Raw genomic sequence first — 72,089 nt, 5'->3', positions numbered from 1 at the left:
GCACGGACGCAAACCACTCAAAGATGAGCCTTGAGATAGTACCGCCCCTACACCAACCTCAGACGCATCGACTTCCACAACAAAGGGTTTTGATTAGTGTTGAGCGATACCGTCCGATACTTGAAAGTATCGGTATCGGAAAGTATCGGCCGATACCGGCAAAGTATCGGATCTAATCTGATACCGATACCCGATACCAATACAAGTCAATGGGACTCAAGTATCGGACGGTATCCCTGATGGTTCCCAGGGTCTGAAGAAGAGGAAACTCTCCTTCAGGCCCTGGGATCCATATCAATGTGTAAAATAAAGAATTAAAATAAAAAATATTGCTTTACTCACCTCTCCGACGCAGCCTGGACCTCACCGAGGGAACCGGCAGCGTTCTTTGCTTAAAATGCGCGCGTTTACTTCCATCCGTGACGTCACGGCTTCTGATTGGTCGCGTGCCGCCCATGTGGCCGCGACGCGACCAATCACAGCAAGCCGTGACGTAATTTTCAGGTCCTGAATGCAGAATTAGGCATTCAGGACCTGAAATTACGTCACGGCTTGCTGTGATTGGTCGCGTCGCGGTCACATGGGCGGCACGCAACCAATCACAAGCCGTGACGTAATTTTAAAATGCGCGCGTTTCCTGCCTCCCATGATGTCACGGCTTGTGATTGGTCGCGTCGCCCATGTGACCGCGGCGCGACCAATCACAAGCCGGAACGTAATTTTAAAATCATCAATGCCTAGAATTAGGCATTGAGGACCTGAAAATTACGTCACGGCTTGCTGTGATTGGTCGCGTCGCGGCCACATGGGCGGCACGCGACCAATCAGAAGCCGTGACGTCACGGAAGGAAGTAAACGCGCGCATTTTAAGCAAAGAACGCTGTCGGTTCCCTCGGTGAGGTCCAGGCTGCGTCGGAGAGGTGAGTATAGCAATATTTTTTATTTTAATTCTTTATTTTACACATTAATGTTGTTTCGATACCGATACCCGATACCACAAAAGTATCGGATCTCGGTATCGGAATTCCGATACCCGCAAGTATCGGCCGATACCCGATACTTGCGGTATCGGAATGCTCAACACTAGTTTTGATACGTCTGGCTGCACAAGAATGGGGGCTGAAACAAAACTGTTCTTAAGAAACTCAAATGCGTGCACAGCAGCCTCAGGCCAAACGGAGAAATTGGTACCCTTTTTAGTCATGTCAGTTAGCGGTTTAGCAATGATGGAAAAATCCTTGATAAATTTCCTATAGTAGTTAGAAAACCCAAGGAACCGCTGAAGTGCTTTCAGGTTATCAGGACGTTCCCAATGCAGCACCGGTTGCACCTTAACGGCGTCCATTTTAAAACCAGACACAATATAACCCAAGAACGGCAACTCTTGCACAAAAAATACACATTTCTCAAGTTTAGCATACAGCTTATTCTCTCTGAGAAGCTGTAACACCTGCCTGACATGATCTAAATGAGCATCACGGTCGCAAGAATATATGAGAATGTCATCTAGGTACACGATAACGAATTTCCCGAAAACATGCGATAACACATCATTGATGAAATGTTGGAACACTGCAGGTGCGTTAGTCAACCCAAATGGCATCACCAAATTTTCAAAATGACCCTCAGGGGTATTAAAAGCCGTCTTCCACTCATCACCATGATGGACTCTTATGAGGTTGTACGCCCCCCTGAGGTCAAGCTTGGTAAACCACTTAGCACCTGCCACCTGGTTGAACAAATCTGGTATTAGTGGCATAGGGTATGGATCATGAACCGTAATCTGGTTCAATTCCCTGAAATCCAAACACGGGCGTAATCCACCATCTTTCTTCTTCACGAAGAAGAACCCTGCTGCCACCGGCGAGGATGACGGCCTGATGTGCCCTTTGCTCAAGCTTTCAGCAATATAATCTTTTAACGCTTGTCTCTCCGGACTGGAGATGTTAAACATCCTTGCTTTAGGCAATTTGGCCCCTGGTTTAAACCTGATAGAACAGTCATAGGGACGATGTGGCGGCAACTCTGAACAACCCTTCTCAGAGAACACATCCACAAAATCCAGAAGTGACTCCGGAACGCTTGAAGTCACCGCAGCCACGCATGTGGCCAGGCAATTCTCCTGGCAGAACTCGCTCCACTGAATTATGTCCTGAGTTTTCCAGTCAATTACCGGGTTGTGCATAGACAACCAAGGAAAACCCAAAACCACCTGAGCAGGAAGATTCCTGAGCACCTTACTTGTAACCCGCTCGGAATGTAGAACCCCAATGTGGAGTTTCACCTCAGCCACAAATTCAGTAATCTCCCCCTGAGAGAGAGGACCTGCATTGATGGTGACCACGCGGATAGGATGAGGCAGTTTTTCAATCCTAAAACCTGCTGTGCGCACAAACTCCTCATCAATGAGATTTGTGGCTGAACCACTATCCACAAAAACAGTAATTGGCAGCTCACTGCCAGCGATAAAAACCTTAGCAGGGAGCATGCATTGAGAAACCACCATGGAGGATATACATAAGCTCAGATTGGTCTCCTCCACACCCTCTGAGCTTAGAAGTTTTCCGCCATTGCGTTTTTCTTAGTCAGCAGAGGACAGATGTTAATAAAATGACCAATTTTACCACAGTAAAAACAGGCTCCCTGCTTCCTGAGCTCAGGGGCTCGACGCTTTACATGTGACACCCCTGCGATTTGCATAGGCTACGTGGGCTCCCCTGCAGCAACCTCACGTGAACCTAAACCTTCTCCCATAGGCGGTGTCTCATGCTCCCCCTGACGCAAACGGCAATCAAAGCGGACAACCAGACTCATAGCGGAATCTAGAGAAGCAGGAGTCTCGTACATCAGAAGGGCTTTTTTAACCCTTCCAGAAACCCCATAAATAAACTGACTCCGCAATGCTGGATCATTCCATTGTGTATCGATCGCCCAGCGGCGAAATTCAGAACAGTAATCCTCTGCAACTTGCTCCCCCTGGCGAATAGAGCGTATCTTAGATTCTGCCAGAGCCATTCTGTCAGGTTCATCGTAGATTTTCCCAAGAGAAGAAAAAAAACTCTCCACAGAGTCAAATGCAGCAGAATCAGATGGCAAAGAAAACGCCCATGCTTGGGGATCCCCGCTTAACAATGACAACACCAGGCCCACACGCTGAGCCTCATTACCCGAGGAGATCGGGCACATACGGAAATATAGTTTGCAAGCTTCACGAAAAGAAACAAATTTACTGCGTTCCCCAGCAAATTTTTCAGGCAAAGGAAATTTAGGCTCAGCAACTCTTCCTGTCGCTCCAGCTTGCACATTAGATAGTGCTAGTCCCTGTTGCTGTACTGCCCCCCTCAACTCAGTGACCTGTAGGGACAGCGCTTCCAACTGGCGGGTTATGGAAGTCATGGGATCCATGACAAAACACACAAAAAAAGAAACCCCCTTTTTTTTGTGTTGTTGGGCCGATTATAATGTAACGGGGAGGCTAGGTGGGTGAGAGCTAATAACCCGGGCCCCTGCAATTTCCCTCAGACTAGGGAAATACTGACTGACCCTCTACCTGAAGTTTACACTGATGGTGTGCATGTCCAGGCCTCGAACCTCACCCTGCCTCCTGTTTCAACCCTAAGCTGAAAACCTCCGACCTCCACCCAGTGAATGCAATACACCAATACCCACAGTTAGCACAGACAAGGATAAAGGAAAATGTACACCACGCCGCAGTCACTCAGGAATTCACTATAAATGTGCAGGGCAAAATAAATACAAATATAGGAAGGAGTAAATAAGACAAAGGAAAATACACCACCAGCAACGATTCTCGAACAACCAGCTCTCCACCCCAGACCGAGATAACAACGCACAAGACAGAAGCTATAATCGGCGATGCCCAATGATCAGGAGAACTACAGTATTTAAAGGCAATGGGCATGGCCCAGCTTCCAATCCGAGGATCAGGTAAATTAACCCCGGAACAGCTAGACAAAATAGCCGACGCCAATGAGCAAATAGTGGTCAAAAGCGGAACTACCGCTGTCTGTCGGACGACCTGGTCTGAACAGAGTCCGACATGACAGCTGTGCAATATACTACGTGGCTCTGTGCTGTATACTACGTCACTGGGCAATATACTCCGTGGCTGGGCAATATACTACGTCACTGGGCAATATACTACGTCACTGGGAAATATACAACGTAACTGGGCAATATACTACGTTGCTGGGCAATATACTACGTGGCTGGGCAATATACTACGTGGCTGGGCAATATACTACGTAACTGGGCAATATACTACGTGGACATACATATTCTAGAATACCCGATGCGTTGGGCAATATACTACGTGGGCTGTGTAATATACTATGTAGCTGTGTAATATACTGCATGGCCTGTGCTATGTACTGAGTGGGCTGTGTTATATACTGTGTCGGCTCTGCAATGTACTGCGTTGGCTGTGCAATATACTACGTGGCTGTGCTATATACTACGTGGGCTGTGCTATATACTGCGTGGACTGTGCAGTATACTACGTGGCTGTGCAATATACTACATAGCTATGCAATATACGACATGGCTGTGCAATATACTTCATGGTTGTGCAATATACTACTTGGCTCTGCTATATACTAAGTGGGACTACGTGGGCTGTGTTATATACTCCATGGGCTGTTTTATATAGTACGTCGCTGTGCTATATACTACATCAGCTGTGCAATATACTATGTGGGCTGTGTAATATATTACTTGGCTGTAATATACTGCGTGGGCTGTGTTATATACTGCGTGGGCTGTGTTATATACTGTGTCGGCTGTGCAATATACGATGTGGCTGTGCTATATACTACGTGGGCTGTGTAATATACTACGTGGCTGTGTTATATACTACGTGGGCTGTGCTTTATACTACATGGACTGTGCAATATACTACGTGGCTGGGCAATATACTACGTGGCTGTGCTACATACTACGTGGCTGTGCAATATACTACATGGGCTGTGCTATATACTACATGGCTGTGTTATACACTACGTGGGCTGTGCTATACTCTTCGTGGGCTGTGTTATATACTGCATGGGCTGTTATATACTACGTGAGCTGTGTTATATACTACGTGGCTGTGTTATATGCTATGTGGGCTGCTATATACTACATGGCTGTGCTATATACTACGTGGCTGTGCTATATACTATGTGGCTGTGCTATATACTACGTGGCCGGCCACGAACAATCAGCGACAGGCACACTCGGGCCGCGAATTGGCGCGGGATGTGAACCACGCTTCGCTAATTGGTCACGCCCGGCCAGCCGAATTCTGTGTATTCATTGTATTATTCTAAAATCTTCATGAATAAATTACATACATATTCTAGAATACCCGATGCGTTAGAATCGGACCACCATCTAGTATATATATATATATATATATTTAAATTTCATACAGAGCTACATAGCAGAAAATCTGATAATTCAATTGCCGGCTTTTGCTATCTCCTTATCAAACCCGATAGAATATGAGACATGGTTTACATACAGTAAACTATTTCATATCCCTTATTTTTTTACATATTCCTCACTACTAATGTTAGATGTGTCTGTGTACAAAATTTGGGAGCTCTAGGTGTTAAAATAAAGGGTTAAATCATGGAAAAAACTGGCGTGTGCTCCCGCGCAATTCTCTCCGCCAGAGTGGGAAAGCCAGTGACTGAGGGCAGATATTAATAGCCTATAGAGGGACCATGGTTATTGGCCCCCCTGGCTAAAAACATCTGCCCCCAGCCACCCCAGAAAAGTCACATCTGTAAGATGCGCCTATTCTGGCACTTAGCCTCTCTCTTCCCACTCCCCTGTAGCGGTGGGATATGGGGTAATAAGAGGTTAATGTCACCTTGCTAATGTAAGGTGACATTAAGCCTGGTTAATAATGGAGAGATGTCAATAAGACACCTATCCATTATTAATCCAATAGTTATAAAAGTTTAAATAAACACACACACATTATGAATAAAGTATTTTAATAAATTAAATACACATGGGGTTTTACTATCTTTATTGTACACTCAATCCAACTGACGACCCTTGTCATCTGAAAAAAAGGGAAAATAAAAAAGCAACAGTATCCCATACCTGTCCGCCGTACAGTCATGTCCCATGATGTAAATCCATCTGAATGGGTTAAATAATTTTACAACCAGGAGCCTTTGCTGCCCCTGTAAAAACTGGGGAATTAATGGAATGCAGGGGAAAGTAGCTTCCTAGACCTTCAGTGATGCGCCCCCTGGTGGCATAAACTCATATGAACTCTAGCATGGGAATTTTTCTGAGTATTTTCCCACGCTAGAGTTCATATGAATTACCGGCTTTTCTATAGAACACCGATGCGTATTTCTCGCAATTCACACGCATGGTCCACGTGTAATCCGTATTTTTCTCGCCCCCATAGACTTTCATTGGTGGATTTTTTGCGCAATACGCAGCATGCTGCGATTTTCTCAGCCCGTAAAATATGGCCGAGAAATATACGGCTGATGAGAGCTGCCCCATAGAGAAACATTGTTCCCTGTGCAATGCGTTGTTTTTGCGCCTCTCCCTCGTCCGTATTTCTCTCTAGTGTGTCCCCGGCCTTACTCTGTATCTAATGTAGTATTAAACATACACATATAATATATTCCTTTTACCCCTGATGAAGCCACTGGAGATTGCGAGGCTTTGAGGGGTTTCCCTTCTTGTTGTTCCCACTGTACCTGGTCCAGATTATGTGCACATAATTTTATCTAACTATACTTCCTCATTGGTTCTCTTGTGGGATTTCTTTATTTGCATGAAATGTTTTTCTTGTTCTTATGTGGTATTGCTAAAATTCTATATTTATTAAAGAAACTTCACCATTTTGTACGCATCTGTTTTTCCTTTGTTGAATTGCCAGTATAGGTCAATGTTTCATAAGCCAAGTATTATCTAGTCAGATAAATTTCAACCTACCCTCAAGGCTGTGATTGTTCCACTGTCATTACATTACCTTTCACTGCTTCTATTATTTACTTGCGTTGTGGCCTAAGTTTATGCTTAATGTGCCCCTCATAACAGAGTAGACATAAAACAGTTCCCCATAATCAATGCTTCCTCAAACCAAACTTTACAGTGGACGCAATGCAGTCAGGCAGGTAACGTTCTCCTGTCATTCATTAGACCCAGACTCCTCCATCAGACTGCCAGTTAGAGAAGTGGAATTCACCACAAAACACGTTTCCACTCCTCTAAAGTCTGGTGACATCCTGCTTTACACCAATCCATTTTAGGCTTGGAATTCTACTTGCATGAAGCTGCTCAGCCATGGAAACACATGTCATGGAGCTCCCAGTGCACAGATATTGTGCTTGTATTTGTAGGGATATGCTCTGTCTTACTCCGTTTCTGCCCCTGAAAATAACAATCGCGCTATGTGTATAGTTTCGGGCGGTTTTACATGTAATGTGAATATTGATGTGCGTCTTATGTGATGTGTTATGGTAATGTACAGCATGTTAGTAATGTAAAGTTTTAATGCATAATGTGAGTAGTATATGGAACGCCCGCCAGGTACTCAGTACCGGGTGCAGTACTTAAAGGGAATCTGTCACCCCCAAAATCGACGGTGACCTAAGCCCACCGGCATCAAGGGCTTATCTACAGCATTCTGTAATGCTGTAGGTAAGCCCCCGATGTATCCTGAAAGATGAGAAAAAGAGGTTATATTATACTCACCTGGGCGGGCGGTCCGATCCGATGGGCGTAGCGGTCCGGTCCGGGGCCTCCCATCTTCATAGGATGACCTCCTCTTCTGGTCTTCATGCTGCCGCTTCGGTGCAGGTGTATTTTGTCTGCCCTGTTGAGGGCAGAGCAAAGTACTGCAGTGCACAGGTGCCGGGAAAGGTCAGAGAAGCCCGGCTCCAGCACACTGCAGTACTTTGCTCTGCCCTCAACAGGGCAAAGTACGCCTGCGCCGGAGACGCAGCGTACATACCAGAAGAGGAAGTCATCTGATGAAGATAGGAGGCGCCGGACCGGACCGCGACACCCATTGGACCGGACCGGGACCGCCCCTGGATGAGTATAATATAACCTCTTTTTCTCATCTTTTAGGATACATCGGGGGCTTATCTACAGCATTCCAGAATGCTGTAGATAAGCCCCTGATACTGGTTGGCTTACATCACTCTTAATTTTGGGGGCGACAGGTTCCCTTTAAGGGGACGAGTCACGGCGGTGACCCAGTCTGTGGCCCTGGGTGCCCATGTAAAAGGGATATTGATTAAAGTTCGTGTTTGTCACGCCACCTGTGGTATTCAATCAGTAGAGATCGACGCTGCTTAAAGGTGTCCTCTGGGGTGATGGTATGGCAGCTAGATGGTATAACTTCCCACAGGTGAAGTATGTCCCCAGGGCTCCCGGTGTGTAGATAGAAGATGGTGAATGGTGCAGTAAGGAACGAGGACATAGGTTTGCAGTCTCTTTACCTTGTTTACTGAAGGCTTCAGGCAACCGCAGTCCAGGGCACCACATCACAGGACAGGCAGGGTCCGGCCAGCTTGGAAGCAAATCCAGAGTCTCCTTCACCAGATGGAGATAAAAGCCTTCCTCAAAGCACGGTGGTTTTGTAGTCCCTTACTACCTATGGCTTCTGATAAGGTCTTCACAGTTCTTCTCTGTCCCCCATAAAGGTTAGGACACAACCCGTATGACAGTTGAAGCAGGCCTTTTTATAGGGTCTCTATCACAACCCGGGCCCTATGTGTCACTGTGCCTCCCGAGTGTAAGGCGGACAGGTAACTTGGAGTTCGGCTGTCCTGCCGGTTTCTGCTGTGCCTCTTAGAGTCTGACACGGCCTCGGTTTTCCGGCTACCGGAATCTACGCTAGCCAGGGAGGTAGCTAATTCACTGCTCTGCTCCGCTGGTATCACTCTCCTGTGCCTTTTCTCTCCTGCACACTTTCCACAAGTTGTTCTTTCCTTCTGTTCTCTCTCTCCAGGGGCTGTAGTACCTCAGACTACAGGGCCCCTTCAGACCTTCTGACACTCTATGTGTGTCTGCTCTCCTCTCTGTCTGTCCCAGACTGCTGTCTGGCACTAATTGAACTGAGCCGAGCTCCTTCCCTTCAGACCAGAATGTATTTATAGGGGAGTTCACCCTAAACCAGGTTTAGAGCTACCCCTTCTGGCCTGGAGTATGAACATGTTGTGTGTATGTAGTTACCTGGTGAAAGATATCCTTCATCGCTTCCAAACGTGACATCACTCTCCCCGTGAGGAAAGCAATGCCACTGTAACGACCAGGACCCTGGTGCTTGAAAAAACAGCTGCACTCAAGATATGAATTTTCGAATACATAACATAGGTGAAATTTATTGAAAGCACCACTGTGATAATAAAGTGTTGAGGTAACGTTTCGACCCCGTGATGGGTCTTTATCAAAGCTCACTTAAAGGAAGAGAGAAACAAGAGGAGGAGAAGATGCCGCACCGTAGATAATTAAAGAGGTTCCTGGAAAGAACTAATAGTGTAGAATTCAGGGGTCCGGTAATGCACAGAAGGGGAACACGATCCCAAAGGCGGCTGCGGGTCCGGAGCGTGGAGCTGACTGCGGATACTTGCACAGGCAGGAAAGTGATGCTCTGCAGATATACACACACGTAGGGAAGTGATGCTCTGCAGATATACACACACGTAGGGAAGTGATGCTCTGCAGATGCACGCACAGGAAGGGAAATTATGCTCTGCAGATGCACGCACAGGAAGGAAAGTGATGCTCTGCAGATACATGCACCATAGCTCCCATCCGTCCCTCATACTGCGGGACTGTTTCCGATTTTGAGGCTGTGCACCACAGTCCCGCATGGGACTCTACTTCTCCCGCACAGCCAGCAGGACAAGAAGCCAACATGCCCCCCTTGTATTAGGCCACGCCCCTCCGTATCTTCTTCCTGTGCAGTTGTTCAGAGAGGGAGAGAGGACATTCTGAGGTACATGTGTGTGTGGTGTGTGTGTACATGTGTGTGTACTGCACACATACATGCAGCTGGCCTTGCTGTGCTTAAAGTGCAAGGCATTATAAACAGGAGTAGTGGCAGCAGTTAGAGCAATCCAGTGCAGCCTGTTAGTCATGGGCACAGTATAAGATTCTAACGCATCGGGTATTCTAGAATGTGTATGTATAGTATATTGCACAGCCCACGCAAAATATTGCACAGCCACGCAGTACATTGCACAGCCACGCAGTACATTGCGCAGCTCACGCAGTACATTGCGCAGCCACGCAGTACATTGCGCAGCCCACGCAGTACATTGCGCAACCCACGCAGTACATTGCATGTCCACGTAGTATATTGCCCAGTCACGTAGTATTTTGCCCAGTCACGTAGTATTTTGCCCAGTCATGTAGAATAATGCTTCATGCAGATATGGTCCCATAGATGGCCCATATAATGCTCCATGCAGTAATGGCCCCATAGATGCCCCATGTAATGCTCCATGCAGTTCTTTATGGCCCCATAGACGCTCCATACAGCATTGTGCCACATGTAATGCTGCTGCTGAGGCAATAAAAACAAAATATCACATACTCACCTCTCGTCGCTGCTCCTCAGCGTCCCGTCTCTCCGCACTGACTGTCCAGGCAGAGGGCGACTCAGTTATATACTGCGTGGGCTGTGCTATATACTATGTGCCATGTGTTATATACTGCGTGGCCTGTGTTATATACTGCGTGGCTGCTATATACTGTGTGGGCTGTGTTATATAGTAAGTGGGCTGTGATATATATAGTGCGTGGCCTGTATTAACGCATCTGGTATTCTAGAATATGTATGTATGTATGTATATAGCAGCCACATAGTATATAGCACAGGCCACGTACTGTTTGTCTGCTATATACTACATGCCTCCTATATACTAAGTATATAACACTGCCCATGTAGTATATAGCACAGCCCCCGCAGTATATCATACAGCACATGTAGTATATAACACTGCCCATGTAGTATATAGCACAGCCCTGCAGTATATCACACACCTCACATAGTATATAACACTGCCCATGTAGTATAGCACAGCCCCTGCAGTATATCACACAGCCCACGTAGTATATAACACTGCCCATGTAGTATATAGCACAGCCCCCGCAGTATGTCACATAGCCCACGCAGTATATAACACTGGCCACGTAGTATATAGCAGCCCCTGCAGTATATCACACAGCCCACGCAGTATTTAGCAGTGTGGGCACCATATCCTGTCGCTGATTGTTCGCGGCCGGCCACGTAGTATAAAGCGTAGTATTCTAGAATATGTATGTAGTTTATTTATGAAGATTGAAGAATAATGCAATAATGGGTAAAATATATTTATTATCATTAAATTTTATTAGTCATAGAACTTAATACAATTGAATGAAATTATGAAACAGATCATCAAAATATATAAACCACATTACATGAACTGTAACTTTATTTAAATAAATCATCAGCCAAAAGAAGGACATTGACACTATGATATATTTATGGGTTCCTGGGAGAGATCCATTTTTGGCAACGGGGGCCCGCCGGCCGCCTCCCATGTGCTGTGCTGGCATCGTTATATCGATGATGTTTTTTTCTTGTGGGACGGGACGGTGCGACAGCTCAAGGACTTTATGGGAGTGCTGAATCAGAATTCTCTGAATATTCATCTCACCTATACATCTGACCCCAAAAGGATTTCTTTTTTGGATATTAATTTTGAGGTGGATTGCACTGGTCGTATTCATACCGATATATATCGGAAATCAACTTCGGTGAATTCTTTGATTCATGCATCTTCCTCACACAATCCTTCTACAATTAGGGCTGTCCTGGTCGGACAGTTTCTCCGGGTGAGGCGGATCTGCTCGTCCGATGACAGGTTCAAGGCACAGGCCTCGGACTTAGAGACAAGATTCAGTGCACGTGGTTATTCTAACAGTTGCATAAAGAATGGCCAGAAGAGCCAGGGCTACCCCACGTGCCGATCTTTTGAAACCATCTAGAGCTCGAGTAACAAAAAAAAGTCCGGGGCCTATCAGATTTATCTCCACATACAACCATAATTGGGAGGACATGAGGCAGATCCTTCGGAGGCATTGGTCGGTTTTGGGCACGGAGCCGTCCCTGGGAGCAATTTTGGGCGATCGTCTAGCTATGACAGCCAGGAGGTCTAAAAATCTCAAAGACCTCCTGGTTAATAGTCACTATGTTCCTCCCTTAGCTAATCCATTTGGCTCTAGGGGTCCCACTTTAGGCTCCATTCCGTGCGGTCGCTGTCTTGCCTGCGCAAATGTCCTGCGCTGCACCACATTCTCTTCCTCCGATGGTAAAAGAACTTTTGATATTAGACATCGTATCTCATGTAGTAGCTCAAATGTCATTTATTACGCAACATGTGGTTGCTCAAAGATTTATATAGGGCTCACATCGAGGGAATTGAGAATAAGGGTTCTGGAGCATGTGCGGGACATTTGCGCGGCCAGGACAGTGACCGACCCCTCTCTTCTCAAAACAATCCCATGCCACTTTTGGCAACATCATGGGTGTGAACCATCTACATTCATGGTAGGAGGGATCGATGCTATCCATCTAGGGATTAGAGGTGGTAATTACAAGAAAATGTTAGCACAAACGGAAGCAAAGTGGATCGTGATGTTGGACACTATGACCCCTAAGGGGTTGAACGAATCACTATCATTTGCATCCTTCCTTTGAGTTTGCTTCTGGACGGTTGCACTCTGTGTGTTTTTCTTTGCAATACTTATCGTCTTCCTGATATGCCTATTTGTACATATATATACGCATGTATGATGCCTGTAATCTCTATGTATCCCTGTTTGTCGGTGCAGGGGGGGGGGGCTTAATATAAATCTTTTTTTTTTTTTTCTCTGTTTTTATTTTGGTTGTCATTTGTTTTTATCTATATATTGGTTTTCCAGCAGGTCTCTTTGGCCTCTTTTATACATGCAACATGATGGACGGCTGCAACACTGAAATTGATTATGGACATCTCTTTGCATCAACGTTGACCTTCTGCCATACATACACAGATGTGCAATGTGACTGTTAAAAATATTGATACAAGTGTATTATGCTGAGATGTTTTTTAAAAAAATGATATAGATTTAATATATGATTTATGTGCACTGTGTATGAGAGCGCTGGCTCTGCGGTCTATAGCTAATGGTAGATGTTCCTTCAGTGTTTGAGTACATTTTGGCAGACCTTTTCATTATGTGCATGGATTTGCCTTTATCTGTGCCCAAGTGAGAGTGCGCATGCGCCCGGACACTCTGTGCTGCCGATATGCACCGGCGCGTCTTGTGCCTCCCTCTGTTGTGAATTTGGTTTCTGGGCTCCCCCGGTGGTCACTGGTGGTACTGAACTTGTGTGCTTCATCTTCTCTGTTCACCTGTTTCCATCAGGATGTGGGAGTTTTCTATTTAGCCTTGCTTCTCAGTCATTTCTATGCCGGCCAACAATGTAACCAGAAGCCTTTCTGTTGCTACCGAGCGAACTAATCAGACCTTGGAGACTTATTTGAGGTGTTTTGTGTCTGCGGATCAGGATGATTGGGTTGCCTTTTTGCCCTTGGCGGAGTTTGCCCTCAATAATCGGGCTAGTTCTGCCACCTTGGTTTCTCCTTTCTTCTGTAATTCGGGGTTTCATCCTCGTTTCTCTTCCGGTCAGGTGGAGTCTTCGGATTGTCCTGGAGTGGATGCTGTGGTGGAGAGGTTGCATCAGATTTGGGGGCATGTGGTGGACAATTTGAAGTTGTCCCAGGAGAAGACTCAGCATTTTGCCAACCGCCGTCGTCGTGTTGGTCCTCGTCTTTGTGTTGGGGACTTGGTGTGGTTGTCTTCTCGTTTTGTCCCTATGAAGGTTTCTTCTCCTAAGTTTAAGCCTCGGTTCATCGGCCCGTACAAGATATTGGAGATTCTTAACCCTGTGTCCTTTCGTTTGGACCTCCCTGCATCTTTTTCTATTCATAATGTCTTCCATCGGTCATTGTTGCGCAGGTATGAGGTACCGGTTGTGCCTTCCGTTGAGCCTCCTGCTCCGGTGTTGGTTGAGGGTGAGTTGGAGTACGTTGTCGAGAAGATCTTGGACTCCCGTGTTTCCAGACGGAGACTTCAGTATCTGGTCAAGTGGAAGGGCTACGGTCAGGAGGATAATTCTTGGGTGACAGCCTCTGATGTTCATGCCTCCGATTTGGTCCGTGCCTTTCATAGGGCTCATCCTGATCGCCCTGGTGGTTCTGGTGAGGGTTCGGTGCCCCCTCCTTGAGGGGGGGGTACTGTTGTGAATTTGGTTTCTGGGCTCCCCCGGTGGTCACTGGTGGTACTGAACTTGTGTGCTTCATCTTCTCTGTTCACCTGTTTCCATCAGGATGTGGGAGTTTTCTATTTAGCCTTGCTTCTCAGTCATTTCTATGCCGGCCAACAATGTAACCAGAAGCCTTTCTGTTGCTTGTTCCTGCTCCTAGACTACTATCAGCTAAGTTGGACTTTTAGTCCTAAGTTTGTTTTGCATTTTTGTTCCAGTTCTCTGTGTTTGATTATTTCTGAGGCTGGAAGCTCTTGTGAGCTGAAATTGCCACTCTGGTGTCATGAGTTGATATTAGAGTCTTAAAGTAATTTCAGGATGGTATTTTGAAAGGGTTTTCAGCTGACCGTGAAGTTCCCTTTTCTGTCTTCCTGCTATCTAGTAAGCGGACCTCAATTTGCTAAACCTATCTTCATACTTCGTATGTCAATTTCCTCTGAAATCACCGACAATATATGTGGGGGCTACTGTCTGCCTTTGGGGGAAAATTTCTCTAGAGGTAAGCCAGGTCTGTATTTTCCTCTGCTAGGGTCAGTCAGTCCTCCGGCTGGCGCTGGGCGTCTAGGGATAAAAACGTAGGCACGCTACCCGGCCACTGTTAGTTGTGCGGTAGGTTTAGCTCACGGTCAGCTCGAGTTCCCATCTTCCAAGAGCTAGTCCTTTTGTATGCTCTACTACGTTCTCTTGCCATTGAGAACCATGACACCCTCGCACGTATGGGGTTAAAAACCTTTTTTCCCCCTGCTTGCGTAGGGATGTGTGACGCTCTGGTGGATAGTACGGGGCCTGAGTTGGGCGGGGCGCATGCGCCGCAATACCACTCTCATTGGCCACCCGGACATCACATGTCCGGTCACATGGCCATTTAAGGTCCTGTTCTTCTGCTAACTTCCTCTTGACAAAGCGGTGCTTTTGCACGTGAAACGCGCGTCGAGGGTCTACTGCATTTTCACCCTGGGTCCCCCAGTTCTGCCCCCGGTAAGCTCTGCCCTTCTGGCGATGTTTTGTCCAGCGGTATTATTGATTTCCACATGACTACTGATGGCAATCTTACCATAGTACCTTATGCACTGTCACTTTACTCAAATGATTGATATATTTACTTATATGGGCATGTGCAATGGTGGACTCTTTTGGGCATATCTGTGTCTATCCTGGTTTTTCTTCTATTGTGGTGTTATGATTTTTGTACTCATTTGAGATTATTGTTAATAAAGTATATATATATATATTTTTTACCTAGTTGCTCCAGCTTTTCTCCTTCTTTGCATGATTCTGGGAGCGGGTATTCTATCGCTGCTGTGTATGGGGAGGTGGTTCTCACCCCCTTTTTTATGACATCTAGAATGTCACCGAGGTTCTGTTTTGCAATATATTTATTAACAATATCAAGCCAAAATATTTTTGTACACCACATTTCTTGTGAATACCTTTTGACTACCTATAAGCAACTTTCCTTGTAAAGGGGTAGGAAAAACTTGCACCTTGACGTTGGATCTCATTTTAACTCTTGAAAATGCAACATAGAGTTGTCCATGACCAAAAACGGGCTGCGGTAGATATATGCCAACACGGTGTAGAGTTTGACCTTGTGACTTGTTTATTGTCATGTTTATTGTCATGGCAAAAGCTGGTTTTATTGGAAACTGTCGACGCCGAAGCCTAAATGGAAGACCCGTGTCTGAAGGACATAAATTAATGCGTGGAATGAACACTTCATCTCCTTTTGCTGATCCAGTGATCACTCTTGCTTGAATGACGTGAGAATGGAGTCCAGTAACAATAAGGCGACTTCCATTACATAGACCATTTTTCAGTTGAAGTCTGTGGGATGGCATTCCTGATGGCGTAAGACTATTTAAAAAATCAACTGGATAATGCTCTCGTTCAACTTCATTGTCTACATCCACTGAATCATCACTTTTATACAACTTATACTCACCAGGCATTCTATCCATCACCTGGGAATTTAGTAGAGCCACATTATCATTCTTGGGACAGAGAATTGCATGAGAAGAGGCCCTCTCAACACTGCTTTGGTCGTTCACATCAATTTCAATGCATTGTCCAAAAACATCAGTTACGATGCAGTCAGTGCACAACATGTCTTCTGGTATATCAATAATATCTTCTCCAAGGTTGTATTCGTTGCTAAGTTCACTGTTGCCAAGTTTAAGAAGCCAGTTGCTGTACTCTGGGTCCGAAGATCGCATATTGTTAATTAGTTGGAGTTTATTGAACTGTTTCCAAAGGTCAGCCATTTTTAAGCTGGACTTGATAACATCTGTTCTTGTTCCATTTGGTATGACTAGAAGGCATTGCCTAAAATCTCCGCCAATGACAAAAACTTTACCTCCAAACGGAATTTTATTTTTTTCAGCAACATTTGTAGTCATTACTTCACGCAGAAGTCTGTCAATTAAGCTCAAAGCATATTTGGGTGCCATGGTGCACTCGTCAAGTATGAAAACATGTGCATTTTTTAACAGTCTTCCTGCAAATGTGTCTTGTTTTATTCTGGAAATAGAGATTTCATTGACTGGAACTGGTATCCCAAAGAGTGAATAGATAGTCCGACCTCCTCGTAAAAGGTTTGCTGCAATCCCTGTTGTAGCCGACGGCAATACGACTTTTCCCAACCCTCTAACGTGATGCATTATAACTTAGAGGTATGTTTTACCACTCCCTCCTGGACCATCAATAAAGAAACATTTTGGCCTTGCATCTGCTTGGTTTTCTATAGCGCTCGCAATCCGTTGTTGTTCATTTAAGGAGTTTGTCTTCTCTGTTGCCAACAATAATTCGTAAGCTTCGTCATACTCTGGAACTTGTGGAACTTGAATGGCAGGCTGGGGCAAATTAAAGTCTGAAAACGTTTTTCCATGTAGTAGTAAGATATTTTGGACATCTTGCTTGGCATAAGATTCGCAATTTTGACAACTTCCACTTCTGTTGTGAAGACGTAAGCAGTTGTCCTCGATTAGATGTTCTTTAAAATTTGTCCAAAGTTGAGCTGGATTTGTAGGCGGTCCAAATACACAGATGTAGGCAAACAATTCACAAAGTTACTTAGGCATATGTAGGGTAACTGCGTCTTCTAAAGTATATAGTTTCCACACAGTATCATCCAATAGAAGTCCTAAAGCCAAAGCTGCAGCTTTAAATGTATCGTGCAATACTCCGCTAACTGTTTTCAAATCGTCATAAGTTTTAGCTCCTTTGATATGTAGTAGTAACAGCCGAAGGCAATATCTTTCTTGATCCTTGACACTAACAGTATACATGCGTCCAATTATTCTGCTAACTCCTCGTTGTCTTGGATTCCAAGTTTTATTCCAAATGTAATACTCTGGAATCTCTCGGTACAAATATTGCCTTGCGTTTTCGACACGTTGGTTCAGCAAAAACCATACCATTAATGTTGATGTCGTGCTTAAAGTCTTTGAGACATCTTTGACTTCAGCATCTTCAAAGAAATAAAGCTGCTGTTGACTTGGTAAATGAATAGCTAAACGTATAATGGCATGGGATTGTGAATGCATTCGAAACGCAAATATCCTCCAAGCAGCTTCTGGAGCACTGACATATCTTGAGTCAACAAAAGTTGATGATTCATCGTGATTGACTGTTTTCTGTTGTATTTCGATGTTGGCTTTGTCATGCCCCTTGTAGATGTACTTGAAGAGATATTTTACACTTTTTATTGAAGCACAGATTTCTACGTTGATGTGACAGTTGTAGCATTTTGATAAGTACGGGTTGTATGGGACTATCCATGAGTTATTTATAATTTTTTTGTTGCAAGCAATGTTATCAATGTGTTGTCGCCGGTAGGATGGGTAGCCATCCAAGTGTTTAACAGTGTGCTGTTTCAACTCCTTTGGAAACCCTTTTGTACACTTTCCGTTTTCCATGCATGGACTTTTTGGATTTGCTACACCGCATGGGCCATGAACCATATGAGAGACTACAATATTATACAGTTCAGGATACTGCCGCCCATACAGGGAGACGCAGGCACACACCCTACACAATGGCGGCACTTGACAGCAGTGGAGGGCAATGATGATTCCAGAATTCGCGGCAGACTATACAGGATATAGAGGGAGATACTATGTATTATATACAGGATATAGAGGGAGTTACTATCTATATATATAATTGTCTAAGGGTTTAATTGTCTGTTTGTCCTGGAAATCCCGCGTCTCTGATTGGTCGAGGCCGCCGGGCCTCGACCAATCAGCGACGGGCACAGTCCCTGATTGGTCGAGGCCAGCCGGCCTCAACCAATCAGCGACGGGCATTGTCCTCCACTGCTGTCAAGTGCCGCCATTGTGTTGTCTAAGGGTCTAATTGTCTGTCTGTCTCAGAAATCCCGCCTTGCTGATTGGTCGAGGCCAGCCGGCCTCGATGGTGGCCCGATTTTAACGCATCCGGTATTCTAGAATATGTATGTATGTATGTATATAGCAGCCACATAGTATATAGCACAGGCCATGTAGTATATAGGAGCCATGTAGTATATAGCAGACAAATACTACGTGGCCTGTGCTATATACTATGTGGCTGCTATATACATACATACATACATACATATTGTAGAATACCTGCTGCGTTAATACAGGCCACGCAGTATATTACAGTGGCGACGTAATATATAGCACAGCCCATGCAGTATATAGCAGCCACGCAGTATATAGCACAGCCCCCGCAGTATATAACACTGGCCACGTAATATATAACACAGCCCACGTAGTATATAGCAATGTGGGCACTATATGCGTAGTTAAAAAAGACTTAAAATAAAAAATAAGCATATACTCACCTTCCGAAGGCCCCTTGAAGTCCTGGCGCCCGTGTGCGGTGCACGCGGCAACTTCCGGTCCCAGGGTTGTTATGCACGCAGGACCTGTGATGACGTCGCGGTCACATGACCGTGACGTCATGGAAGGTCCTTCTTGCATAGCATCCTTGGGTATTCTAGAATATGTATGTAGTTTATTTATGAAGATTTTAGAATAATACATTGAATACAGAGGATTCGGCCGGCCACGACCAATTAGCGAAGCGTGGTTCAAATCCCGTGCCAATTTGCGGCTGGACTGCAACTGTCACTGATTGTTTGCGGCCAGCCATGTAGTATATAACAGCCCATGTAGTATATTGCACAGCCACGTAGTATATAGCACAGCCACGTAGTATATAGCACAGCCCACGGATTATATAGCACAGCCCATGGAGCATATAGCACAGCCATGTAGTATGTAACACAGCCCACGGAGTATATAGCACAGCCACGGAGCATATAGCACAGCCCACGGAGTGTATAACAGCCCACATAGCATATAATACAGCCACGTAGTATATAACAGCCCACGCACGCCGTATATAACACAACCCACGTAGTGTATAACACAGGCCACGTAGTGTATAACACAGGCCATGTAGCATATTGCACAGCCCACATAGTATATTGCACAGCCCACGTAGTATATTGCACAGCCCATGCAGTACATTGCACAGCCCACGAAGTACATTGCACAGCCCATGAAGTACATTGCACAGCCCACGTATTATATTGCACAGCCCACGTAGTATATTGTACAGCCCACGTAGTATATTGCACAGCCCACGTATTATATTGCACAGCCCACGTAGTACATTGCACAGCCCACGTATTATATTGCACAGCCCACATATTATAATGCACAGCCCACATAGTACATTGCACAGCCCACGTAGTACATTGCACAGTCCACATATCATATTGCACAGCCTACATAGTACATTACACAGCCTACGTATTATATTGCACAGCCCACGCAGTGCATTGCACAGCCCACGCAGTACATTGCACAGCCCACGCAGTACATTGTACAGCCCAAGTAGTACATTACACAGCCTACGTATTATATTGCACAGCCCATGTAGTATATTGCACAGCCCACGTATTATATTGCACAGCCCACGTATCATATTGCACAGCCCACGCAGTACATTCAACAGCCCACACATTACATTACACAGCCCACGTAGTACATTGCACAGCCCATGTAGTATATTGCACAGCCCACGTAGTATATTGCACAGCCCATGTATTATATTGCACAGCCCACGTAGTACATTGCACAGCCCACGTACTATATTGCACAGCCCACATATTATATTGCCCAGCCCACGTAGTACATTGCACAGCCCACATGTTATATTGCACAGCCCACGTAGTACATTGCACAGCCCACGTAGTACATTGCACGGTCCACGTATCATATTGCACAGCCCACATAGTACATTACACAGCCCACATATTATATTGCACAGCCCACATATTATATTGCACAGCCCACGCAGTAAATTGCACAGCCCACGTATTATATTGCACAGCCCACATATTATATTGCACAGCCCACATAGTACATTGCACAGCCCACGTAGTACATTGCACAGCCCACGTAGTACATTGCACAGTCCACGTATCATATTGCACAGCCCACATAGTACATTACGCAGCCCATGTATTATATTGCACATCCCACGCAGTACATTGCACAGCCCACGCAGTACATTGCACAGCCCACGAAGTACATTGCTCAGCCCACGTAGTACATTACACAGCCCACGTATTATATTGCACAGCCCACATAGTATATTACACAGCCCACGTATTATATTGCACAGCCCAAATATTATATTGCACAGCCCACATAGTACATTGCACAGCCCACGTAGTACATTGCACAGTCCACGTATCATATTGCACAGCCCACATAGTACATTACACAGCCCACTTATTATATTGCACAGCCCACACAGTACATTGCACAGCCCACGCAGTACATTGCACAGCCCACGCAGTACTTTGCACAGCCCACGCAGTACATTGCACAGCCCACGTAGTACATTACACAGCCCACGTATTATATTGCACAGCCCATGTAGTATATTGCACAGCCCACGTATTATATTGCACAGCCCACGTATTATATTGCACAGCCCACGCAGTACATTGCACAGCCCACATATTACATTACACAGCCCACGTAGTACATTGCACAGCCCACGTAGTATATTGCACAGCCCACGTAGTATATTGCACAGCCCACGTATTATATTGCACAGCCCACGTAGTACATTGCACAGCCCACGTATTATATTGCACAGCCCACATATTATATTGCACAGCCCACGTAGTACATTGCACAGCCCACATGTTATATTGCACAGCCCACGTAGTACATTGCACAGCCCACGTAGTACATTGCACGGTCCACGTATCACATTGCACAGCCCACATAGCACATTACACAGCCCACGTATTATATTGCACAGCACACGTATTATATTGCACAGCCCACGCAGTACATTGCACAGCCCACGCAGTACATTGCACAGCCCACGAAGTACATTGCTCAGCCCACATAGTACATTACACAGCCCACGTATTATATTGCACAGTCCACGTAGTATATTGCACAGCCCACGTATTATATTGCACAGCCCACGTATTATATTGCACAGCCCACGTAGTACATTGCACAGCCCACATATTACATTGCACAGCCCACGTATTATATTGCACAGCCCACATATTATATAGCACCGCCCACATATTATATAGCACAGCCCACATATTATATTGCACAGCCCATGCAGTACATTGCACAGCCCATGTAATACATTGCACAGCCCACGTATTACATTGCACAGCCCACGTATTATATTGCACAGCCCACATATTATATAGCACCGCCCACATATTATATAGCACAGCCCACATACTATATTGCACAGCCCATGCAGTACATTGCACAGCCCATGTAATACATTGCACAGCCCACGTATTACATTGCACAGTCCACGTATCATATTGCACAGCCCACATAGTACATTACACAGCCCACGTATTATATTGCACAGCCCACGTATTATATTGCACAGCCCACGCAGTACATTGCACAGCCCACGCAGTACATTGCACAGCCCACGAAGTACATTGCTCAGCCCACGTAGTACATTACACAGCCCACGTATTATATTGCACAGTCCACGTAGTATATTGCACAGCCCACGTATTATATTGCACAGCCCACGTATTATATTGCACAGCCCACGTAGCACATTGCACAGCCCACATATTACATTGCACAGCCCATATATTACATTGCACAGCCCACGTAGTACATTGCACAGCCCACGTATTATATTGCACAGCCCACGTATTATATTGCACAGCCCACATATTATATAGCACCGCCCACATATTATATAGCACAGCCCACATATTATATTGCACAGCCCATGCAGTACATTGCACAGCCCATGTAATACATTGCACAGCCCACGTATTACATTGCACAGTCCACGTATCATATTGCACAGCCCACATAGTACATTACACAGCCCACGTATTATATTGCACAGCCCACGCAGTACATTGCACAGCCCACGCAGTGCAATGCACAGCCCACGCAGTACATTGCACAGCCCATGAAGTACATTGCACAGCCCACGTAGTACAGTACACAGACCAAGTATTATATTGCACAGCCCACGTAGTATATTGCACAGCCCACGTATTATATTGCACAGCCCACGTATTATATTGCACAGCCCACGTATTATATTGCACAGCCCACGCAGTACATTGCACAGCCCACATATTACATTGCACAGCCAACGTAGTACATTGCACAGCCCACGTAGTATATTGTACTGCCCACGTAGTATATTGCACAGCCCACGTATTATATTGCACAGCCCAAGTAGTACATTGCACAGCCCACATATTATAATGCACAGCCCACATATTATATTGCACAGCCCACATAGTACATTGCACAGCCCACGTAGTACATTGCACAGCCCACGTAGTACATTGCACAGTCCATGTATCATATTGCACAGCCCACATAGTACATTACACAGCCCACGTATTATATTGCACATCCCACGCAGTACATTGCACAGCCCACGCAGTACATTGCACAGCCCACGAAGTACATTGCTCAGCCCACGTAGTACATTACACAGCCCACGTATTATATTGCACAGCCCACGTAGTATATTACACAGTCCACGTATTATATTGCACAGCCCAAATATTATATTGCACAGCCCACATAGTACATTGCGCAGCCCACGTAGTGCATTGCACAGTCCACGTATCATATTGTACAGCCCACATAGTACATTACACAGCCCACTTATTATATTGCACAGCCCACACAGTACATTGCACAGCCCACGCAGTACATTGCACAGCCCACGCAGTACTTTGCACAGCCCACGCAGTACATTGCACAGCCCACGTAGTTCATTACACAGCCCACGTATTATATTGCACAGCCCACGTATTATATTGCACAGCCCACGTATCATATTGCACAGCCCATGCAGTACATTGCACAGCCCACATATTACATTACACAGCCCACGTAGTACATTGCACAGCCCACGTAGTATATTGCACAGCCCACGCAGTATATTGCACAGCCCACGTATTATATTGCACAGCCCACGTAGTACATTGCACAGCCCACGTATTATATTGCACAGCCCACATATTATTTTGCACAGCCCACGTAGTACATTGCACAGCCCACATGTTATATTGCACAGCCCACGTAGTACATTGCACAGCCCACGTAGTACATTGCACGGTCCACGTATCATATTGCACAGCCCACATAGTACATTACACAGCCCACGTATTATATTGCACAGTCCACGTATTATATTGCACAGCCCACGCAGTACATTGCACAGCCCACGCAGTACTTTGAACAGCCCACGCAGTACTTTGAACAGCCCACGAAGTACATTGCTCAGCCCACGTTGTACATTACACAGCCCACGTATTATATTGCACAGTCCACGTAGTATATTGCACAGCCCACGTATTATATTGCACAGCCCACGTATTATATTGCACAGCCCACGTAGTACATTGCACAGCCCACATATTATATTGCACAGCCCATATATTACATTGCACAGCCCACGTAGTAAATTGCACAGCCCACGTATTATATTGCACAGCCCACGTATTATATTGCACAGCCCACATATTATATAGCACCGCCCACATATTATATAGCACAGCCCACATATTATATTGCACAGCCCATGCAGTACATTGCACAGCCCATGTAATACATTGCACAGCCCACGTATTACATTGCACAGCCCACGTATCATATTGCACAGCCCACATAGTACATTACACAGCCCACGTATTATATTGCACAGCCCATGCAGTACATTGCACAGCCCACGCAGTACATTGCACAGCCCACGCAGTACATTGCACAGCCCATGAAGTACATTGCACAGCCCACGTAGTACAGTACACAGACCAAGTATTATATTGCACAGCCCACGTAGTATATTGCACAGCCCACGTATTATATTGCACAGCCCACGTATTATATTGCACAGCCCACATATTATATTGCACAGCCCACGTATTATATTGCACAGCCCACGCAGTACATTGCACAGCCCACATATTACATTGCACAGCCAACGTAGTACATTGCACAGCCCACGTAGTATATTGTACTGCCCACATAGTATATTGCACAGCCCACGTATTATATTGCACAGCCCAAGTAGTACATTGCACAGCCCACATATTATTCTATACAACACCAGAAACAATCACTGACCCATGTAGGTATACTAACTCATATAACTATATCATTAATCAGGAGAACAATGAGTAGAATAACATACCAAAACTTCAAATTTAGATTAAATAGCTATTTTTATTTTATGCCATAAGACTAAACATAAATACAAATAAATACAAAGGTCATATATAAATTCATGTGAATCACACTAAAGTGCAAGTTTGTGACACAGGGTAGAATAGGTCGAGCTACAAGTGCTAAGACAAGCAATGGGGGATCATCATATTTCATGTATATTGTGTGCTAGTTTAGTCCCCAAAGTTCATATGTTGATACCGAAACTGATTCCTTCCCCCTTATATTGCCGCATTAACACCATCCGCAGTGGATAGTTAGAGAAGTAAAGTGCCAATTGCTATTATCAAAAACCCATTATCCACATTGTATACTGCAGACAGCTTAACCCCTCATTCATGTACTCAAAAAAGTAATATCATTTACCCATGGTGAGATGAGGCGTCCTTTTTCCAGCCTGTGTCAAGGTCCCCAACGCTGCGTTTCGCGTGCAACGTGTGCCGCTTCCTCAGGGGGCGTGGTTTAGGTGATAATTCCATTAGGTTTAAATAGTGCGCCGTTCCGGTCACAAGACCAGGCGGCAGCCTATCAATGACCGCGAGTAGTGCGCGTGCGCGTGCGCACCGCGTCCCGTCGCCATATCAACAGGAGCGGACGTCATCCTGAGATCACGAGGGCGGGCCGGCGCCAGGCCTCGCACCACACTCACACAGGACGAACGGCCGCACAGGGGCCAGGAGAATGACTACCTGGGACGCCAGGTGCACCGTTAGTAACGAAATGTGCCGCAATTAATTACAGAGGGGTGTTCATACTAAATATGAATGAATAAATAGTTAAATAAAGTGCTCTGTGCATATAAACTTCTTCTGGAGGCATATATAGCCACTTCTGAAAAGGTGCAACATATTTAATGAAAGTGTACTGTGCATAAATATTAATAATAAAAGATCTTTTTCACCAAATAGTCATAAGACTATATCTATATATACACAATAATAAATACATAAAATGGCAAAATACAAAAATACAAAAATACACCAAAGCAAAATAAACAATGGAAAAAGAGATCAGTTAATAAACAAATAATTACATACAGCAGCTGACATGACATACCCCTAAAAATTAATTACATAGGGGCCTCTAAGAAATATACCATGTTTCATATATATATTCATCTCTCAATTTAAATAGTCCACAAAAAGTTCTATGCACAATATACTCCAGAGGATTAATTTGAAATTGTCATTTCATTAGCAGTAATCCTTTACCACAATATTAATTTCTTTTTTCTTTTTTCCTCTTTTTTTCTCTTTTTGTCTCCCCTCCTTTTCTTAGTGTTTTGAATATCGTTGCATGACTTGAGATGTTCCTTCTGGACCACAGATATATCCATCAGCTGCTCACTCATTTTCCATCAATTTATTATGAACACAGGTAAGTACTCTATAAATAGAACAACGCAAAAGAATAAAATTAAAAACATATTTGAAACCACACATTAAAATCTGGGAGGTTTTGACCACATATTATAATGCACAGCCCACATATTATATTGCACAGCCCACGTAGTACATTGCACAGCCTACATACTATTTTGCACAGCCCACGTAGTACATTGCACAGCCCACGTAGTACATTACACGGTCCATGTATCATATTGCACAGCCCACATAGTACATGTCACGAGAGACCTAGGTGTGAAAGAGCAAATAACCCGGACCCCTGCAATTTCCCTGAAAGCTAGGGAAACCCTGACTGACCCTCTACCCAGAGTTTACACTGATGGTGTGTATGTCTGGGGCTCCACCCTCGCCCTATCTCCTGTTTCAACCCTAGGCTGAAACCACCACCCAACCACCCAGTGAAGAGACCTCTAACCAGCTCCCACAGTAAGCACAGACAAGGATAACGGAAAATATACACCACGCCGCAGTCACTCAGGAATACACTATAAGTGCAAAGGGCAAAACAAATACAAATATGGGAAGGAGGAAATAAGACAAAGGGAAATACACCACCAGCAACGATACTCCAACTACTAGCTCACCACTCCAGACCGAGATAACAACGCACAAAACAGAAGCTATAATCGGCGACGCCCAATGTTCAGAGGAAATATTAAAAGGCAGTGGGCGTGGCCCAGCTTCCAATCCGAGCACCAGCTAAATTAACCCCGGACCAGCTAGATAAAATCTAGCCGACGCCACTGAGCACATAGTGGACAAAAGCGGAATTACCGCTGTCTGTCGAACGCCCTGGTATGAACAGCGTCCGACATGACAGTACATTACACAGCCCACATATTATATTGCACAGCCCACGTATTATATTGCACAGCCCACGCAGTACATTGCACAGCCCACACAGTACATTGCACAGCCCACGCAGTACATTGCACAGCCCACGAAGTACATTGCACAGCCCACGTAGTACATTACACAGCCCACGGATTATTTTGCACAGCCCACGTAGTATATTGCACAGTCCACGTATTATATTGCACAGCCCACGTATTATATTGCACAGCCCACATAGTATATTGCACAGCCCACATATTATATTGCACAGCCCACGTATTATATTGCACAGTCCACGCAGTATATAGCAATGTGGGCATCATATCCCTGCTAAAAAAAGAATTAAAATAAAAAATAGTTATATACTCACCTTCCGTTGGCCCCGGATCCAGATGAAGCAGTTACCAACGCTCCTCATGCGCTCCGGTCCCAAGAGTGCATTGCGGTCTCGTGAGATGATGATGTAGCGTTCTCGCGAGACCACTACGTCATCATCTCGTGAGACCGCAATGCATGGAGTGGTCACCGGAGCGTCGCGAGGAGGGAGAAAGGCCGGTTCTGGATCCGAGGGGCCGACGGACGGTGGGTATATAGCGATTTTTTATTTTTTTTATTATTATTATTATTTTTAACATTAGATCTTTTAACTATTGATGCCGCATAGACAGGGTTAATAGCAGCGGTAACAGAGTGCGTTACACCGCGGCATAACGCGGTCCGTTACCGCTGCCATTAACCCTGTGTGAGCGCTGACTGAAGGGGATTATGGAGCAGGCACTGACTGCGGGGAGGAAGGGGTGGCCATTTGCCGCCGGACTGTGCCCGTCGCTGATTGGTCGTGGCCGTTTTGCCGTGACCAATCAGTGACTTGGATTTCAATGACAGACAGAGGCCGCGACCAATGAATATCCGTGACAGACAGAAGTAGTGAGGTCTTGGTAGCATAACTTTTCCTTTTTGGCAGCATTGAGTAAACTGATTGTCAGATGGTTTTTCATCAATGAAATTCAGAGAGTCGCATTTAGAGCAAACTGCATTTATATTCCCACAGTAGTGTTCATGAACTGTACTTTCATTGTCTGTTACGTAATGTGCAAGTTGTTGAATATTGTCCTGGTCGTGCCTTAGTTGGTAGAGCATTCATTTTTAATGAATTTGGCGATCATGTTGTTCCTGTCGTACAACAGTTTGTTGTGGTGTCTCCGGTTGGCGACGGTGTCTGTGAGATTCGTATATTCATTTAAGACCCATTCTAAGATAGAAACACAGGGAGATGCCGCCAATACAGGGAGATGCAGGCACACACCCTACACAATGGCGGCACTTGACAGCAGTGGAGGACAATGATGATTCCAGAATTCGCGGCAGACTGTGCCCATCGCTGATTGGTCGAGGCTGGCTGGCCTCGACCAATCAGCAAGGCGGGATTTCGGAGACAGACAGACAATTAGACCCTTAGACAACACAATGGCGGAACTTGGCAGCAGTGGAGGACAATGCCCGTCACTGATTGGTCGAGGCCGACTGGGCCCTGACCTATCAGCGACGTGGGATTTCCAGGACAGACAGACAATTAAACCCTTAGACAATTATATATATAGATCCTTTATATACTACAATAGTTATGGAGTGGAGCCAGTAGATTGTGGTGTTGTCTGAGTGCATGCAGAGTTCGCAGAGCTGGGCTATATTGCAATGTGCAGGGTCTGTGAGGCAGCAGTGTGGACAGTGACAGGTGGTGAAATCTTTGCCTGCATTGTAAGCAGAGCTGCTGGGACACATCTACAGACCGACTGTACACTGGCATCATCATGTGGGGCCATTATACTGTATGCAGCATCATGTGGGGCCATTATACAATATGGAGCATCATGTGTGGCCATTATACAGTATTGAGCATCATGTGGGGCCATTAAGCAGTATGGAGCACTGTGTGGCCATTATACAGTATGTAGCATCATGTGTGGCCATTATACAGTATTGAGCATCATGTGGGGCCATTAAACAGTATGGAGCACTGTGTGGCCATTATACAGTATTGAGCATCATGTGGCACCATTATACAGTATGGACCACTGTGTGGTCATTATACAGTATTGATCATCATATGAGGCCATTATACAGTGTGGAGCACTGTGTGGCCATAATACAGTATGGATCATCATGTGTGGCCATTATACTGTACGCAGCACCACGTGGGGCAATTATACAGTATGCAGCATCATGTGGGGCCATTATACAATATGGAGCATCATGTGTGGCCAATATACAGTATTGAACATCATGTGGGCCATTATACAGTATGGAGTACTGTGTGGCCATTATACAGTATGGAGCATCATGTGTGGCCATTATACAGTATGGAGCATCATGTGTGGCCATTATACAGTTATGAGCATCATGTGGGGCCATTATACAGTATGGAGCACTGTGTGGCCATTATACAGTATGTAGCATCATGTGTGGCCATTATACAGTATGGAGCACTGTGTGGCCATTATACAGTATGAAGCATCATGTATGGCCATTATAATGTATGCAGCATCATGTGAGGCCATTAGACAGTATGGAGCACTGTGTGGCCATTATACAGTATTGAGCATCGTGTGTGGCCATTATACAGTATGGAGCACTGTGTGGCCTTTGTACAGTATTGAGCATCATGTGGAGCCATTATACAGTATGGAGCACTGTGTGGCCATTATACAGTATTGAGCATTGTGCATGGTCAATATACAGTATGGAGCACTGTGTGGCCATTATACAGTATGGAGCATCATGTGTTGCCATTATACTGTATGCAGCATTATGTGGGGCTATTATACAGTATGGAGCACTGTGTGACCATTATACAGTATTGAGCATCATGTCTGGCCATTATACAGCATGGAGCACTGTGAGGCCATTATACAATATTGAGGATCATGTGTGGTCATTATACAGTATGGAGTACTGTGTGACCTTTATACAGTATGTTGCACTGTGTGGCCATTATACAGTATGGAGAATCATGTGGGGCCATTATACTGTACGCAGCATCATGTGGGCCATTATACATAATGGAGCACTGTGTGACCATTATACGGTATTGAGCATCATGTGTGGCCATTATACAGTATGGAGCACTGTGTGGCCATTATACAGTAATGAGGATCACGTGTGGTCATTATACAGAATGGAGCACTATGTGACCATTATACAGTATGTTGCACTGTGTGGCCATTATACAGTATGGAGCATCATGTGTGGCTATTATATAGTATGGAGCACTGTGTGGCCATTATACAGGTTTGAGCATCATGTGTGGCCATTATACAGTATGGAGCACTGTGTGGCCATATTTTTTTCTGTTTATAATTATTGTTTATGAAACATTGTGACCAGCAGTGCTAAATGGGTGTGGTTTGGGCATGGATATGGGTGTGACTAGTTGTGAAATGGGTGTGGTCAGGGCTGTGTCCTAAAATTTGCCACGGCGCGATGCGAGCACCGCTACCTTTGTCGCTCTTTGCCTTCTTCAAAAGTTGGGAGGTATGCATGCACAGGTAGGAAAGTGATGCTCTGCAGATACATGCACGCTTAGGGAAGTGATGCTCTGCAGATACATGCACAGGTAGGGAAGTGATGCTCTGCAGAAACATGCACACTTAGGGAAGTGATGCTCTGCAGATACATGCACAGGTAGGGAAGTGATGCTCTGCAGATATATGCACAAGTAGAGAAGTGATGTTCTATAGATATATGCACATGTAGTGAAGTGATGCTCTGCAGGTACATGCACAGGTAGGGAATTGATGTTTTGCAGACTTTGCAGATACATGCACAGGTAGGGAAGTGATGCTTTGCTGACTTTGCAGATACATGCACAGGTAGGGAAGTGATGCTCTGCAGATATATGAACAGGTAGGGAAGTGATGCTCTGCAGATACATGCACAGGCAGGGAAACGATGCTTTGCAGACTTTGCAGATACATGCACAGGTAGGGAATTGATGCTTTACAGACTTTGCAGATACATGAACAGGTAGGGAAGTGATGCTCTGCAGCTACATGCACAGGTAGGGAAGTGATGCTCTGCAGATACATGCAGTGGTAGGGAAGTGATGCTCTGCAGATACATGCACATTTAGGGAAGTGATGCTCTGTAGATACATGGACAAGTAGAGAAGCAATGCTCTGCACCCTGCATGTCCCTGTGTGCAGTGAGTAGTGCAATGCTTTGCAGAAGCTGTCCACACATACCCCCACTCCCCTGACGACCCCTCACGCTGTGGGTGCAGGACCTGCCATGTCGAGAGGTGAGAGGTCCTGGCCACTCTCATCCCTCCCTATTAGGCTGGCTCTTTCCCAGGGACACAATGATATCCCAGGGTCGAGCTCTCTGGTTACAGTATAGAGCTCAGGTTGTGTACTTACTGACTGAGCGGGCTCATGAATGCGCACCTTCCACCTTCTAAGCCTGCCCCACCCTGCCCTGATGCACCAATCAGCATCAGGCCAATTGCAGCCAGGCAGTCAATCAAAGCACTGAGCTGCACAGCCATTGGCTGTGCAGCTCCCAGAGACTGCCTCTCCCCTGACACGCCCACTACACAACCTTGCGGGCCCGCACTCAGTTTGCTGTGCATGGCCATTAGGTTGCCGGCCCTGAACAGCTGATGGGGGAGCAGCCCGGGGGCATTTGCCTCACTGCCACCTGGCCCAGCCCACCGCTAACATGACTCCTGCAGTATGTCATGAAGGGGTTAACGTGCGTCACTCTCAATACTAGCCCTGTCACCGTTGTATTCTCTTTTAGCACCTTTGAATATTATTCTGGCCCTAACGGATAGGGTTCACCGATATTTCCTGCTAGGTCACAAGTCCTAAATATGTGAGTGCCAAAACTGTACAAAAAAAGACATAGACCACACATCCAAATATTCATAAGTTGATTTAATTCTGCTAGGCATAGATTTACAAAACTAAACATGAGGTTCTTAGTTTAACATTCTGATCAGACTTTATGAAGCCCACTACCATGTCACAGTGAACCTCTCAGTGGGTCCCTAGACTAAAAGGTGCAGCATGGTGTTCAAACCATCATCGCAGCGATGATACACCAGCAGGGCGGGCGACCTGGTGCCTCACAGCACCCATGCTGCGAGGGTGAGTCCGCATGACTTCAGGTCACAACATCCCACAAGCACAACACCACAGCAACAATAGCCGCCACACAGCACAAACACCAGTGATTAATTGTAAAAAAATCACATTCTACAAGCTCTCAGACTGTGGACTGACAGTAAAAATAGGAGGAACTCCTCAGTCTCCTGCCAATTTAAAAACACCTACACTTTTGGCCTAAATATGTGAGTCAGTTTATATACAGCCCGCTCCTCGCACTGGCCATCTTTCTTCCATTATACATGGCCCCTGCTCACACCCTGTACCATATGTCTTAACTGGAAGTAACGTGTTGGTTCACTCAGGGTCTTCTTTTAGGAATGACAGGTGTTTTTCTCTGGCCGGTGATCAACATCTGACTTTTATCGCTTGATCTGCGAAGTCGGTCTTCAATGTTTTACCTAAAAACTCAGTCTTCGGTGCTTGAACTACATAGTCGAGACGTCCCCAGGATCAGAATGCTCTAAGGTACAATGAGCACAATATCTTCCACGAGCCCGTCCTTTTGCCCTGACTTGTGCTTCGCCTTCCTGGCCTTTTATATTTAGCAACAGTGCCACAGATGTCACTTGACCCGATGTTCCCTTCAAATTATTTCCTCTAGGGAACACACTCTCCGTCCTTCAGTTCCTGCCTATCCAGTGCAACCAGCAGATGGCGGCATTTACTTGCAGGTGCTGTGCAATGTTGACTGAATGCAGCTTCCATTTGCCACCCCTTTACTACTGAATACAGATTTGATAGCATTTTGATTGCATTGAGATTGAAAGGTCAGTCCAGGGGAAGAAGCACATTTCTCTGATAAGATATATTGCATTTTCATTTGTACTATTGATTAACAAAAGTAAAATTAAAATGACGGTTACTCTTTGAATACTGTGCAATTTATGTTCTAGCAACATTCAAGTATATAATGCCACCTAGACTGATATACAACCAGCTCCACATTTTGTGTGCCACTTTTAAATCTTCTTTAATCATCTTTTTTTTAACACAACACAAATGTACCCCAATTTACTTCTTTGTAAGGAAATATGCTTATAAGCAGCCATGTGTTCAGTGACTATACGAAATAATCCCTCCTCACAATGCAATGTATATTCTGTGTTATAAAGATCCATAGAGGCTCAGATACACTGCTACATATTATTCACTAACTTCTTTATTAACTTTATTCAAGGTGTTTAATGTAAAAGTTCTCATAGAAACCAAGGCAATAAACGTTTAAAATGTGGCCCTGATGATAATAATAATAATCTTTATTTTTATATAGCGCTCACAATCTAAATTCCCTATCAGTATGTCTTTGGAATGTGGGAGGAAACCGGAGAACCCGGAGAAAACCCACGCAAACACGGAGAGAACATACAAACTCTTTGCAGATGTTGTCCTTGGTGGGGTTTGAACCCAGTACTCCAGCGCTGCAAGGCTGCTGTGCTAACCACTGCGCCACCGTGCTGCCCGTATGATGATGATGACAAGGGGCATTTGACTCACGAAGAGTCAACCTTCAGCAGTCAGGAAAGGAAAACCCCCAGTGGAGGAAATCTCTCTATCAAACCTGGCTGAAGGACTGCCTTTCACTTAGGCTTTGGGTGTTTTCATTGATGAGAACAGAGACCGAGCCCGGAATCTGCCTCGTTCTGCAGTAGGAAACTCACTTATTCAGTGAGTGCATCTAGCTGCTGAGTGGTGGAGAACAGAGACCAAGTCTGGAATCTGCCTCGTTCTGCAGTAGGAAACTCACTTATTCAGTGAGTGCATCTAGCTGCTGAGTGGTGGAGAACAGAGACCAAGTCTGGAATCTGCCTCGTTCTGCAGTAGGAAACTCACTTATTCAGTGAGTGCATCTAGCTGCTGAGTGGTGGAGAACAGAGACCAAGTCTGGAATCTGCCTCGTTCTGCAGTAGGAAACTCACTTATTCAGTGACTGCATCTAGCTGCTGAGTGGTGGAGAACAGAGACCAAGTCTGGAATCTGCCTCGTTCTGCAGTAGGAAACTCACTTATTCAGTGAGTGCATCTAGCTGCTGAGTGGTGGAGAACAGAGACCAAGTCTGGAATCTGCCTCGTTCTGCAGTAGGAAACTCACTTATTCAGTGAGTGCATCTAGCTGCTGAGTGGTGGAGAACAGAGACCAAGTCTGGAATCTGCCTCATTCTGCAGTAGGAAACTCACTTATTCAGTGAGTGCATCTAGCTGCTGAATGTCCAGTAATGTCATATATCCAATGGTGGAGAACAGAGACCGAGCCTGGAATCTGCCTCGTTCTGCAGTAGGAAACTCACTGGTTTTGTGAGTGCGTCTAGCTGCTGAATGTCCTGTAATGCCGTATCCAGTGGTGGAGAACAGAGACCAAGTCTGGAATCTGCCTCGTTCTGCAGTAGGAAACTCACTTATTCAGTGAGTGCATCTAGCTGCTTGCTGCTGAATGTCCAGTAATGTCATATGATCCAATGGTGGAGAACAGAGACCGAGAGCGGAATCTGCCTCGTTCTGCAGTAGGAAACTCACTTATTCAGTGAGTGCATCTAGCTGCTGAATGTCCAATAATGTCATATCCGGTGGTGTAGAATGTCCAGTAGTGTCATATCCGGTGGTGTAGAATGTCCAGTAGTGTCATATCCAGTGGTGGAGAACAGAGACCGAGAGCGGAATCTGCCTCGTTCTGCAGTAGGAAACTCACTTATTCAGTGAGTGCATCTAGCTGCTGAGTGGTGGAGAACAGAGACCAAGTCTGGAATCTGCCTCGTTCTGCAGTAGGAAACTCACTTATTCAGTGAGTGCATCTAGCTGCTGAGTGGTGGAGAACAGAGACCAAGTCTGGAATCTGCCTCGTTCTGCAGTAGGAAACTCACTTATTCAGTGAGTGCATCTACCTGCTGAGTGGTGGAGAACAGAGACCAAGTCTGGAATCTGCCTCATTCTGCAGTAGGAAACTCACTTATTCAGTGAGTGCATCTAGCTGCTGAGTGGTGGAGAACAGAGACCAAGTCTGGAATCTGCCTCGTTCTGCAGTAGGAAACTCACTTATTCAGTGAGTGCATCTAGCTGCTGAGTGGTGGAGAACAGAGACCAAGTCTGGAATCTGCCTCGTTCTGCAGTAGGAAACTCACTTATTCAGTGAGTGCATCTAGCTGCTGAGTGGTGGAGAACAGAGACCAAGTCTGGAATCTGCCTCGTTCTGCAGTAGGAAACTCACTTATTCAGTGAGTGCATCTAGCTGCTGAGTGGTGGAGAACAGAGACCAAGTCTGGAATCTGCCTCATTCTGCAGTAGGAAACTCACTTATTCAGTGAGTGCATCTAGCTGCTGAATGTCCAGTAATGTCATATATCCAATGGTGGAGAACAGAGACCGAGTCTGGAATCTGCCTCGTTCTGCAGTAGGAAACTCACTGGTTTTGTGAGTGCGTCTAGCTGCTGAATGTCCTGTAATGCCGTATCCAGTGGTGGAGAACAGAGACCAAGTCTGGAATCTGCCTCGTTCTGCAGTAGGAAACTCACTTATTCAGTGAGTGCATCTAGCTGCTTGCTGCTGAATGTCCAGTAATGTCATATGATCCAATGGTGGAGAACAGAGACCGAGAGCGGAATCTGCCTCGTTCTGCAGTAGGAAACTCACTTATTCAGTGAGTGCATCTAGCTGCTGAATGTCCAATAATGTCATATCCGGTGGTGTAGAATGTCCAGTAGTGTCATATCCAGTGGTGGAGAACAGAGACCGAGCCCGGAATCTGCCTCTCTTTGCTGATGTAAAGTTGTCTCCAGCTGGATCCCATGTTCTTTGTGGGTTCACAGCGAGACCCCGCCCTGCCTCACCTGCAAAATAAATGTCACAACATTAGCAAAACAGTAAAGATGACTATATTGATATGGAGACAGATTTTAATGAGCAAGACAGCTGGAAAAGTGTATATGTCATACATCATTTGCAGATTATATTGCTTGTGGAGAACAACAAGTTGGCATATGGAGACTTAAAGGCCATGCAATGCTTCCCAGGGAATCTGAATAAGTAAGAAGAAGAAACCTAAACCCTTAAACCCCATGTCATACGTCGCTCACGCAGGAAAATCAGATCTCCTGCTTTACACTGATGAGAAGCAAACACCCCGAAACACATATCTGCAATGGGAATTTCTGCTTTGGCTTCTTTTCCTAAGTTATGTGGCAAGGTTTTTTAAAGAGTCGATATTGACTTTTAAGATTGCTACTTGGAATAGGTGGCACTGGTGTTCATGTCCTCTGCCTCTCTGAAGAGGCTTCTTACATTATATTACAGCACTAGTCTTTACAGGCAATGAACTGATCCTAGCCTTACAGCCCATCCTCTGACAGATTGACTACTAGATTATTGATTAGTCTCTTATTGAAAGGAAATGGAGTTTAGAAACATTAACAGAACCAGTATGGAAACTCCCCTCTGGGTCAGTCTGTCACTGTTACTTTGCTTACTGTAAGTGATAGCTGTAATTTGTGTATAACCCCTTCTCATGTACAACACCATGGAATCAATGGTGCTATATAAATAATAATAATATGTTGCTGGTACCAGCTAGACTCCATACAAAGACCAGTTTTGGCTCCCAGTCTGAAGCTTTAGCTTGCACAAATAAAAATATCGCTATCAACATTTAGGTCTCGAGTGATCAATTTCTAATTAGTTATCCCACTGCATGTAAATGCTAGAACATAACATACTGCATATCATTAAACATATATTTAAGTCTTAAGAACTTACTGTCGGTTTTGGCTGAGGCGGGCTTTAAATTCCACGAAGCAATGTTCACATGTTGTTCTTAAAACAGGCCGAGGAGGTGGAATATGTTTTTCGTCCTTTTGATGTTCTGTAAAATACAATGTTAGTGAGACTAGTTGATCATGTAAAGAACATTGAGTCTACTCTACAGCCATCCTGGGATTGGAGACCCCCAGCATACTAGGAAATGACTTAAGGGGAAACTGTCACCATGAAAACACAGTTCTATCTGCAGACATCATATACTAGATCTGGGGGATGAGTAGATTGATATATAATGTAGTTGTGTGAGAAAACATTCAGTATTACCTGTGTTTTAATAATTGATTCCTTTGCTTTTTCTTGGATTTTTGGACCAGTTGGCGGTACTATCACTAACTGACACATTTCTTTGTACAAGTATGTATACAGAGGTAGCTGTCAACCATGGATAGGACTGCCCACTGGACCACAAATCCCAGAAAGAGCAGAAGTTTAAATGATTAACTCCTACATGACCTATGACATATATATACGTCATAGTTTGTGCTCTGCATTACATGCAGGCTACTATTCTGAACCCTCATGTTTTTAGGCACATGAGAGCTGATCTGATCAGCTGTCCTGTGCCCCTAACAGCCGTGAGTGTAATCACGATCCACCCATAGCTGTTAACCTGTTAAATGCTGCTGTCAATCTTTAAAATGGCGGCATTTATCATGGTCACGGGAGATACGCATCACTAATCTCGCCCATCGTCGTGCCCGTCACATAAATACGAGGTGCCAATGGGATAGCATGACAACCCGGGGTCTGCAAGAGACCCCTGTGGTTGTCATTGCTGATCTGCTATGAGCGCCGCCCTAAGCCCAGCGCTCATAGTAAATGATCATTTCTGCTACAGGCAGCAGGGCTGAAGCGAACAGATGACTGCAGCTTCAAGTCTCCTAAATAGAGTATTGAAACAAGTAAAAAGTAGAAAAAAAATGTTTTAAAAATATGAAGAGAATTAAAAACATTAAAATTCAAATCACCCTCTTTTGCCCCATTCAAAATAAAGTGATAAAACAAAAAAATAAAATACACACATATTTGGTATCAACGCATTCAGAAACGCCCGAGCTATCAAAATATAAAAACAATTAATCTGATCAGTAAACGGCGTAATGAGAAAAAAAATAAAAATTTCAGAATTAAGTTTCTTTGGTCGCCGCAGCATTGCAACATTGCAATAACGGCAATCAAAAGATCGTATCTGCACCAATATGGCATCAATAAAAACTCGCCAACTCGTCAGCTCGGCGCGCAAAAAATAAGCCCTCACCCGGCCCAAGATCCTAAAAATTGGAGACGTTGCTGGTCTAGGAAAATGGTGACATTGGTTTTTTCTTTTTTTTTTTTTTTACAAACTGTAGATTTTTTTTTCACCACTTACTGTAAATAAAAAAGAACCTAGACATATTTGGTGTAAGAGAACTCATAATGAGCTGGAGAGCCATAATGGCAGGTCAGTTTTAGCATTTAGTGAACATAGTAGAAAAATACACATTTGTGGAATTGCACTTTTTTTTGCAATTTCACCGAACTTTTAATTTTTGTCCTGTTTTACAGTACACAATATGGTGTCCTTTTGTTGTTGATCAAAAGAACAATTCGTCCCGCACAAAAAAATCCCTCAGATGACCACATTGACTAAAAAATAAAAAAATTACAGCTCTGGGTAGAAGGGGAGATAAAACAGAAACCCAAAAACAGAAAGCCCCAATGTCTTAAACGGATTAAAAAATGTTTTTTTTCTGAATCTTTCCTCACAAAACTATAAATCAATCTACTCCGCTTCCTCTCCTGTATTTTCTTGGTGACAGGTTCTCTTCAAAGGGAACCTGTCACCCCCAAAGCTAAGCCCACGGGCATCAGGGGCTTATCTACAGCATTCTGTAATGCTGTAGATAAATAAGCCCCGATGTAACCTAAAAGATGAGAAAAAGAGGTTATATTATACTCACCTGGGCGGGTGCCGATCTGATGGGCGTCGTGGTCCAGTCAGGGGCCTCCCATCTTCATAGGATGACGTCCTCTTCTTGTCTTCACGCTGCGGCTCCGGTGCAGGAGTACTTTGTCTGCCCTGCTGAGGGCAGAGCAAAGTACTGCAGTGCGCAGGTGCCGGGAAAGGTCAGAGAGGCCCAGCGCCTGCGCACTGCAGTACTTTGCTCTGCCCTCAACAGGGCAGACAAAGTACGCCTGCGCCGGAGCCGCAGCGTGAAGACCAGAAGAGGACGTCATCTGATGAAGATAGGAGGCTCCGGACCGTGACGCCCATTGGACCGGACCGGGACCGCCCCAGGGTGAGTATAATATAACCTTTTTTTCTCATCTTTTATGTTACATCGGGGGCTTATCTACAGCATTCCAGAATGCTATAGATAAGCGACTGATGCTGGTGGGCTTACCTCACCCTCGATTTTGGGGGTAACAGATTCCATTTAAAGAAGACTATTCACAAATTTTTCATGTTGAACTGGACTCCAGATCTGTCAAGTTTCGGGAATGGTGGAGAGGTTGGAGTGTGATTGATTGAGTGTGTGGACAGGTGTCTTTTATACAGATAACAAGTTCAAACAGGTGAAATTAATACAGGTAATGAGTGTAGAGTAGGAGAAATTCTTAAAGATAAACTAACAGTTCTCCGAGAGCCAGAATTTTCGCTGGTTGGTAGGTGATCAAATACTTATTTCATGCAATAAAATGCAAATCAATGATATAAAAATCATAAGCTAAATCCAGAAAATCACATTGTAAGATTCTGTCTCTCACAGTTGAAGTGTACCTATGATAATAATTACAGACCTCTCCATTCTTTGTAGGTGGGAAAACTTGCAAAATTGTCATTGCATCAAATACTTATATTCCCCACTGTAAGCGAGATAAATATATAAAATAAACATCATATAAATATTATAACCTCTAATTGGTACAGTGATGTATAAAAAAGATGGACCAAACCAGTAGAGTTACCTCTGTGTCTATTGTTTATTCACTGACATTTTCCTTTAAGAGGCTTTTTTTATAAGGGCGTTTTTCCATTAAATTTATGTCATAAAAATCCTGAGTACTTACTGTCAGAGTTGATGATCGCGTTCTGATATGCCTTGTATTTGGCGACTATATCTCTAACCCGACGGGAAGGGATTTCGATGGTTTTGAGGTTGTCCCTTTTTCCAGCCAAGGGTCCGCAAGGAGCTTCATAATTTCCAATATTTCGTTTATTCTCATGTTTTCCTGTATCAGAAACCACAGAAATCAGTATTTTGATAATAAACACTTCTCTATGTTTCCCATAGAGTACTAGCTCTACGTCTACGGATCTTTTACCGACAATATTCTTTAAGAGACCATTTTTACAAGGTTGTTTTTCTTTTCATTGTGTTTCTAATATATTTTCAGAAGGGTGGAAAAAACAGAAACGCAAAAAGGGAAAACCTCAATGTCGTGAAGGGATTAAAAAATGTGTTGTACTGAATCTTTCCTCACAAAACGATATCTTCTCCATATCTGTCAAGTTTCGGCAATGGTGGAGAGGTTGGAGTGTGATTGATTGAGTGTGTGGACAGGTGTCTTTTATACAGATAACAAGTTCAAACAGGTGCAATTAATACAGGTAATGAGTGTAGAGTAGGAGAAATTCTTAAAGAAAAACTAACAGTTCTCCGAGAGCCAGAATTTTCGCTGGTTGGTAGGTGATCAAATACTTATTTCATGCAATAAAATGCAAATCAATGATGTAAAAATCATAAACTAAATCCAGAAAATCACATTGTAAGATTCTGTGTCTCACAGGTGAAGTGTACCTATGATAATAATTACAGACCTCTCCATTCTTTGTAGGTGGGAAAACTTGCAAAATTGTCATTGCATCAAATACTTATATTCCCCACTGTAAGTGAGATAAATATATAAAATACACATCATATAAATGTTATAACCTCTAATTGGTACAGTGATGTATAAAAAAGATGGACCAAACCAGTAGAGTTACCTCTGTGTCTATTGTTTATTCACTGACATTTTCCTTTAAGAGGCTTTTTTTATAAGGGCGTTTTTCCATTAAATTTATGTCATAAAAATCCTGAGTACTTACTGTCAGAGTTGATGATCGCGTTCTGATATGCCGTGTATTTGGCGACTATATCTCTAACCCGACCGGGAGGGAGTTTGATGTTTTTGAGCTTGTCCCTTTTTTCAGCCAAGGGTCCGCGAGGAGCTTTATGATTTCCTGTAACAGAAACCACAGAAATCAGTATTTTGATAATAAACACTTCTCTATGTTTCCCATAGTTAATTACATCTACATTTACGGATCTTTTACCGACAAGATTCTTTAAGAGACGATTTTTACAAGGTTGTTTTTCTTTTCATTGTGTTTCTAATATATTTTCAGAAGGGGAGAAAAAACAGAAACACAAAAAGAGAAAACCTCAATGTCGTGACGGGATTAAAAAATGGGTTTTACTGAATCTTTCCTCACAGAACTATATCTCAGTCTACTCCGCTTCCTCTGCTCTATAATATGGAACCTGCATTTTAAACTGTATTTTCTTGATGACAGGTTCTCTGTAAAGAAGACTATTCACCACAAATGTTTCTTGTTGAACTGGACACATGATGTAATATTGGCAGTAAAGTGGAATAAAACTTTTTTTTTAAATTTGCCTCAGTTAAGTAGAATTTAATAATTAAAATACTTGTCGTTACTAAGGTAACTTTTGTGAAATCAGAGTGGGAATTGCCAGAGAGTTTTCACAGGGGGTGTACTTCTTTTCCCTCTATGACACTGGCCACATCTAGAATATGGGATCCAGTTTGGGACTGCACATTTAAAAAAAGGAAATTCAGATATTAGAATCAGTTCAAAAGTGGGAAACTAGATTATTACATGGGATGGAAGGCCTCTCATATGATGAGAGGTGGAAAAGTTGGGCTTCTTACATGATATCTCATTAACATATATAAATATATGTGTCGTCAATACAAAGGGTTAGTACATTACTTATTTCTTGCAAGGACCATATTTGGGACTAAGAGGTACACATTACCGATGGAAAAAAGACGATAACTGTAGCTAATTAGGAAAGTGTTCTTTACAGTTAGAGCAGTCAGACTTTGGAATGCCGACTACAAGAGGTAGTAATTGCAGACACTATAACAGCTTTTCAAAAAGATCTGGATGACTTCCTCAATACACATAACGTGGGTTATAGTTAATTTAGTGACAGAATACACAATTGGTGGAGAAAGGTTGAACTTGATGGACCTAAGTCTTTTTCAACCTATGAAAAAAAAAGCATAAGCAACAAGCAACACATCAGAAAAAGAACACAGCCCCACAATAGCTTAGAGCTGGTTTCTCAATGTGTGAGATGTGAGGATACAGCCCTAATCTCCTGGTCTAACCTTCTGCATGAGTCAGTGTGGAGGCGGAGACAGCACAACTGAGTTTATCTGTGTCACATTACAGACCCTTCTATCAGCTTTCATCCTTCTTTGATAGCACAGTCACCATCTCTGCTGTCCTGCCTCTTCCCCACACTGTCTGTCCAGAGATGCATCAGTCATCACTAGTGTTGAGCATTCCGATGCTGCAAGTATCGGGTATCGGCCGATACTTGCTGTATCGGAATTTCCGATACCGAGATCCGATATTTTTGTGATATCGGATATCGGTATCGAAACAACATTAATGTAAAAATGTGTAAAAGACAGAATTAAAATAAAAAATATCGCTATACTCACCTCTCCAACGCAGCCGGGACCTCAGCGCAGGAACCGGCAGCGTTGTTTGTTTAAAATTCCCGCTTTTACTTAGTTACGTGAAGTCCCGGCTTGTGATTGGTCAGGGCGGGCATGTTGCCGGGACTCGGACCAATCACAGCAAGCCGTGACGAAATTACGTCACGGCTTGCTGTGATTGGTTAATGGCGGCCATGTTCCTGGGACGCGGACCAATCACAAGCCGTGACGTCACGGGAGGCTGGACACGCGCTTATTTTAAAAAGCGCGCGTGTCCAGCCTCCAGTGACGTCACGTCTTGTGATTGGTCACGGCGCCATATTGCCGGGATGCGGACCAATCACAGCAAGCCGTGACGAAATTACGTCACGGCTTGCTGTGATTGGTCCGCATCCCGGCAACATGGCCGCCATTAACCAATCACAAGCCGTGACGTCACTGGAGGCTGGACACGCGCTTATTTTAAAAAGCGCGCGTGTCCAGCCTCCAGTGACGTCACGGCTTGTGATTGGTCACGGCGCCATATTGCCGGGATGCGGACCAATCACAGCAAGCCGTGACGTAATTTCGTCACGGCTTGCTGTGATTGGTCCGAGTCCCGGCAACATGGCCGCCATTAACCAATCACAAGCCGTGACGTCACTGGAGGCTGGACACGCGCTTATTTTAAAAAGCGCGCGTGTCCAGCCTCCAGTGACGTCACGGCTTGTGATTGGTCACGGCGCCATATTGCCGGGATGCGGACCAATCACAGCAAGCCGTGACGTAATTTCGTCACGGCTTGCTGTGATTGGTCCGAGTCCCGGCAACATGCCCGCCCTGACCAATCACAAGCCGGGATTTCACGTAACTAAGTAAAAGCGGGAATTTTAAACAAACAACGCTGCCGGTTCCCTCGCTGAGGTCCCGGCTTCGTCGGAGAGGTGAGTATAGCGATATTTTTTATTTTAATTCTTTATTTTACACATTTATATGGTTCCCAGGGCCTGAAGGAGAGTTTCCTCTCCTTCAGACCCTGGGAACCATCAGGAATACCGTCCGATACATGAGTCCCATTGACTTGTATTGGTATCGGGTATCGGTATCGGATTGGATCCGATATTTTGCCGGTATCGGCCGATACTTTCCGATACCGATACTTTCAAGTATCGGACGGTATCGCTCAACACTAGTCATCACACTAATGTGTAATGCAAAAATAAAAAAATAACATAATCATTGTATTTCACTCTGCAGTCACTATTACATCATGTGACCAGTTCAACCAGAAAACTTTGGTGAAAAGTCCTCTTTAAACTGCAAATCAATAGCATATTGTTATAAAGTGTTTATTTTATGCAAGCAAAAAAAAGTTAGAATAACAGCTGTTTTGGGGTTTTGGGTGGGTGATGTCAGCAATCTTTTCTATCAGGGTCAAGGCAAAATTAACTTACTGTCAGGGGCGGTGACAGCGTCCTCATCTGGGCCCATATTGACTACTTCATCAATGGCATCAGGCACAGGGATCATGGTGCTGTTGAGGATTTCTCTCTTTTCCACCATGGGTCCTTGTGGAGCGATATCAGTCACAATTTTTGTTTGTTCCTCATGCTTTCCTGTAAAGTAGAATATTGAAATTAGTATTAAAATCTTCCCAAACAAAAGGTTCCAAATGTTTATTGAAAAAAAATGTAAACATTGGCTCAGTGGTTAGCACTACAGCCTTGCAGCAATGAGGTTCTTGGTTAAAATCCCACCAAGGACAACGTTTGGAAGGAGTTTGTGTGGGTTTCCTCTGGGTTCTTTCCACACTCCAAAGACATACTGATGGGGAATCTTGATTGTAAGCCACAATGGGGACAGTGATGACATTGTAAGTAAATTGGTAATACTGAGAACTTACTGTCAGAGGAAATGGCCACATCCTTATCTGTTTCAATATTGATGACAACATCAACTGGACCGGGAGTAGAGATGTTGGCGTTCTCAAGGACATCTCTCTCTTTGACCATTGGTCCATCCTCATGTTTTCCTGTTAAAGAGATCAAAGAAATAATAATTTTTTAAAATAAAATTTTCTCCATGTTTTTTTATTACATCTACTGTTAGTGCTTATCTTTGACAAGATACTTTAACAGTTTCACAACTGCCCACTGTAGATAAACGTTGGCGCTCGCTGGGCTCTGTGTGTATGATTTTTGCATAATTTATTTGCATTTTATTATATGAAATAACTATTTGATACATTAGAAAAACAGAACTTAATATTTGGTACAGAAACCTTTCTTTGCAATTACAGGGTCATATGTAGTAGTTCTTTCCCAAGTTTGCACACACTGCAGCAGGGATGTTGGCCCACTCCTCCATACAGATCTTCTCCAGATCGGTCAAGTTTATCAATGGTGGAGAGGTTGGAGAGTGATTAATTGAGTGTGTGGACAGGTGTCTTTTATTCAGATAACAAGTTCAAACAGGTGCAATTAATACAGGTAATGAGTGTAGAGTAGGAGAAATTCTTAAAGAAAAACTAGTAGTTCTCCGAGAGCCAGAATTCTCGCTGGTTGGTAGCTGATCAAATACTTATTTTATGCAATAAAATGCAAATCAATGATGTAAAAATCATAAACTAAATCCAGAAAATCACATTGTAAGATTCTGTCTCTCACAGGAAGGAAGGGCAAGAACAAAGGAACAAAGTATTTTATCTATATATGCCACAATTTTGAGTCAAAGAGTCAGAACCTGAACAATAGGACGACCCTTGATGTCTGCATAATCCTCAACAATGAGTCTACTGACTCCTTTAACCACTTAGTAAGCAACTCTGGAGATGCAGTTCTGGGTGATGGATTAAAATTAACCCTGAGACCTCTGGGCACCACTCTGTTTTTTATGTAATTTTCCAGTGCCTTTATTTCCCACCAGGATTTGATATGTTCTTTATAACCAATATATAAATCACCAAAGAGAGACTTTAGGGACCGATTGGTATTAACAGATCATAAATAGTTTGCATAAATGGGTGGGTGATGTCAGCAATCTTTTCTATCAGGGTTAAGACAAAATGAACTTACTGTCAGGGGCGGTGACCTCGTCCTCATCTGGGCCCATATTGATTACCACATCAGCGGTATCAGGCATAGGGATCATGGTGCTGTTGAGGATTTCTCTCTCTTCTACCATGGGTCCGTGAGGAGCGATATCAGTCACAGTTTTTGTTTGTTCCTCATGCTTTCCTGTAGAATATTGAAATTAGTATTAAAATCTTCCCAAAGAAAAGCTTCCATATGTTTATTGAAAAAAAATTGAAACATTGGCTCAGTGGTTAGCACTACAGCCTTGCAGCACTGAGGTCCTTGGTTAAAATCCCACCAAGGACAACATTTGCAAGAAGTTTGTGTGGGTTTCCTCTGGGTTCTTCCCACACTCCAAAGACATACTAATGGGAATCTTGATTGTAAGCCACAATGGGGACAGTGATGGCATTGTAAGTAAGTCATCAATACTGTTTTTATTAAGCTCTTTTTTATATAAAAAAATATGTCATAAAAGCCCTGAGAACTTACTGTGAGAGGAAATGGCCACATCCTTATCTGTTTCAATATTGATGACGTCAACTGGACCGGGAGTAGAGATGTTGGCGTTCTCAAGGACATCTCTCTCATTGTCCATTGGTCCATCCTCATGTTTTCCTGTTAAAGAGATCAAAGAAATCATAATTCTTTTAAATAAAATTTTCTCCATGTCTCTTATAGATTATTACATCTACTGTTAGTGCTTATCTTTGACAAGATACTTTAACAGTTTCACAACTGTCCACTGTAGATAAACGGCGCTCGCTGGGCTCTGTGCAGCGCCGACGTTTGTAATGACATAGTCGGTGGTCCCGCAGCACTCATGACCCCCAGGGTCCTGCAAGCACTGTAATTCCAGTGCAGAGCGATAGCTCTGACAGGTGTCATCATTCCTGTGAAACATCTGAAGGCTTGATAAACTTTTGGAATTGGGTTTTGAGCACTTTGAGGGGTGCAGTTTTTAGAATTTTGTCACTTTTGGGTATTTTCTGCATTAAAATCTCCTCAAAGTAACTTCAAATGTGATGTGGTCCCTAAAAAAATTGTTTTTGCAAATTTAGTTGGAAAAATGAGAAATCGCTGATCAACTTTTAACCCCTTTATGTTTCAAAAATTGTGCTGATGATAGACATGTGGGAAATGTTATTTATTAACTATTTTGTGTGACAACACTCTGGTTTAAGAACTTAAAAATAAAAAAAAAATTCTGAATTTTCTTCACATTTAGCATATTTTCAGACATAAATGCAATTTATATTGAACACATTTTACCACTATAATGGAGTACAATGTGTAATGAAAAAACTGAATCAGTGGGATCCGTTGAAGCGTTCAAGAGTTATTATCACATAAAATTACACTGGTCAGAATGAAAAAATTGGCCTGGTCATGATGGCGAAAAAAGGCTCTGGCGCAAAAGGGTTAAGAGACCATTTCTAAAAAGATGTTCTTCTATTAATTACATAACAAATGACCCCAGAGTAAGTCATCAACGTCATAAAGCTGTTACCAAGTTATAAAAAAGGAAAACAATAACTATTGGCATATAGATTTTATAGTCTTGTCCAGGGTTAGAAAAATATAATTGGTTTGTTTGAAATGTAAGACCACCCCTGTGTACAGGTTGTGCCTGGTATTGTAGCTCCGCTCCAGTGCAGGGAATGGTACGGAGCTGCAATACCATGAACAAGCTGAAGAGTTTGAAAGCATAGGGTTTTTTTGTTCTTTTTATGGCAGCCCTGTTATTCTTATCCTGGAGAACTGCTTTAGTGTCAGATTGGTTAGGCTGTACTTACCAAGAGGTTTATCAGTAGTCACTCTGTAGTAGTCTTCATCAGATTCATCCTTTCCCTTGGATTTATCCTTTTTCAGATATCTTTAATAGTAAAATATAAGGTATATTGTGAATTACAGAGTAATGTATCTATTCTGCAGAATGAAATAAAGACTCTTATGTTTTTCATTTTGTCTCTTACATTCTGTAGAAACATTGGCAATAAGTAAGATTTTGGTATTTATCAACCATATTTCATGTACATGAAAGTTCAATATGTGTGGATCATACTGGATTGTAAGGTAATGTGAAGATTAGCCATGAGTGGATTTATTTGAGTGGAATTGAATTTTGCTCATATTTACAAAACACAGATTTTTTGTAATTTACTCCACGCGAATAAAGCAAAGTGGAAGCTAGCTGCAGCCACCAGCTTGCGGAACAGTAGAGCGCTGGCAAAAAGTTTAGCTCTCCTCTCTGACCGACTTCTGCTGCTTTATTCTCGATGGCCAGGTTTCCACACTACCATTGTACTGCGCCTCTGGCCAAGTGTTCCCTTTGGATTGGAACTTTGGCTACAAGTGGGCCCTGAAAGGTCTTTGCTCATGTAAGCCCCAACCAAGAGTCAACACTGGGCCGGAGTTGCAGGCAGAGAGCATTGGGGGCTTCCGGAGAGGGGCTTGGTGATGTATGAACTTTATTTTCTTCTTACATCCTCCATTTATTATGATCTGGGACTGGGGAGACCCCAGAGCATAATAGGGAACAATCAATTTATGAAGAATAATTTTGCTGTAAATCGAATCTCTAAATAAAACCTGCATGATTTGGCAGAATTTTGTCAGAGCCTCTCATCTGTAATAAAGATGTAATTTTATTTTACAGACTCCCATGTACAACATAAATCATCCTTTACAATACTCACCTACATATGCTGTAACAGATGACACCAGTTAATAGTCCAAGGAGGAATATGCTGATGGAAACGGCAATATAAATGATGTATTTATTATTCCAAGAGATCTTTGTAGGAACAATACCATCCACTGAAAAAGAAGAAAGAATATGTATATTATATATATTCAATAACTTGTCTGTAATACACTATGCCATTATTATCAAAGGGAATCTGTCACCAGGCTTTTGCCATGTTATCTGTGATAGCCAAATTGTAGAAGCATAGACCTTTATTATACCGATGTGTCAATTACTGGACTGTTTCAATAGAATCACTGTTTTACCAGCAATTGATTATCACTACAGGACAACTGGTCTTGCGCCTCCTAGTCCAGCCAGGCTCCAGCACTGATTAGCCGCTTTCTGTCAATATACAATGTAAACACAAAGCTGTGGCGGGGTTATACACAGCTCAAAACCTGAGCGCTGCTCAGTCTGCAGCAGAGAAATCTGTGACTGTATTATATATTCTATTGGACTGTAGGACCCGGCAAGACGATTAAAAATATGGGACTTTAGTTTTGCAAAATTATGTCTCAGGGACGATGCCATATTAATATATAATAGATATAATGGACAATATAGAGATCTATCCAGTTGCTTAGGTAGAGGCCGATGTGTCTCGGTGAAAAATTTTGACCTGGGTCCCCACCTGCATATTTGTCAATTTGTCAGATGTATGGTCCCTTGTAGCATTCCAGATCCTGTTAAGACATATGTGTTTGCCCCCTCATGTAAAATGTCCCCATCCTGTAATAAAGTCCCCAATTCTTCATATAATAATAGCACCCATCCTGGCCCCTTGCCATAATAATGTCCCCATCCTAACCCATTCCTGTAATAATGTTCTCCATCCTGGACCTCATTCAGTAATAATATCCATCATCTTGATATAACGTCTATATCCTTGGCCTCTTCCTGGTATAATGTCCTTTCAACCTGGGCCCTTTCCTGGTATAATGTCTACCTTTCCTGGTATAATGTCCCCAATACTTTGCCTCTTCCTGGTATAATGTCCTCCATCCTGGGCCTTTCCTGGTATAATGCCCCCATTCTCTGCTCCTTCCAGTTATATATATCCCCATCGTGGTATATTTTTCCAGTAATAATATCCCTGTCCTACAGCTCTTCGCTAACAAAAGTAAAAAAATGAAATGATTCTATTCAAATTCCCCCACTCCTACTGCTTGTGACATCTTCTCCCATAGCCGGAGCAGAAGCCGGCAGCTGACTTTAGCGCGCCAGTGACGGGAAGCGCATGACATCACTAGCATGCGCCACTCGGTGAATATTTGTGCCGCAGTGAATTTCAGCTCAGTGTATGTCTGCAGGGCCCAACTACCCAGGCCTGGTCGCACTCACTGTGACCTCGATCGTTAGGCCCCGGATCTATCTTTCTATATCCAGGCATGTAAACACCTCAAAAGGGCCTGTGTGTCTAGAGGAAAAGAAGGTGAAAAGACATCTGGAGGCTTTTCCCTAAATAGATAATATTACTAGATATCTGCTCTAGATTACTGGAGAAGAGGGATTGATCCAGGAGTGGAGTCTAATTGCAGCATTTATTAGGAAGGAACATTGGCTACAGAACATCGGGTTTACTTCAGATTAGCACTGACAGATAATAGATAACCGATCCACGTAACTATGTGACTTACATCCACAATCCTCAGGTCCTTTGCACTGTTCCGTGCGGAGAAAACACTTGTCCTGTCCGTTTTGGCAGCCTCTGGTTTTATAGACCACCCTGGTCCCGATGCCTGAAAAGAATGAGACATCAATTAGTTGTAGGAAAACACTGTAGGAACTTTTCTCAATGTATCAGTGTAATTCTCGGTAGTCTTCTAGTGGTGGAGAACATCAGATGTCTACAGCTACTAATATATACATTGTTCACTGCACCTAATTTACTTCTCCAGACCTAGGACCATTTCTTATAAGTAACTCTAGGACTGCACAGATCACAATTATAGGAAATCCCAACATGTTGGACAAATTGGTCCCCGTTAGTCATAAAACTGTATTATTTCCCTTGTGGTAATGATGAAATCACACGACTGACGATCACAGACACAAGTGACTCCATTATTCCTTACAGGAAGATCTACATTTACTTTACAATTAGTTTGAGAGCCTAGAATAGGGAATACATGATGGGAGGGGGTAACACATGAAGACCATGAAATGTATCATGTGACTTATTAACAATCTCAGCCACTCAATAAAAGTGATATAAGAGCAAATATTCGGTATCTCTAATGAAGCGGAGTCTGACCCCCATCATATTACACTGGGTCCTATTAGTGATTGTCAGTAGGTTCTGGTGCCAGATGTGAAATGTTGTATGTGAAGGTTATATCTTAATTGTGAGCTACTTACCGCATGTTTTTGAGCACGGACCAAAGATCAGGTGATTAGTGTTGCCTAGAAATGAAAAATAGACATTAAAGAATATCTCTGCTGACAAAATCAGAAGTGACATGTATTTCCTATACCTCCCTTCTATTATATGTAGAAGTTATTGTATCTAGCCCGCATTATTACACCTCTATGTCTTATCTATATATTATTTGATTAAACGCTTATATGAATCCTGGCCATGTAATTAGCATTAGTTCCTTCATGACCTTTGACGTACATGTACGTCAAAGGTCGTGTCCTTGTCTTTAATATCATTCGCATATCAAGCCTGCATGTCTCCCGGCAGTTAATGGCTGATTCATGTGATTTTAACAGTTGCGGGTGGAGTAGAGCTCCACCGATGGGTGTTAACCTGTTTAATGCCGCTATGAATCTCTGACATTTGCATTTAACACGTGCCGTGGGGGGGTCATATCAGAAGCTGATCGGCGTACCCGTGACATGTTGGGGGGTGACTATGGGTTGCCATGACAGCCGAGGATCTGCTGAAGATGCCATGCTTGTTGTGCGGATCCTCTTGTGAAAGTCAGCCTGTAGCTGGCGTTCATAGGAGAACGTGGCTTTAGCTATACATAGCGGTGTTTATCCACAGTTATATATAGCACAATCAACCAGACAATCACAGCTTCAAGTCCCTAAAGAGGACTATTGAGTACAGTAAAAATACAGTAAAAACTGAAAAAAGGTCATTCAAAATTAAACACTTTAAAAAATAATTCTAAATACACTTTTGTTATCGCTGCATTTGTCAATGGAGATCTCAATGTGACATTATGATGTGCGGAACACGAGGAGCGGAACACGAGTGATGTCACAATGGGTCAGATAACTGCAACCACTAAACATGGAGCAGCTTCATCAATCTATATATGATTAATATAATATGAATGTATAAGGACCAAGCCGCATGAGAGGGTATTATGAATGTATGGGGGCCGCATAGAGAGACATTATTCATGTGTTGGGGCACAGGGAGACATTACTACTACTGGGCCACATAGGGTGACAATATTAACTCATGATGAACACATGAGGGACAGGTTTACCAGATGAGTGCCACATAGGGGCCAATATTAATGTATGGGGGCAGCATAGAGGGACATTATTACTATATGGGGGCCAGATAAGGGGACAATATTAGTATATATGGGTCACATAGGAGGAAATTATTAAAAATTAAAATCGCCAAAATAAAATTTTTGGCAGCCGCAACATTGCAATAAAAGGCGATCAAAACATTAAATCGACCCCAAAATGGTATCAGTAAAAATGTCAACTCAGGGCACAAAAAATAAGCCTTCACCCAGCCTAATGGTGTTTACCCCATAATATGTGAATATTTGGAAAAGTACTTACCTGCTGGGATTGTCTGCTTTGGCCAGGAATCATGGCGGCGGATGTTGATAGGCGCCATATGGTTTGGCCAGGAATCATGGCGGCGGATGTTGACAGGCGCGCCTTCCACAGATGCTAATAGCACACTCACGATTAAAAGAAATCGAAAGAGCATTTTAGCCTGAAGAAATATCGCTTAATGTGTAATACACAGTGAGCTTCTTCAGACAAAGCCTTTTCCTGCAGCGTCGCTGCCTTATAACCACACATTCCGTGATGTCACAATGGAGATCTCAATGTGACATCACAAGGAGCGCAACACGAGTGATGTCACAATGGGTCAGATAACTGCAACCACTAAACATGGAGCAGCTCCATCAATCTATATATGATTCATATAATATTAATATATAAGGACCAAGCTGCGTTAGAGGATATTATGAATGTATGGGGGCCGCATATTAACATATGACAATATTAACTCATGATGAACACATGGGGGACAGGTTTACCAGATGAGTGCCACATAGTGGCCAATATTAATGTATGGGGGCAGCATAGGGGGACATTATTACTATATGGGGGCCAGATAAGGGGACAATATTACTGTATATGGGTCACATAGGAGGAAATTATTAATATATTAGGGGCACATAGAGGGACATTATTATTTTTTTTTATTTAATTGTTTCTTGTATGTGGTAGTATTGGTACACTGTGTGCAAAACTATTAAAGGGGGTGTCCAGAACATTAACACTGATGGGATATCCTTACATAGTAACATAGTTATTAAGGTTGAAGGAAGACTGTAAGTCCATCTAGTTCAACCCATAGCCTAAGCTAACATTCCCTAACATGTTGATCCAGAGGAAGGCAAAAAAACCATGTGGCAAAGAGTAAGCTCCACATAGGGGAAACAAATTCCTTCCCAACTCCACATACAGAAATTCATAGTCTCACTGCTCTTACAGTAAAGAATCCGCGTCTGTTATTATGCTTATACATGTAGGATAGCTGCGGAGACACCATCACGTGTTCCTCAACGCAAGCAGTGAATAGCCAGACCTTTCCCCGGGAAGGAACAACCACGGGAAGGGCAGCATCCAGTAAAGGAAAACATCCAATACAGGAAAACCACCTATGCCAAGCATGGTATCCATCCACAGACAGCTGTTTCGGGGTGTTTGCCCCTCATCAGTGTGGAGTAGGAATCTGGCTATTAGGAGCAGTGCCTAGTAAAAGGCTGTGAAGGAACAGATGATTGGCCTCGGGGAGACCAAAACATCCAACACCGCGGAGACACCATCACGTGTTTCTCAACGCAGTGATCCAGAACACTGCCCCCATCCCTTATGGGAAATATGCAAATGCATGTAGGATAGCTGCGGAGACACCATCACGTGTTTCTCAACGCAAGCAGTGAATAGCCAGACCTTTCCCCGGGAAGGAACAACCACGGGAAGGGCAGCATCCAATAAAGGAAAACATCCAATACAGGAAAACCACCTATGCCAAGCATGGTATCCATCCACAGACAGCTTTTTTTTTTTTTTTTTTTTCCCTCAGATGGGAAGTTCCACAGTCAGGTAACCAAAACTATAAGGAACTCATCTCCCAAAACAGCGTGCCACACACTTAGTGCCACCGCCATTCCCATCATCATTGGAAAACACACAAAAAATGTTTTAATTAACAACCAAAAACCACTTCAAGATACATTAACAAAATGTTTCCACTTTTTAGTCTTCCAAATTCCCTCTGCATCCACCTCCCCTCTCCTCCTCTGATCACATACAAAGCAAAAATACAATTTTCCCAAAATAATTTTTATACAATTTTTAACCTCAATATCCTTCCTTTTAAACACATACACATTTCTCACATCCCACAAAACCTCTTTTATACATGCCATCATCAACCACAATACTCTCTCCTTCTCCCCACACATACCAAATCCAAACATAAAGAGCTCAAAAGACAACAGATTCACCTCACACAGCTCCTTACACAAACGACCCAGACCTGCAATCACACTTCTAGCATACTGACAATTCCAAAACAAATGCACCACACTCTCACTCCCACCACATCCACTCCTCGGACACCTCTCACTCCTCGCTAAACCCCGATTTTTCAGAAACTCCCTCACCGGCAACACCCCATGCAATGACTGCCATACAATCTCACTCTGCCTATTTGTCATACCATTCACACGTACCTTCTTCCATACTTTCTGCACATCATCCCCTCTTACCACTTTAAAATCTGGCAAGAACAGCCTATGGGCTCGTCCTACAATAATGTCACATTCCATCTCTCTACACTCAATCATCTTATATACAGCTTTCTTCTTTTCTAACAATCTCACATCCACATCACACAGTTCATACTTCACTAGAAATTTGTAAACCCACACATACCACACAGGAACCTCAAAAGCCACTGGGCTCCTAAGATCTCTTTCACGCCATTTCAAACGAAACAAGAAATTTCCAAACAAAAACCTGCACGTACATGCATACTTCCCATCCATCCTAATCACACCTAGTACAAACACCATAATATTCACTCCGAAAAAAACATTCAAATTTGGGAAACCCAGTCCCCCCTTATCCAAACTCTTCATAACAATCTCTCTCCTCGCACGCTCCATACATGAACCCCAAAAAAAGACATACAAAACCCTATTTAATCTTCTAATACAAATGTAGCTTGGTGGAAAAACCATCGCAACATACAAAAAAATAGGTAACACAACACTCTTAATAACTAAAATTTTACCAAAAAACGTAAGATCCCTCAAACTCCAAAAATTTAACTTACGCTCCACTCTCTCTTTCACATCCACCCAGCTTTCCTCTCCATCCAATTTCTCTGAAAATTTCACACCCAAAACCTTTATCGCTCCACTCACCACATTCACTCCAACATCATCACTCAGACTCCTTCCCCCAAAATTCTTACACTCACTCTTCTCCCAATTCACTTTAAAAGCAGATGCTCCACAAAAAATAGAAACCAACAACTTCACACGCCGTGCCGAACACTCTGAATCACACAGCACACACACATCATCCATATAGCCACTCATCTTCCATTCTCTCCCCCCACCCCCGGGTACTTGCACACCCCGAATCACCTTATCTTTTCTTAACAAACATAACAAAGGCTCAATTGCGCAAATAAAAACGATAGGGGACAAAGGACACCCCTGCCGAACACCCGAAAATACATTTACTCTCCTCCCCACATTTCCATTCAACAACACACAACTATAAATATTCTTATACAAACTTCTCACTCTCTCAACAAACTCAGAAGGAAAACCCATCTTCACCAACACACTAAACAAAAAACCATGCGCCAATCTATCATACGCCTTCTCAAAATCCAAACTCAACACATACACCCCTTTCTTACGATTCATGCAGTCCCACAAACAATCTCTCAACATACACAAACTTCCATGTATTCGTCTTCCAGGTACCGCACAACATTGCTCCTCACCCACCACACTCCCAACCACGCCACGCATCCTGTTAGCCAAAAGTTTCGCATAAATCTTATAATCACAATTCAGCAATGTGATCGGCCTCCAATTTTTTAGATTTTTCAAATCACCTTTTTTTGGCAATAACACAACCACCCCTGCACGCATACCATTTGCCACCTCTGCATTCGCCCACATATACTTACATACATCCATAAAATCCTTCCCAATCACATCCCACATCACACGATAAAATTCCACCGGTAGACCATCCTCCCCCGGCGTTTTATTCAACGCCATACTGCACACTACCTTCCATACTTCTTCACCAGTCACCTCACCCATCAAACTTTCCCTTTCTATCCTATTCAAACTATTTTCCAAAACACTCAACACCTCACCCTCCAAACCTTCATCCCTCCATTTCACAGCATACAAATCATCATAAAACTTTGCCACTTCCTCACACAAGTCCGCGCCACTAACTTCATTTCCATCCATCCCATTCAAAACACTCATACTCTGTCTCTTCCCAAAAACTTTCTTAAAGAAAAACCGCGAACACTTCTCATTCTTCTCCAAATTCTCTAATTTGGCCCTATACACAATACTCCTCCCTCTTTCTAACAAGAAATAATTCACTTCTTTTTTCACTTTCACTAAATCTTCACTCACATCCATCCCTCCCGCCCTCAACTTATACAACAAACTCAATCTTGCATTTAAAAAAACAAACCTTTCTCTCTTTGCAGCCGCACACTTGTACCCGAGTTTTTTAAAAAAACTCTTGGTTTTCCATTTAACCCAATCCCACCATTCACACACATTTCTGAAATCACTCCTGCACCCACACCACTCTGCATAATGTCTTTCATACTCCTCTCTCACCCCCCCTCCTTCCAGCAAACTCACATTCAACTTCCACACACCTTTCCCAGCCACCTCATTAACATGCAGATCCAATTCACACTTCATACACACATGATCCGAAAAAAACACCCTCTCCTGTGCATAACTAACAGGAATCAGATTTTTTGAAACAAAACAATAGTCCAATCTAGACTCTACCCTCCCACTGTCAGAAAAAAACGTATTTAACAACGGAGTTATCTTGCATGCCCGCTGCATATCTTTTAAACCAAAATCACTCACCATATCCATTAACACTTTCCCTGACGCATCTACATTCACACTTCCCACATCACAGTTCATATCACCCACTATCACAACAGGCACTCTTCCTGGAATAAAAAACTTAATTTTTTCAAATAAAACTCTACGCTCCTGTTTATCCACAGGCGCATATACATTAATAATGCAAAAACGAACATTTCTAAACTCAAAATTAGCCAACACACACCTTCCAACCTCAATCACCATATAGTCACACAAACTCACATCATTTCCCTTCACCAAAAAACCCACACCATCATTTTTATTACAGGCACTCCCTGACCACACAGACACACCATGAGGCCATTCACTCCCCTTCACACTATCCACAATCCCACACTCCTGCAGACAAAAAATTCCTGCATTCTGGGTTGCAAAAAAATCCAAAATGGCTGCCCGCCGCCACCTGCTTTTAAAGACCCTCACATTTTGTGATATGAGTACAAAACCCATCACATACACAAAAAAATACTAAAAAAAACAACCTACGAACATGAGATTACTCAACTTACATGAAAAACAAAAAAAACATTTTTAAAGGCAAATGCTATACACAAAATCACCTAGCTACTGAAATAATAGCACATATCTACACAGCACCGCCACTGTCCTCCTCCACCATCTGCGCTGAGCAGCTTCCAGAGCCGCTGACCTCCATACACTCCTCCACACGCGCCTTCTTCTGCCCAGCCTTCCTCTGGGGCCCTCCACCTTCATCACAGATTTCCCCACCACCCTCCCTGGGACACTTTCGACCTCCAGGCTCGTCTTCTGAGGAAAAAACGCCAATGCTTTCTGGATCAGAATCAAGAATCAACGACGCAGCCATCTCCTCCGCCCCAGAAGTGTCAAAATCCATCAAACCACCCAACTCCTCATCTTTGGTAACTGGGGCCTCCTTTTTTTTCTTTTTATTTTTAACCATAGCACGCTCTTCTTGCTTTGCGGCTCTCCAGAATAACTTGTCTTCCAGCTCCTCCTTCCTCCTTTCAGCCTCCTTGTCCTCCTGCCGTCTATCCCGCCGCCTCTCAACCATGGAGGGCGGAATTACCTCAGCGCTTTGCTGCGCAGATGCCTCGCTTTCCTCCCGCTTCCTCTCCTCCCGTTTCTTAACCTCCTCCTCTCTCTTTTTTTCCTCCTGCCTCCGCTCCTCCTTACGTTTTTTTTCTTCCTCCTCCCGCCTCTCCTCCTCTCTAGTTGGCCTCCTTGGCACACCATATGGACAGTCCTTATACAGGTGCCCTGTATTACCACACTGGTCACATTCACGTGGCATCGGACACTGAGCCACTGCATGGCCTTCTTGCTTGCAGTTACGACAAACCATGCCTTTCTCACACGTATTCTGTAAGTGCCCAAATTGGAAACACTTCCTGCAGTATAGAGGCTGCCCTGCATACGACAGAAAGCCCCTATGACCCGCCACTGAAAAGTTCGCCGGGGGATGGGTGAAACCTCCCAAACAGCTTGGGTCTTTCCTCAGTTTCACACGAAACACATATTTACAATTAAAAATGCCCAAACAATTTCTCTGTTTCTCTCCACTTTTCACATATTCACAGTACCGAGCCAGGAACTGCTCCAGCAGCCTTACTTCTGTGTAAGGATTATACACGGTAACAGTAACAATTTTCTCCATGAGCCCAAACAGAGGCTCCACCCGCACTCCCCCCAGGCAGGGATCACCATCATGGCTTCTTAACCACTCGAAGACAGTTAGACAGCAAGGCTCACTCACAAAGGTAACGTCATATATACCTTGGTTGTGAAATTCATTCACACTGAAAATGTCAGTCCGATGAGCTCCAGCCTTTCCCTCCAGCAAGTCACGAACCACATACACCACGTTGTTTTTGGCACCATCCTCCACGACCACACGAATCGTATTCTTGATAAACATCTTCAGTCTTCACTGCCGATACGAATATCGCAGACGAAAATTAGCAGCCCGCTGCAAAGAAATACTCGCACCCTCTGACTGCGACACAAGATCGCAGCCAAAAGGCCGAGAGACACTCCTACCCACAGACAGCTGATTCGGGGTGTTTGCCCCTCATCAGTGTGGAGTAGGAATCTGGCTATTAGGAGCAGTGCCTAGTAAAAGGCTGTGAAGGAACAGATGATTGGCCTCGGGGAGACCAAAACATCCAACACCGCTAGGCACTGCTCCTAATAGCCAGATTCCTACTCCACACTGATGAGGGGCAAACACCCCGAAACAGCTGTCTGTGGATGGATACAATGCTTGGCATAGGTGGTTTTCCTGTATTGGATGTTTTCCTTTACTGGATGCTGCCCTTCCCGTGGTTGTTCCTTCCCGGGGAAAGGTCTGGCTATTCACTGCTTGCGTTGAGAAACACGTGATGGTGTCTCCGCAGCTATCCTACATGCATTTGCATATTTCCCATAAGGGATGGGGGCAGTGTTCTGGATCACTGCGTTGAGAAACACGTGATGGTGTCTCCGCGGTGTTGGATGTTTTGGTCTCCCCGAGGCCAATCATCTGTTCCTTCACAGCCTTTTACTAGGCACTGCTCCTAATAGCCAGATTCCTACTCCACACTGATGAGGGGCAAACACCCCGAAACAGCTGTCTGTGGATGGATACCATGCTTGGCATAGGTGGTTTTCCTGTATTGGATGTTTTCCTTTACTGGATGCTGCCCTTCCCGTGGTTGTTCCTTCCCGGGGAAAGGTCTGGCTATTCACTGCTTGCGTTGAGAAACACGTGATGGTGTCTCCGCAGCTATCCTACATGCATTTGCATATTTCCCATAAGGGATGGGGGCAGTGTTCTGGATCACTGCGTTGAGAAACACGTGATGGTGTCTCCGCGGTGTTGGATGTTTTGGTCTCCCCGAGGCCAATCATCTGTTCCTTCACAGCCTTTTACTAGGCACTGCTCCTAATAGCCAGATTCCTACTCCACACTGATGAGGGGCAAACACCCCGAAACAGCTGTCTGTGGATGGATACCATGCTTGGCATAGGTGGTTTTCCTGTATTGGATGTTTTCCTTTACTGGATGCTGCCCTTCCCGTGGTTGTTCCTTCCCGGGGAAAGGTCTGGCTATTCACTGCTTGCGTTGAGAAACACGTGATGGTGTCTCCGCAGCTATCCTACATGCATTTGCATATTTCCCATAAGGGATGGGGGCAGTGTTCTGGATCACTGCGTTGAGAAACACGTGATGGTGTCTCCGCGGTGTTGGATGTTATTATGCTTAAACCTTCTTTCCTCCAGACGTAGAGGATGCCCCCTTGTCCCTGTCTCAGGTCTATGATTAAAAAGATCATCAGAAAGGTCTTTGTACTGTCCCCCCATATATTTATACATTAAAATAAGATCACCCCTTAGCCTTCGTTTTTCCAAACTAAATAGCCCCAAGTATAATAATCTATCTTGGGATTGCAGACCCCCCAGTCCTCTAGTAACCTTGGTCGCTCTTCTCTGCACCCGCTCTAGTTCAGCTATGTCTTTCTTATACACCGGACACCAGAACTGTGCACAGTATTCTAAGTGTGGTCGAACTAGTGACTTGTATAGAGGTAAAATGATGTCCTCCTCATGAGCATCTATGCCTCTTTTAATGCATCTTTATTTTCCTTTGTAGCAGCAGCCTTACACTGGCCACTGAATATGAGTTTGTCATCTACCCATACATCCAGGTCTTTTTCATTGATGGTTTTGCCCAGTGTTTCAGAATTAAACATAGTTATACATCTTATTACTTCTACCCAAGTGCATGACCTTACATTTATCCCCATTAAAGCTCATTTGCCATTTATCAGCCCAAGCTTCTAGTTTACATAAATCATCCTGTAATATAAAATTGTCCTCCCCTGTATTGATTACCTTGCAGAGTTTAGTGTCATCTGCAAATATTGAAATTCTGCTCTGAATGCCCCCTACAAGGTCATTAATAAATATGTTAAAAAGAAGAGGGCCCAATACTGACCCCTGTGGTACCCCACTGCTAACCGCGACCCAGTCCGAGTGTGCTCCATAACCACCCTTTGTTTCCTATCCCTGAGCCAGCTCTTAACCCACTTACACATATTTTCCCCTATCCCCATTATTCTCATTTTATGTATCAACCTTTTGTGTGGCACCGTATCAAAAGCTTTGGAAAAGTCCATATACACTACGTCCACTGCATTCCCTTGGCCTAGTCCGGAACTTACCTCTTCATAGAAATTGATTAGATTAGACTGACAGGAACGGTCCCTAGTAAACCCGTGCTTATACTGGGTCATGAGGTTATTCCTCTTCAGATACTCCAGTATAGCATCTCTTAGAATGCCCTCCAGGATTTTACCCACAGTAGAGGTTAAGCCTACTGGCCTATAATTTCCGAGTTCAGTTTTTGTCCCCTTTTTGAATATTGGCACCACATTTGCTAATTTTCATAATTACATTTTCATAATCACATTTTCATTTTAATTCACATTTTCATAATCCTGTGTTGGATTGGAAGTCTATGTCTGTGACTAGTTGGGGTTGTCAGGGGGTTCATAATGATGTTCCTTTAATGTCCATGTCCTCTTCTTCCTCTTCCGAAATTCCAGAATTTTTGTCGGATTTTCAGGATGTATTCGATGAGCCCAAGTCCAGTTCTCTTCCACCGCACAGGGACTGTGATTGTGCTATTGATTTGATTCCAGGCTGTAAGTTTCCTAAGGGCCGACTTTTCAACCTGTGTGTGCCTGAACATACCGCTATGCGGAGTTATGTTAAGGAGTCTTTGGAGAAAGGGCATATTCGGCCATCTTCTTCACCGATAGGAGCAGGGTTTTTTTTGTTGCTAAGAAGGATGGCTCCTTGAGACCCTGTATTGATTATCGCCTCTTGAATAAGATCACGGTCAAATTTCAATACCCTTTACCCTTGCTTTCCGATTTGTTTGCCAGGATTAAGGGGGCTAGTTGGTTTACAAAGATTTACCTTCGGGGGCCGTATAATCTTGTTCGTATTAAGCAGGGTGATGAATGGAAAACTGCGTTCAATACGCCCAAAGGCCATTTTGAGTACCTTGTGATGCCATTCGGGCTCACTAATGCTCCATCGGTTTTTCAATCTTTCATGCATGATATCTTCCGGACTTATATTGATAAATTCATGATTGTATATCTGGACGATATTTTGATTTTTTCTGATGATTGGAAGTCTCATGTGGAACAGGTCAGGATGGTGTTTCAGATCCTTCGTGACAATGCTTTGTTTGTGAAGGGGTCTAAGTGTCTCTTTGGGGTGCAGAAGGTTTCTTTCTTGGGTTTAATTTTTTCTCCTTCATCTATTGAGATGGACCCGGTTAAGGTTCAGGCTATTCATGACTGGATTCAACCCACGTCTGTAAAGAGCCTTCAGAAATTTTTGGGTTTTGCAAATTTTTATCGCCGTTTCATTGCTAACTTTTCCAGCGTGGTTAAACCCTTGACCAATTTGACTAAGAAAGGCGCTGATGGGGCTAATTAGCCCTCTGCGGAAGTTTCTGCCTTTTAGGAGCTTAAACGTCGATTTACTTCTGCTCCGGTGTTGCGTCAACCTGATGTTTCTCTTCCGTTTCAGGTTGAGGTTGACGCTTCTGAGATTGGGGCAGGGGCCGTTTTGTCTCAGAGGGATCCTGTTGGTTCCTTGATGAAACCGTGTGCCTTCTTTTCCCGTAAATTTTCGCCTGCTGAACGCAATTATGATGTCCGCAATCGGTAGTTGCTGGCTATGAAGTGGGCGTCTGAAGAGTGGCGACATTGGCTTGAGGGAGCTAAGCACCATATTGTGGTCTTGACCGATCATAAGAATCTGATTTACCTCGAGTCTGCCAAACGGTTGAATCCTAGACAGGCTCGATGGTCTTTGTTTTTTTCCCGTTTTGATTTTGTGGTCTCGTATCTTCCGGGTTCTAAGAATATTAAGGCTGATGCCCTTTCTAGGAGTTTTTTGATAGATTCTAGTGAGGTCCTAGAACCGGTCGGTATTTTGAAAGAAGGGGTGGTTCTTTCTGCCATTTTCCCTGATTTACGACGGGTTCTTCAGGAATTTCAGGCTGACAGACCTGACCGCTGTCCAGTGGGGAAACTGTCTGTTCCTGACAGATGGACTAGTAGAGTGATTTCTGAGGTTCATTGTTCTGTGTTGGCTGGTCATCCTGGTATTTTTGGTACCAGAGACTTGGTTGGTAGGTCCTTTTGGTGGCCTTCTTTGTCACGTGATGTGCGTTCTTTTGTGCAGTCCTGTGGGACTTGTGCGCGGGCCAAGCCTTGTTGTTCCCGTGCTAGTGGGTTGCTTTTGCCGTTGCCGGTCCCTGAGAGGCCTTGGACACATATTTCTATGGATTTTATTTCTGATCTTCCGGTTTCCCAGAAGATGTCGGTTATCTGGGTTGTTTGTGACCGGTTCTCTAAAATGGTTCATTTGGTACCTTTGCCTAAATTGCCTTCCTCCTCAGATTTGGTTTAGTTGTTTTTCCAGCATGTGGTTCGTTTGCATGGTATTCCAGAGAATATTGTGTCTGACAGAGGTTCCCAGTTTGTTTCTAGGTTTTGGCGAGCCTTTTGTGCTAGGCTGGGCATTGATTTATCTTTTTCCTCTGCATTTCATCCTCAGACAAATGGCCAAACTGAGCAAACTAATCAGACCTTGGAGACTTATTTGAGATGCTTTGTGTCTGCTGATCAGGATGATTGGGTGGCCTTTTTGCCATTGGCCGAGTTTGCCCTTAATAATCGGGCTAGTTCGGCTACTTTGGTTTCGCCTTTTTTTTGTAATTTTGGTTTTCATCCTCGTTTTTCTTCTGGGCAGGTTGAGCCTTCTGACTGTCCTGGTGTGGATTCTGTGGTTGACAGGTTGCAGCAGATTTGGACTCATGTGGTAGACAATTTGGTGTTGTCTCGGGAGAAGGCTCAGCATTTTGCTAACCGTCGTCGGGGTGTTGGATCCCGGCTTTGTGTTGGGGATCTGGTCTGGTTGTCTTCCCGTCATGTTCCTATGAAGGTTTCTTCTCCTAAGTTTAAGCCTCGGTTTATTGGTCCTTATAGGATTTCTGAGATTATTAATCCTGTGTCTTTTCGATTGGCACTTCCGGCCTCTTTTGCTATCCATAATGTCTTCCATAGATCTTTATTGCGGAAATATGTGGTACCCGTTGTTCCCTTTGTTAATCCTCCGGCCCCTGTGTTGTTTGATGGGGAGTTGGAGTATGTGAATGAGAAGATTTTGGATTCTCGTTTTTTGAGGCGGAAGCTTCAGTATCTTGTCAAATGGAAGGGTTATGGCCAGGAGGATAATTCTTGGGTTTTTGCCTCTGATGTCCATGCTGCTGATTTGGTTCATGCTTTTCATCTGGCTCGGCCTGATCGGCCTGGGGGCTCTGGTGAGGGTTCGGTGACCCCTCCTCAAGGGAGGGGTACTGTTGTGAATTCTGCTTTAGGGCTCCCTCCGGTGGTTGTAGGAGGTAATGCAGTTGTCCCTGAGTTGCAGTCCTGGGCAGGTGTTTCTGCTAATTGCAGTTCTGACTGGGGTACTTAGGCTTGCAGGATCCATTGGTCCTTGGCCAGTTGTCCATTGTTTTTGGAGGTTTTGTCCTTGCCTGGTTCTTTCCTGCCTTGCTGCCAAATCTGCAAAGATAAGTGTCTGGTTTTTGTTACACACATGCTGTGTGCTTACAATTTAGTGCTATTCAGTGTTTTTTTTGTCCAGCTTAGATTGTATCTGTGTTTTCTTAATCTTGCTGGATTCTCAGGAGTTGCAGATATACATTCCATGTCTTTAGTTAGATTGTGGAACTTTTTGTATTTTCTGCTGTGGATATTTTTAGAGTTTTATTACTGACCGCTTTGTATTCTGTCCTATCTTTCCCTGTTTAGCTAGATTGGCCTCTTTTGCTGAAATCTGTTTTCCGCCTGTGTGTGTGCTCCTCTCCTATTCACAGTCAATATTTGTGGGGGGCTGCCTATTCTTTGGGGTTCTGCTCTGAGGCAAGATAGTGTTTCTATTTCTATCTATAGGGGTATTTAGTCCTCCGGCTGTGTCGAGGTGTCTAGGGTCTGGTTAGGCACACCCCACGGCTACTTCTAGTTGCGATGTTAGTTCAGGGTCTGCGGTCAGTATAGATTCCACTTCTCCTGAGAAAGTCTCATGCGGCTCCAAAGCCACCGGTTCATAACACTCTCCTCTCCAGACCGAGATAACAACGCACAAGACAGAAGCTATAATCGGCGACACCCAATGATCAGGAGAACTATTTAAAGGCAATGGGCATGGCCCAGCTTCCAATCCGAGGATCAGGTAAATTAACCCCGGAACAGCTAGACAAAATCTAGCCGACGCCAATGAGCAAATAGTTGTCAAAAGCGAAACTACCGCTGTCTGTCGGACGACCTGGTCTGAACAGCGTCCGACATGACAGTACTCCGCCTTCTACGAGGGACCCCAGGGCCCTCACGGCTTATAGGACCCGGCTTGTCCAGATGGCGACGATGAAAAAACCTGACCAGCCGATCCGCATGAATGTCCGAGGCTGGTACCCAGGACCTCTCCTCAGGCCCATAACCACGCCAGTGTACCAAGTACTGTAAAGTGCGGCGCACTACAGGAGAGTCAACCACTTTGGAGACTTCAAATTCCAGGTTACCATCCACCAAGACTGGAGGTGGCATAGGCGCCGCGTCCACAGAACCCACCACCTTCTTCAGAAGAGACTTGTGGAACACGTTGTGTATCTTATACACCGTAGGGAGCTCCAGTCGGTACGCTACTGGGTTAATGATGGCGGTGACCCTAAATGGACCAATAAACCGTGGACCCAATTTAAGGGATGGTATTTTGAGTCTTATGTTTTTTGTGGCTAACCACACCCAGTCATCCACACTCAGGTCCGGACCTGGCACACGCCTACTGTCAGCCACACGTTTGTACCTAGCACCCACACTCAACAGGCGCTGTTTAACTCTCCTCCAGACTGACGACAATTGTGCTCCTAACTGGTCCTCCTCCGGAACGCCGGAAGAGCCCCTCTGACTCAAAGTACAAAATTGAGGATGTAGCCCGTAAACACAAAAAAACGGAGACTCCCCAGATGACTCCTGGCGGTGATTATTGATGGCAATCTCAGCCAAAGGAAGAAAGGTAGACCACTCCTCCTGGTTATCAGAGACAAAGCAGCGTAGGTACTGTTCCAAATTTTGGTTCATACGCTCAGTCTGACCATTTGACTGAGGATGAAACGCCGAAGAATGGGACAACTTGATCCCCAGCCGTAAGCAAAATGCTTTCCAAAATTTTGCCACAAACTGAGACCCCCTATCAGACACGATGTCAGACGGAACCCCATGAAGTCTGACCACCTCCTGCACAAATACCTGAGCCAGAGTCTTAGCGTTAGGCAACGAAGGCAAAGACACAAAGTGCGACATTTTTGAAAACCGATCAACAATCACCAAGATGACCGTGTAGAGGAAGTAGTGTGCCAACAGGACGGGAGCGGGGCGTCTTAGCCCTAGCGCACGTGGTACAAGCTGACATGTATGAGACCACATCCTGTCGGATCTTGGGCCACCAAAACCGACGTGACACCAACTCCAAGGTACCTCTAACCCCTGGGTGGCCAGCCAGGACAGCATCATGATGCTCCGCCAAAACCTTTAAGCGGAGATGAAGCGGTACAAAAGATTTGTTGATGGGAAGCTCAGATGGTACTTCCTCCTGAGCCTCGGCAATCTCAGCCTCAACCTCGGTAGTGAGAGCCGAAACCACAACACCCTTTTGGAGGATGGGTACTGGATCCTCCCGAGGCTCTCCCCCCGGAAAACACCTGGACAGAGCATCCACCTTAGTGTTTTTAGACCCCGGTCTGTACGTGACAACAAAATTGAACCGCGTGAAAAACAATGCCCAGCGAGCCTGCCTGGGGGGCAGACGCTTGGCTGACTCCAAATACAGCAGATTCTTATGATCGGTAATAACCGTAACCTGATGTACCGACCCCTCCAAGAAATGTCGCCATTCCTCAAAGGCCAACTTAATAGCCAACAACTCCCTGTTGCCGATATCGTAGTTACGTTCGGCGGACGACAGTTTATTGGAGAAATAGGTGCACGGACGCAAACCACTCAAAGATGAGCCTTGAGATAGTACCGCCCCTACACCAACCTCAGACGCATCGACTTCCACAACAAAGGGTTTTGATTAGTGTTGAGCGATACCGTCCGATACTTGAAAGTATCGGTATCGGAAAGTATCGGCCGATACCGGCAAAGTATCGGATCTAATCTGATACCGATACCCGATACCAATACAAGTCAATGGGACTCAAGTATCGGACGGTATCCCTGATGGTTCCCAGGGTCTGAAGAAGAGGAAACTCTCCTTCAGGCCCTGGGATCCATATCAATGTGTAAAATAAAGAATTAAAATAAAAAATATTGCTTTACTCACCTCTCCGACGCAGCCTGGACCTCACCGAGGGAACCGGCAGCGTTCTTTGCTTAAAATGCGCGCGTTTACTTCCATCCGTGACGTCACGGCTTCTGATTGGTCGCGTGCCGCCCATGTGGCCGCGACGCGACCAATCACAGCAAGCCGTGACGTAATTTTCAGGTCCTGAATGCAGAATTAGGCATTCAGGACCTGAAATTACGTCACGGCTTGCTGTGATTGGTCGCGTCGCGGTCACATGGGCGGCACGCAACCAATCACAAGCCGTGACGTAATTTTAAAATGCGCGCGTTTCCTGCCTCCCATGATGTCACGGCTTGTGATTGGTCGCGTCGCCCATGTGACCGCGGCGCGACCAATCACAAGCCGGAACGTAATTTTAAAATCATCAATGCCTAGAATTAGGCATTGAGGACCTGAAAATTACGTCACGGCTTGCTGTGATTGGTCGCGTCGCGGCCACATGGGCGGCACGCGACCAATCAGAAGCCGTGACGTCACGGAAGGAAGTAAACGCGCGCATTTTAAGCAAAGAACGCTGTCGGTTCCCTCGGTGAGGTCCAGGCTGCGTCGGAGAGGTGAGTATAGCAATATTTTTTATTTTAATTCTTTATTTTACACATTAATGTTGTTTCGATACCGATACCCGATACCACAAAAGTATCGGATCTCGGTATCGGAATTCCGATACCCGCAAGTATCGGCCGATACCCGATACTTGCGGTATCGGAATGCTCAACACTAGTTTTGATACGTCTGGCTGCACAAGAATGGGGGCTGAAACAAAACTGTTCTTAAGAAACTCAAATGCGTGCACAGCAGCCTCAGGCCAAACGGAGAAATTGGTACCCTTTTTAGTCATGTCAGTTAGCGGTTTAGCAATGATGGAAAAATCCTTGATAAATTTCCTATAGTAGTTAGAAAACCCAAGGAACCGCTGAAGTGCTTTCAGGTTATCAGGACGTTCCCAATGCAGCACCGGTTGCACCTTAACGGCGTCCATTTTAAAACCAGACACAATATAACCCAAGAACGGCAACTCTTGCACAAAAAATACACATTTCTCAAGTTTAGCATACAGCTTATTCTCTCTGAGAAGCTGTAACACCTGCCTGACATGATCTAAATGAGCATCACGGTCGCAAGAATATATGAGAATGTCATCTAGGTACACGATAACGAATTTCCCGAAAACATGCGATAACACATCATTGATGAAATGTTGGAACACTGCAGGTGCGTTAGTCAACCCAAATGGCATCACCAAATTTTCAAAATGACCCTCAGGGGTATTAAAAGCCGTCTTCCACTCATCACCATGATGGACTCTTATGAGGTTGTACGCCCCCCTGAGGTCAAGCTTGGTAAACCACTTAGCACCTGCCACCTGGTTGAACAAATCTGGTATTAGTGGCATAGGGTATGGATCATGAACCGTAATCTGGTTCAATTCCCTGAAATCCAAACACGGGCGTAATCCACCATCTTTCTTCTTCACGAAGAAGAACCCTGCTGCCACCGGCGAGGATGACGGCCTGATGTGCCCTTTGCTCAAGCTTTCAGCAATATAATCTTTTAACGCTTGTCTCTCCGGACTGGAGATGTTAAACATCCTTGCTTTAGGCAATTTGGCCCCTGGTTTAAACCTGATAGAACAGTCATAGGGACGATGTGGCGGCAACTCTGAACAACCCTTCTCAGAGAACACATCCACAAAATCCAGAAGTGACTCCGGAACGCTTGAAGTCACCGCAGCCACGCATGTGGCCAGGCAATTCTCCTGGCAGAACTCGCTCCACTGAATTATGTCCTGAGTTTTCCAGTCAATTACCGGGTTGTGCATAGACAACCAAGGAAAACCCAAAACCACCTGAGCAGGAAGATTCCTGAGCACCTTACTTGTAACCCGCTCGGAATGTAGAACCCCAATGTGGAGTTTCACCTCAGCCACAAATTCAGTAATCTCCCCCTGAGAGAGAGGACCTGCATTGATGGTGACCACGCGGATAGGATGAGGCAGTTTTTCAATCCTAAAACCTGCTGTGCGCACAAACTCCTCATCAATGAGATTTGTGGCTGAACCACTATCCACAAAAACAGTAATTGGCAGCTCACTGCCAGCGATAAAAACCTTAGCAGGGAGCATGCATTGAGAAACCACCATGGAGGATATACATAAGCTCAGATTGGTCTCCTCCACACCCTCTGAGCTTAGAAGTTTTCCGCCATTGCGTTTTTCTTAGTCAGCAGAGGACAGATGTTAATAAAATGACCAATTTTACCACAGTAAAAACAGGCTCCCTGCTTCCTGAGCTCAGGGGCTCGACGCTTTACATGTGACACCCCTGCGATTTGCATAGGCTACGTGGGCTCCCCTGCAGCAACCTCACGTGAACCTAAACCTTCTCCCATAGGCGGTGTCTCATGCTCCCCCTGACGCAAACGGCAATCAAAGCGGACAACCAGACTCATAGCGGAATCTAGAGAAGCAGGAGTCTCGTACATCAGAAGGGCTTTTTTAACCCTTCCAGAAACCCCATAAATAAACTGACTCCGCAATGCTGGATCATTCCATTGTGTATCGATCGCCCAGCGGCGAAATTCAGAACAGTAATCCTCTGCAACTTGCTCCCCCTGGCGAATAGAGCGTATCTTAGATTCTGCCAGAGCCATTCTGTCAGGTTCATCGTAGATTTTCCCAAGAGAAGAAAAAAAACTCTCCACAGAGTCAAATGCAGCAGAATCAGATGGCAAAGAAAACGCCCATGCTTGGGGATCCCCGCTTAACAATGACAACACCAGGCCCACACGCTGAGCCTCATTACCCGAGGAGATCGGGCACATACGGAAATATAGTTTGCAAGCTTCACGAAAAGAAACAAATTTACTGGGTTCCCCAGCAAATTTTTCAGGCAAAGGAAATTTAGGCTCAGCAACTCTTCCTGTCGCTCCAGCTTGCACATTAGATAGTGCTAGTCCCTGTTGCTGTACTGCCCCCCTCAACTCAGTGACCTGTAGGGACAGCGCTTCCAACTGGCGGGTTATGGAAGTCATGGGATCCATGACAAAACACACAAAAAAAGAAACCCCCTTTTTTTTGTGTTGTTGGGCCGATTATAATGTAACGGGGAGGCTAGGTGGGTGAGAGCTAATAACCCGGGCCCCTGCAATTTCCCTCAGACTAGGGAAATACTGACTGACCCTCTACCTGAAGTTTACACTGATGGTGTGCATGTCCAGGCCTCGAACCTCACCCTGCCTCCTGTTTCAACCCTAAGCTGAAAACCTCCGACCTCCACCCAGTGAATGCAATACACCAATACCCACAGTTAGCACAGACAAGGATAAAGGAAAATGTACACCACGCCGCAGTCACTCAGGAATTCACTATAAATGTGCAGGGCAAAATAAATACAAATATAGGAAGGAGTAAATAAGACAAAGGAAAATACACCACCAGCAACGATTCTCGAACAACCAGCTCTCCACCCCAGACCGAGATAACAACGCACAAGACAGAAGCTATAATCGGCGATGCCCAATGATCAGGAGAACTACAGTATTTAAAGGCAATGGGCATGGCCCAGCTTCCAATCCGAGGATCAGGTAAATTAACCCCGGAACAGCTAGACAAAATAGCCGACGCCAATGAGCAAATAGTGGTCAAAAGCGGAACTACCGCTGTCTGTCGGACGACCTGGTCTGAACAGAGTCCGACATGACAGCTGTGCAATATACTACGTGGCTCTGTGCTGTATACTACGTCACTGGGCAATATACTCCGTGGCTGGGCAATATACTACGTCACTGGGCAATATACTACGTCACTGGGAAATATACAACGTAACTGGGCAATATACTACGTTGCTGGGCAATATACTACGTGGCTGGGCAATATACTACGTGGCTGGGCAATATACTACGTAACTGGGCAATATACTACGTGGACATACATATTCTAGAATACCCGATGCGTTGGGCAATATACTACGTGGGCTGTGTAATATACTATGTAGCTGTGTAATATACTGCATGGCCTGTGCTATGTACTGAGTGGGCTGTGTTATATACTGTGTCGGCTCTGCAATGTACTGCGTTGGCTGTGCAATATACTACGTGGCTGTGCTATATACTACGTGGGCTGTGCTATATACTGCGTGGACTGTGCAGTATACTACGTGGCTGTGCAATATACTACATAGCTATGCAATATACGACATGGCTGTGCAATATACTTCATGGTTGTGCAATATACTACTTGGCTCTGCTATATACTAAGTGGGACTACGTGGGCTGTGTTATATACTCCATGGGCTGTTTTATATAGTACGTCGCTGTGCTATATACTACATCAGCTGTGCAATATACTATGTGGGCTGTGTAATATATTACTTGGCTGTAATATACTGC

General features: G+C 44.3%; 1 protein-coding gene across 3 annotated transcripts; it reads right to left on the bottom strand.

Annotated features, from left to right (window-relative positions):
- Nucleotides 1-26,160: 26,160 nt before the first annotated feature.
- On the bottom strand, nucleotides 26,161-52,800 carry LOC143809128 (uncharacterized). 3 transcript variants are annotated; one of them, XM_077292278.1, is made up of 13 exons: nucleotides 52,606-52,800; nucleotides 51,208-51,252; nucleotides 50,487-50,588; nucleotides 48,797-48,917; nucleotides 47,894-47,973; nucleotides 46,590-46,715; nucleotides 46,098-46,259; nucleotides 44,927-45,055; nucleotides 44,478-44,639; nucleotides 41,396-41,530; nucleotides 40,375-40,536; nucleotides 37,261-37,366; nucleotides 26,161-26,499 (listed from the first exon to the last, which is right to left on the bottom strand). In XM_077292278.1, the coding sequence occupies exons 1-13, from the start codon at nucleotides 52,757-52,759 to the stop codon at nucleotides 26,457-26,459; spliced, it is 1,527 nt and encodes a 508-aa protein (XP_077148393.1). In that variant the 5' UTR covers nucleotides 52,760-52,800; the 3' UTR covers nucleotides 26,161-26,456. The 3 variants fall into 3 exon arrangements, with proteins under 3 accessions (XP_077148393.1, XP_077148395.1, XP_077148394.1); XM_077292279.1 differs by lacking the exon at nucleotides 26,161-26,499 and adding an exon at nucleotides 35,701-36,338; XM_077292280.1 differs by lacking the exons at nucleotides 46,098-46,259; nucleotides 46,590-46,715.
- Nucleotides 52,801-72,089: the final 19,289 nt, after the last annotated feature.

This window comes from Ranitomeya variabilis, chromosome 2 (genome assembly GCF_051348905.1).
Source record: "Ranitomeya variabilis isolate aRanVar5 chromosome 2, aRanVar5.hap1, whole genome shotgun sequence".
NCBI classification, from domain to species: Eukaryota; Metazoa; Chordata; class Amphibia; order Anura; family Dendrobatidae; genus Ranitomeya; species Ranitomeya variabilis.
The sequence above is the reverse complement of the archived record's forward strand: the minus strand, read 5'-3'. Positions and strand labels throughout refer to the sequence as shown.

Coding starts and splice junctions, on each gene's coding strand:
- LOC143809128 (XM_077292278.1), bottom strand. CDS start 52,759: ATGCTCTTTCGATTTCTTTTAATCGTGAGTGTGCTATTAGCATCTGTG. Junction 44,640..44,926: donor TGTGGCCATTTCCTCTGACA/GTAAGTTCTCAG, acceptor TCTACTTTACAG/GAAAGCATGAGGAACAAACA. Junction 41,531..44,477: donor CGCTGTCACCGCCCCTGACA/GTAAGTTAATTT, acceptor TTTCTGTTACAG/GAAATCATAAAGCTCCTCGC.